Below are 72,089 nucleotides of genomic sequence, written 5' to 3'. Positions count from 1 at the left end.
CGATGCCTCTGCTGGTGGACTATTAGTCCCCGAGGGTATCACCAGCCCAGTAGCCAGTACTTCGGTACTGGCATGAAAATACGGATTTTTTTGTGTTATTAAAATTTGCTGTTACAAAATGATAGAAATTATTACAAATTAAGGAATGTATCTCCCTCGTTCAAAGCTCTGATTCCTTTCACGGATTTGGCTATACTTTTTGGACCTTTTGGATTATAGATCTTTATCTTTTATATAAGCTTTGGATTTCAAATATTTTGGCAACGAGCATCACTGAAGAGACATGTAGTGTCGAAATGCGCATCTGGTGCAAGAAAATTGGTACCGTTAATCTTATTACTACCACTGGGTCGATGCCTCTGCTGGTGGACTATTAGTCCCCGAGGGTATCACCAGCCCAGTAGACAGTACTTCGGTACTGGCATGAAAATACGTATTTTTTGTGTTATTAAAATTTGCTGTTACAAAATGATAGAAATTATTATAAATTAAGGAATGTATCTCCCTCGTGCAAAGCTCTGATTCCTTTCACGGATTTGGCTATACTTTTTGGACCTTTTGGATTATAGCTCTTTATCTTTTATATAAGCTTTGGATTTCAAATATTTTGGCAACGAGCATCACTGAAGAGACATGTATTGTCGAAATGCGCATCTGGTGCAAGAAAATTGGTACCGTTAATCTTATTACTACCACTTGGTCGATGCCTCTGCTGGTGGACTATTAGTCCCCGAGGGTATCACCAGCCCAGTAGCCAGTACTTCGGTACTGGCATGAAAATACGGATTTTTTTGTGTTATTAAAATTTGCTGTTACAAAATGATAGAAATTATTACAAATTAAGGAATGTATCTCCCTCGTTCAAAGCTCTGATTCCTTTCACGGATTTGGCTATACTTTTTGGACCTTTTGGATTATAGATCTTTATCTTTTATATAAGCTTTGGATTTCAAATATTTTGGCAACGAGCATCACTGAAGAGACATGTAGTGTCGAAATGCGCATCTGGTGCAAGAAAATTGGTACCGTTAATCTTATTACTACCATTGGGTCGATGCCTCTGCTGGTGGACTATTAGTCCCCGAGGGTATCACCAGCCCAGTAGCCAGTACTTCGGTACTGGCATGAAAATACGTATTTTTTGTGTTATTAAAATTTGCTGTTACAAAATGATAGAAATTATTATAAATTAAGGAATGTATCTCCCTCGTGCAAAGCTCTGATTCCTTTCACGGATTTGGCTATACTTTTTGGACCTTTTGGATTATAGCTCTTTATCTTTTATATAAGCTTTGGATTTCAAATATTTTAGCAAAGAGCATAACTGAAGAGACATGTATTGTCGAAATGCGCATCTGGTGCAAGAAAATTGGTACCGTTAATCTTATTACTACCACTGGGTCGATGCCTCTGCTGGTGGACTATTAGTCCCCGAGGGTATCACCAGCCCAGTAGCCAGTACTTCGGTACTGGCATGAAAATACGGATTTTTTTGTGTTATTAAAATTTGCTGTTACAAAATGATAGAAATTATTACAAATTAAGGAATGTATCTCCCTCGTTCAAAGCTCTGATTCCTTTCACGGATTTGGCTATACTTTTTGGACCTTTTGGATTATAGATCTTTATCTTTTATATAAGCTTTGGATTTCAAATATTTTGGCAACGAGCATCACTGAAGAGACATGTAGTGTCGAAATGCGCATCTGGTGCAAGAAAATTGGTACCGTTAATCTTATTACTACCACTGGGTCGATGCCTCTGCTGGTGGACTATTAGTCCCCGAGGGTATCACCAGCCCAGTAGCCAGTACTTCGGTACTGGCATGAAAATACGTATTTTTTGTGTTATTAAAATTTGCTGTTACAAAATGATAGAAATTATTATAAATTAAGGAATGTATCTCCCTCGTGCAAAGCTCTGATTCCTTTCACGGATTTGGCTATACTTTTTGGACCTTTTGGATTATAGCTCTTTATCTTTTATATAAGCTTTGGATTTCAAATATTTTGGCAACGAGCATCACTGAAGAGACATGTATTGTCGAAATGCGCATCTGGTGCAAGAAAATTGGTACCGTTAATCTTATTACTACCACTTGGTCGATGCCTCTGCTGGTGGACTATTAGTCCCCGAGGGTATCACCAGCCCAGTAGCCAGTACTTCGGTACTGGCATGAAAATACGGATTTTTTTGTGTTATTAAAATTTGCTGTTACAAAATGATAGAAATTATTACAAATTAAGGAATGTATCTCCCTCGTTCAAAGCTCTGATTCCTTTCACGGATTTGGCTATACTTTTTGGACCTTTTGGATTATAGATCTTTATCTTTTATATAAGCTTTGGATTTCAAATATTTTGGCAACGAGCATCACTGAAGAGACATGTAGTGTCGAAATGCGCATCTGGTGCAAGAAAATTGGTACCGTTAATCTTATTACTACCACTGGGTCGATGCCTCTGCTGGTGGACTATTAGTCCCCGAGGGTATCACCAGCCCAGTAGCCAGTACTTCGGTACTGGCATGAAAATACGTATTTTTTGTGTTATTAAAATTTGCTGTTACAAAATGATAGAAATTATTATAAATTAAGGAATGTATCTCCCTCGTGCAAAGCTCTGATTCCTTTCACGGATTTGGCTATACTTTTTGGACCTTTTGGATTATAGCTCTTTATCTTTTATATAAGCTTTGGATTTCAAATATTTTGGCAACGAGCATCACTGAAGAGACATGTATTGTCGAAATGCGCATCTGGTGCAAGAAAATTGGTACCGTTAATCTTATTACTACCACTTGGTCGATGCCTCTGCTGGTGGACTATTAGTCCCCGAGGGTATCACCAGCCCAGTAGCCAGTACTTCGGTACTGGCATGAAAATACGGATTTTTTTGTGTTATTAAAATTTGCTGTTACAAAATGATAGAAATTATTACAAATTAAGGAATGTATCTCCCTCGTTCAAAGCTCTGATTCCTTTCACGGATTTGGCTATACTTTTTGGACCTTTTGGATTATAGATCTTTATCTTTTATATAAGCTTTGGATTTCAAATATTTTGGCAACGAGCATCACTGAAGAGACATGTAGTGTCGAAATGCGCATCTGGTGCAAGAAAATTGGTACCGTTAATCTTATTACTACCACTGGGTCGATGCCTCTGCTGGTGGACTATTAGTCCCCGAGGGTATCACCAGCCCAGTAGCCAGTACTTCGGTACTGGCATGAAAATACGTATTTTTTGTGTTATTAAAATTTGCTGTTACAAAATGATAGAAATTATTATAAATTAAGGAATGTATCTCCCTCGTGCAAAGCTCTGATTCCTTTCACGGATTTGGCTATACTTTTTGGACCTTTTGGATTATAGCTCTTTATCTTTTATATAAGCTTTGGATTTCAAATATTTTGGCAACGAGCATCACTGAAGAGACATGTATTGTCGAAATGCGCATCTGGTGCAAGAAAATTGGTACCGTTAATCTTATTACTACCACTTGGTCGATGCCTCTGCTGGTGGACTATTAGTCCCCGAGGGTATCACCAGCCCAGTAGCCAGTACTTCGGTACTGGCATGAAAATACGGATTTTTTTGTGTTATTAAAATTTGCTGTTACAAAATGATAGAAATTATTACAAATTAAGGAATGTATCTCCCTCGTTCAAAGCTCTGATTCCTTTCACGGATTTGGCTATACTTTTTGGACCTTTTGGATTATAGATCTTTATCTTTTATATAAGCTTTGGATTTCAAATATTTTGGCAACGAGCATCACTGAAGAGACATGTAGTGTCGAAATGCGCATCTGGTGCAAGAAAATTGGTACCGTTAATCTTATTACTACCACTGGGTCGATGCCTCTGCTGGTGGACTATTAGTCCCCGAGGGTATCACCAGCCCAGTAGCCAGTACTTCGGTACTGGCATGAAAATACGTATTTTTTGTGTTATTAAAATTTGCTGTTACAAAATGATAGAAATTATTATAAATTAAGGAATGTATCTCCCTCGTGCAAAGCTCTGATTCCTTTCACGGATTTGGCTATACTTTTTGGACCTTTTGGATTATAGCTCTTTATCTTTTATATAAGCTTTGGATTTCAAATATTTTGGCAACGAGCATCACTGAAGAGACATGTATTGTCGAAATGCGCATCTGGTGCAAGAAAATTGGGACCGTTAATCTTATTACTACCACTTGGTCGATGCCTCTGCTGGTGGACTATTAGTCCCCGAGGGTATCACCAGCCCAGTAGCCAGTACTTCGGTACTGGCATGAAAATACGGATTTTTTTGTGTTATTAAAATTTGCTGTTACAAAATGATAGAAATTATTATGAATTAAGGAATGTATCTCCCTCGTGCAAAGCTCTGATTCCTTTCACGGATTTGGCTATACTTTTTGGACCTTTTGGATTATAGCTCTTTATCTTTTATATAAGCTTTGGATTTCAAATATTTTGGCAACGAGCATCACTGAAGAGACATGTAGTGTCGAAATGCGCATCTGGTGCAAGAAAATTGGTACCGTTAATCTTATTATCGGAATGAGTTTTCCAAAATGCAGTAAAGTAATTCTGTAGAATTTTTTAAGATTTGATGTTTTTGTATAAGGACATGCATGAAAAGACTGATAATGTCATTCTTAACAAACTTGTGTATTCCGTAGATGATGTCGCGTCTTGTCTCATATTATACCAATCATTATTAAATGTTTGCTATTGGAAGAGTTTGAACCCAATTTGATAATACACATGCTTGTTCAGGTGATATGGGTATATTTACCAAAATATAGTAAATAACACATGGAAAAAAGTATTGCAACACCTCCATTGAAAATAATAATAAAATGACATGATTGTAGAATGTGTATAATTTGGGTTTTTACCAAATAATTTTAATCCGCTATGGTTTAAAATTGAATTCATGGTTTAAACTTATTTTTCATCCAATATCAATGCTACATGGATAGGTCATAACAGCTGCACGGAATTAGTTTTTCTTGTTTTTCACAAAAAAAAATGCAAATTTTGCAGGACTAATTTTCCCCAAACATTATTTAGTTCTGCAATACATACAATTTTTTAATGCATTAACCGCATACAGAACTGTTTGAAATACTTAGTGAAACACACAATTTTTTTGTGTCAGATGTTTCGTTTGCTGTTTGCTACAGAAGACAAGACAAATCTTGGGTAACTTTTTCAGTGCAGCTTTAAGGATGTGTGTCTCTCTAGTCTTGATTTTGCCTGAATTGCAAGTTAATAACACAAAATCAATTTTAAACAATAAACGGATTAAAGGTTTTTGATAAAACTTAAATTATGCAAATTCTACTATTATGCCATTTAACATTGTTTTCAATGGAAGTGTCGCAATACCTTTTTCCATGTGTATATAATAATATTGGCAAAATAAAGAGAAAATTAAAGGTCTGATTTATGATTTGTTCTTAAATAACGATAAACAACCATGATAGACAGCAGCCATCAAGCATTGGCCAATTCTAGGCTCCTGGTTTGTGACAAGTACATAAAGAATGGGACGGGGTCAAACATGTTAACCATATTTGTACTTGTGGTAATATCACAGTTGCTACATTTAGGGAAATAAGAAAATACTGTGTCTTATGCAAATCCATGGTTTATGTAGAACACTCTGTTAATTAATTACAAAAAGGATTAAACAGTTTTCGTACAAGTGTCAACCTTTGAGTTGCCTGCTTCACCTCGAAATGTTTTCCTGATCCAGATATTAGATATAGAGAATATTTGACTTATTATATTGTAGGTCATATCTCTATTTGGGAGAGTTGGCAGGAATTTTAAAGTGGAAACCCGTACACACGAAGACATCTGTTGAAGAAAATTACCTACTGGAGATCTCATCAATACAACATTAACAATATGGCAAAATGTTTATAATAACATCAAGGTCACTTACAAATTATCAACATTCGATCAAAGCGAGACTAAAGTAAAATCCATTCATAAAGCATCACCTCTTTATCGCCCTTCTTGTGAAGCGTGCTTATTTTACTAAGTAAGTGCACTTTTCTGTTATATGGGATGATGTGTAAATCAATATGAATTGTTACTATTATCTTATCATGTTTACTTCTAACCGATTAGTTCGTGATCCCTCGGCATATTTTCCAGAAAAACAAGCTGCATCTTCTTTAGCGGAAGTAAAGTGTGTTTTTGTTTCACTAAACATTAAAATTAAGCATGCAGCAACAACTACATTAGCCATCGAATCAATTGCATGGCTATTCATAAAATGTCCCTCTCTATTTCATTTTAATGACCTTTAACACATGTCAAATACTTTTATTTTACTCGCTTTACAATAAAAATAATATTGGAAAACGATATTTCTACATTTTAAGTTAACCCAGTGTAAGGTTATCTGTTATAACAGACTTTCATAATGACATTTAAAACCGCAAAAAAAATCAGTCATGTACGTGCAATTCATAAATTTATGGAAAATCTAGAAGATTGTTTTTCGCATCTGATTTTGCAGTACAATTGGTGTTAAATCATGAAAGACTGATTACTTAAATCAACTATTTTGACATTTTCTTGAATATAATTTCTTCCAGAGAGAGATCAGCGACTGTGAACCTCAAGATCATAAAGTCACATTTTTGAGGAAACAGTATGAAAAAAAACACTGTTTGGTTCTTACCATTTATTACTTTTGCTGTATTTTGCCAAAGTTCATTCAGGTTGTTGGTAAATTTAACTTACAAACTTGGTTTGCGGTTGCAAAACAAACGACTATGTGGAATAAAATTATATACGGAGAGAGAAAAAATGAAACCAATTATGTATCTTTCTCAGGATAAGCCGAAAGTCAGAACCATCCTCAATCTTACCCCCTAAAAAATAAATCAAAATGCTAATTTTCTGATAATAAAGCACAAATTACAATATTTCCCGCAGTTTCAATCAAAATCAGTTTAGAAAATTGTTCCCGATTACAATACTTAATTAATGAATGTTAAAACAGGCATTAAATCATCATAAAAAAGACTAACTTTTAAAGAGGAATGTTGTGTTTAGTACCAGGAACGTGATGTGACTGCTTATAAAAAGTGCCTAAAATCTCTCAAAAGTGCTCAATGGATAAGACTTTTTGCGTTGATCGTGCTTGTGAATGATAGAAGTAAGCGTAATGAGTATTCTTGTCTTCAAAAATAGCCACAGTATTATAAAGATAGAAAATGAAATTAATGCAGTATGAAATACGTAATATCTTATTAATATTTATCCAAGTAATAACACATTTTGATAAAACGAGATTATTTATAATACAGCTGTATCAAATCAACCCTTAGTCCGATAGCAGTTGATGAAAGTTCAATAAGTGCTAGTCAATCTATGGGTTGTACTTGACGAACAAGATAAAGTGGTTATCCGTTTAAACTTTTTATTATTGTTCCGTCATACCACACATGTTGAATGAGATTTGCTCTTCTGAGAAACTACTACACGTTTGAAGATACGTATCAACACTATCTTGTAAGGAACAGCCAGAGAGTAGTTACACACCTGTAACAAGACTTGCGTCAAAATATAATATTGGCTCCTCCTAAAAATAACAATTGTTTTTAAAGTAGTTTGCCTAAGCTTTAGTCGTGTTTTTGCCAATAGGATGCAAAGAATACACAGTTGAACCACCTGAGAAACACAGGACTTCCACAAAAACCAGTATTACTTTATATTTTAGGCAACCTGGAAATAAAATAGAACAGAACAAATTATTATTTAATACCATTATATATAAATAATTTAAGGGCGTTATGCTCGGTCATTTTTTTATCGATCAAAGATTTGCCAAAAGTTTTAAAAATACTAGTTTTATGACGTCACACGAGCATGAATCATACAAAGGCGAAATAGTTCTGTTAGTGTCGATATGGTGTTTTTTTCCTAGACATATTGTTAAGTCCATTTATTGGCCCCCTCCTGTCGCGTGTATATATTTCATTGTTCGATATGCCCGTGTTTGTAGTTCCGATTTAAATTTCGATGGACGTAATTTATGACTAAATGGAAATTAATAAGTCGTGGATTACGTTATCACAAATTAACTTTTATTTAATTGGTTTAAAGATACATATATTTGGTTGGAAAGATGGACTTTGCCTGTAAAATTCTTATTAGAAACGGAATTTTACTTACTAGTTTTAGGATGATGTTAATAGACTGTAAACTTAGATACAATTCATATATGCCCATTGGTCCCGTGAATAAGCATGTTCGTAAAGGTGATTAATACCATAGTAAATAAACTCACCAGGACTAAATTTAGTATATATACGTCAGACGCGCGTTTCGTCTACATAAGACTCATCAGTGACGTCGAATCCAAACAAGTTAAAAAGGCCAAATAAAGTACGAAGTTGAAGAGCATTGATGGCCAAAATTCCTAAAAGTTTTACCAAATACAGCGAAGATAATCTATGTCTGAGGTAGAAAAGCCTTAGTTTTTCAAAAAAATCTAAAATTTGTACAGTAAATTTATAAAAGGCTTTAAACATTGCTTCGGAACCAACATTGTGTTTTATAAAAATTAAAAGATCCCCTTATTATGTATTGGTTTATATGTAGAGTTATGAGTTTCAGTGATCCAACATCCTGTCGATACTGTTGACTTGCTAATTTCATTGCATAAGGTCACGCGTTCGATCTTTGACTGTTAATGACATCTTAACACTAAATCCGTTAGATGTGTACTGACTGACAATTTAGTTTGAATAAGCTTTCACAAATTGCTAGAATTCTTATTATGGTGCGTTTTGTTGTTGCTTTTAAATTAATGTGTTCTTCGTACCGAATTATGTAGCTCGGCTTTTTCAAACTAGTTTTTACAGTTTGCAGATCTAACTTAGCTGAGTATACGGTATGGGTTTTGCTCAATGTTGAAGACAAAACCGTGGCCTGTTATTGCTTTTATCCACGTCATTTGAGTTCTGGTATTTATAGTTTGTCTCATTGACAATTATATTACATCTGCTTATTTTTATATTAACATTAAGTTCGTGAGTGAGTCTGTCGATATAACATATTAATAAACTCCTACAAATATGTCCGTAGAAATGAATTTTTCGTCGGATATAATACCTCTAGTTAAAACAAATCCCGTTATATAGTGCTTAACAATTTATAAGCATACTAAATTAATTGAAATGAATTATAAATAAAAGCTTCGTATCAAGTCAGCAGAATCCTCACTGTAGCTTCTTGGTACTTTTAATATTCTATCCCTCTCTTTCAGTAAACAAGTCATGTAGTTCATATTTATCTTTGTTTTATTTACATGTTTTTTTCGTTAAAACTATCTTTCTTAAACAGAAGCATGTTTTAAAATATCCTTATTCGATTACTGTGATGAAATCTGTGATAAGGTTAACCTTTCTATACGTCAATATTGTACTAAAGACTAAAGAAGAAAGTACTTTAAAGGTCTATTGGACTGTATATTGTTGTAAACTTGGTACGTACAACATGTTTTATAATATAATGTAGCTACGTATTTGCAAGGACATACAGCAGCTAGACGTCTGTGACGTCACAATGCCCGACTAAGACATCAGCCGATATTTGATGTTACTCCCTGACGAAATTTAATTTTGGGTGTAACGTGTCTAATGGTTGACTGACGTCGCTTGGTATATCAGCTCATAGACATAATTTTGTCATGTGACCTTGACGTCATCAACGTTTTGTCATGATTTACTCCGGGTTAAAATGGAATTAAGAATTAAATTATAAGAAATGACTGTAATACTTTTTCTGACTACACAGGCAATTTTCATTCACATCAATTTCACGTGAATATAAATTCATGTGAATCTCACATGAAATTCACATGAATATCACCTCAAACGAGCTTGTACGTGAAACTCGCGTGAAATCAGTTTATGTGAGTTTCACATGAATCTCATATGAAATTCACGTGAACTTCACATTAAAATTACATGAATTTGTTCAGGTGAAATTCACATGAATTTTCAAAATATAGTATTTCATACAACATCTAAATTTTTAAATTCAAGTAAAATCACGAAAAATACCAATATTTTTATTTGGAAAAGTTCACGTAAAATCCATGTGAAAATTTTCACGTGAGAATCATGTGAATCTCAATTCACGTGAAATTCACATGAAAAGTTTCACGTGAGTTTTATATATAAGCTCGTTTGAGGTGAATTTTACATGAAATTTTTCACGTGAATTTCATGTGAGATTCATGTGAAATTCACGTGAGCAAATTTTGCCTGTGTATTCGAAATAACAAATCTTCTTATTATAAATAAGACAACATTACAAAAATATCATTATAGATGGTTGACAGTATTATATATTATAAACATAATAATACACATTTAATACAACATTGGTTTTCAAATTCAGGGGCCAAAGAAACATTTTGTCATACCATCTTCTATTATTTTTTTTATTTTTAAAGGTGGGAATATATTTCCTCTCAATCATTCAGATAATCTTTAATTTATGTTTGTACATGGTTTTCTATTTAACATCACATAATTGAAACATCATACTTTACGTGCGATGTAGGTACAAATATAAGATAACCTGTAACATGCATCATCAAGGTTGTTGATTGTGATTTATTGGGCGTTGTTATGACGTAATGCTTTAGCATGATACATCAAGGCTAAGAACGCTAATTTTCTTCTAGGCTATGTTTCATTATTTAGTGCAGTTTTATGGATATCATGGTGATCAAATGTTCATTTTACATCAGGTTTGCTGCAAAGGCATGTGCTCAAATATGCAATGAATTCTTCAGAGTGTGGTATAGGATCATCGAATTTTATTACCGCGTTTAATATATACTAAGAAGCGGATCACGCTTTCTAGCCAAATAGTCAAAAGCTTTCAGATTTCTGGACAGTTTTGGTGTTACAATTAAGGCATTAAGCCTTTTACAATATTGTCCAGATTATAGCACAGTTAAACAAATGTATATTGAATATATTGTGATAGAAAGTAAAATAAAAGAAATACCAAGAAAAAATCGGAAAGTCCCTTATCAAATGGCAAAATCAAAAGCTTAAACACATCAAACAAATGGATAACAACTGTCATATTCCTGACTTGGTACAGGTATTTTTTTTTATGAAGATGAGCTAGCTAAACCTCGCACATGTATGTTGTACAAAACAACATCAAATTTACGACAACAGTATGAAATCTAGAGGCGATAAGCGATATATCTTTACAAACATTAAGGCGCTTGAGAGTGTTCAAAGGAGTACTATGAATTCATAAGTGTGTAGACCTTTTTCCACATTTGGTTTCATGCACACATAAAAATGGAGTAACTGTCGCGCTTTTAAATAAAGTAAATCATAATAATATAACAGACTAGTCACTTTATTTTGAATTCATATAAAAAAGACATTGCCCTTGAAATATAAGTTCATGTTGGCTTCTATTTATTTCTTTATTTTTCTATCTGAAACACTAACATGCCCTTGAATAACAAATTACGAGGTGGATTAAGATGGAATGAAAATGCGTAATAAATTGAAAACAAATTAGCAAAACATTTTATAAGTAATATATATGTGATAAAGTAAATTATATTCTTGAACTTGTCTACATCTAAATTCTTATAAAATCACTTATTCGTAGCCACAATGCTTTCTATGCTGAATTCTGAAACTTCAAGCATAAATAGTTTTTTTGTGCAAGTTCAAATAAAGTGAAATATATTTCATGTCAAAACTCTAACTTGTGTTATTAAAAATCGACATACCTTTAAAGGCATGTAAGTTTAAAAATTAAGACGCGGTATGATTGTCAATGAGACAACTCTCAACAGAAGACCATACGACCCAAACATTAACAACTACAGATCACCGTACAACCTTCAAGATCAACAATGCCGCATAGTCAGCCATAAAAGGCCCCGGAATGAAAAATGTTAAACATTTCAAACGAGAAAATTAAAGGCCTAATTTATGCACAAAAAAATAGGCCTTCTGAAACACGGAACTTTGGGTGTAAAACAGTGGTTCTTATCAGAGCAACAAGCTAGGTAAACATACCCTCTAGTTCAAATTTCATATAGTTTTTGCTTGATTAAAAAGTAAAATAACATAGCTACTGAACTCCAGGGAAAATTAAAACGAATAGTCGAATGGCAAAATCAAAAGTTTACAAACAATAGAAACTTTGAACATGGATCGAAAGTCCTACGGCTTTCTTTTTGTTACCAAAAGTTCACCAACAAATAACTTCTTGAGAAAGTTTCCGCTATGCTTAGGAACTAATATGTTTGGGTTTTTTTACTGGGTCGAGTTAAAGATTCTATATCACAACTGTATCAATAATTTACCGTGGACAACAAAAATTTCCTTTTTGTCAGTTTTTCGTTTATTAATTGTAATTGTCCTCCATTGAATAATGTACTTCTTATTTACTTCTTGTGACTGCTTCGTCATCTCCATTTCGTAATGTGATGAAACTGGTACTTCCATTTGTACTGAACTGGTACTTCCATTTATACTCCCAGATGTTTTGTATACAGTTGACACATTTCTAAAGAAATAAGACCGGACTTTTGACATGGACCTTTATAGCTTGCTGTTCAGTTTGAGCCAATGTTCTATGTTGAAGGCAGTACTCTGACCTTTAATTGTTAGCTTTTAATACATTGTATGTTGAATGGAGGGTTGTCCCATTTGCACTCATATCCCATCCTCAAATTTATATAGAAGCATGAATTTTTTTATTAGTTGTTATTGGCTTTAAACTATCTGTCAGTAACTGCTAGTACTCTCAGATCTGTATTTGGTGTCGTTTTGTTGTTTGGATGTATAAGTACCTTGCCACGTCAACTCTGTTTTTATTAACTGTACATAAAGTTGTATCCACGAGTCTGTTTTTTTCAATTGGTTTTAAGAGTTTGACTGTCCTTGTGTTGAAATGTCACACCACTGTCACAGGTTAGGGGATGGTTAGCGTTTTTAAACTAACTTAACCCTGCCACATTCTGTAAGTGTCTTCTTTAAGTCAGGAGATTGTATTTAATGGTTGTTGTTTGTTAATGTGTAACATATTTGATTTTCGTACATTGTTTTGCACATTAATTAGGCCATTAGTTTTCTCGTTAGAATTGTTTAAAACTTGTCATTTCGGGGCCTTTAACAGCTAAATAAGTACAAGCAAAAAAGACATGTATTAGAACATAGCATTTTAAGCAAGAAAATACAGCACAATAGTAATTTTGCAAAATTAAAATCATAGTGTAGTCTAAAACTCATTCATGAATTAATGTAAATGTCCAAATAGTTTTCATTCGAGCAATTTTCAAAGATGAAAAAAACAATTTTTTCTGCAGTTTACTCTCATAAGGACTTGATCATAATCTTCATAGCTATATTTGATATAAAAATCATTTCTGGATTTTCGCTGCAGTAATGTAACATTTCAGGACCGCAGCTAAAATTTGAGAGAATTACCGAGAAAAAAAGTTGCCAATCTACTAGCATATTTAAAATATTTGCCCATCCAGTTTAGAATATTTTACTGCCTCTTAGGATTAGCCTTCATTAGATTTAATGAAAACCAGTTTATCAGATTTAAGCTATCCGTCTCTTAAGTATTAACAAACTTATAGATGTCATAATTACTAGATATGATGTCGTATTACAAGCAGCATCAACTGAATTGGGATATTTTGTACAAAAAGAAATATGTTAATAAGAAGACGTACAAAAAGTCTTCAACCAATAATTGAACCTTTGTGTTGACCCTTAAAAAACTATCAATTTGAAATGCTATTTTCTGTTTTCTAGACAACTTTGTAACAATTTTAACTACAGTAAAAAAAAAAATTTGTAAAAGCGAACAATGTGATGGTATACATGTATAAAAAATGCTTGGTTAATAAAGATCAATTAAAATTGCCAAATTGACACACTAAATGTGTTGTCATCCAGTGCTTTGCGGAGCGGGAATTTCTCGCTAAATTGAAGACCTGTTGGTGACCTTCTGCTGTTGTTTTTTTTTATTTGGTCGGGTTGTTGTCTCTTTGACACATTCCCCATTTCCATTCTCAATTTTATTTAAGTCTGTATTTACAATTAAAATAAAAGAGTATACAAAAATGCCAAGGGACACTCATAGTGTATTTATAAGTCTTTGAAAACAGACAATACAATGACCAAAATGAAAGACAACGAAACGAAAAGAATACCAGTTTTACAGAACACTACACAGAAAAACAATTATGAAAGACTACACAATACAAACCCTAAAAAACACAGGGCGTTATCTCAGGTGCTCTAGAAGGGGAAACAGTAACTTTGCGTCAGTAGTTCCATCCGTGTTGTTGTTCATTACAAGTAAAATCATTTGACCGCTTTCGATGTCATGATTTAAAAATGTATACACAGTGTATCAAAATAAAAAGATGTCGTATGAGACATCTCTCCACCAGAGAACAAATGTCAGAAAATTTTACAACTAAAATTGACCGTAGTTTGACAATATAAACCAGCTGGTCTAAATTCTGAAAGCAAAGCTTCAAATGTTCATTTCAAAAAGCAATAATTGTTCACGTATTATATGGCATGAGATGATAATCTATTTTATGATGTTTTAGATAAATATTGATGTGCATGTTAACTTACCCTTCCGGAGCACCTGAGATCACCCCTAGTTTTTGGTGGGGTTCGTGTTGTTTATTCTTCTATGTTGTGTCATATGTACTATTGTTTGTCTGTTTGTCTTTTTCATTTTTAGCCATGTCGTTGTCAGTTTGTTTTAGATTTATGAGTTTGACTGTCCCTTTGGTATCTTTCTTCCCTCTTTTAGACACACGTCCAGGACGATTTAATTCCTGTGTCTAGGGAATTGTTCTTCTTAAATATTAGAAATACCAGAGCAGATTTTTTAAACTTTTAATGATTTCATATAAGGATATGATATTACTGAAATTGCGCTTTTTAATAATAAAAAACATATATCATTCGTCTCTTTTGTTGTAAATTGTAATGCAGTTTCCTTAGTGAAATTAACACTTTGCCTTAAAAGGGGTATTCAAAAATACTATTTAGTGTTTCCCTTTTGTTGTAAATATATAGTTTCCCTAATCAAACACTTCAAAAGTGGTATTTGATTATATTATTTAGTGTTTCCCTTATGAAACAGTATGCTTCAAAGGTGGATCTTATTTCAAAGTTTATTACATTTGCTGACACAATGCGCAATGCATTTTAAAAAAATCATTTTTCTTAAATTATTAAAGACACAGCTTTTGATCAAAGTAAATCTTAAGGTGCACCGAAAATTATTTTTATGGGTCGTTGTATTATAGTTCTGTAGACAAATTGCAAAAACGCCTAGTAGACCAGACTGGATTTTATATTTCATAAGCAATCAGTTCACTCGTGACTTGATAATAGTATTATCACATGAATTAGTCCTGTTGTAATACATATTTTTTCATTAAAGGTTTTACTAAAATAACTTAATTAAAATTTAATGGAATTCCGAAAGACTCATCCTGATTTTTAGTCCTTTCTTATACACCTTTTCTTCATGATTTGGTTTTGATAAAGAATCGAAGAATGAAAATAAATCCATGTTTTAAATAACAGACAAAATGCTTTTTATATCATTGATTTTATAATGAAATGTGTCTGGTAAAATGACTGTAAAAGTCATGTATCTAAGGAATCAAAGAAATTAAAATTGATATCCGTAGTTTCCAACAAAACAAGAAGGAGTAACTCATTCTAAAAATACATTTTTGCCCTTTCCATGTTTTATAGTTTTGGTAAAATAACACGATTTCCGACAATGAATTATGTGGGTATCCATTTATGATTAATTAATTAATAAATCAAATAGTGTGAATAGGTTGCAAACAACATGTGCACGGAATTTTACTCCCGATGATATATTCCAAGATAAAAATAAAATAGCATATATAGAGAAGTTTGCGCAATGTTTTTTTTGGAGAGACTTGAATTGATTAAATCATAATGATTGAAGTTATTGATTGTTTACTTAACGTCCATTGGAAAATATTTTAAATATAAGTGAATGATAAGAACCAGATTAAAATTACAAGGTTGCTATTTTGTTGCGAGGTTTCACATGCGCTGTATAAAAGTAGAATCAAATTATATGAAAAATGTTCCATAACTCCCTTTAAAAAAAAGATTAAATGAAAATGATTGAGGCAAACAATCCAAACATGATCTCAGAGGACCTGCGTTCACAGCAGACAATTTTATTTATAATACAAACAAAAATCTGAGCCCCATATATTAGAGGTTATAATGCAAAACGTGTTCAGAAGAGTTGCATACACCTGGTGTTATAGATACAATGTACAATACTTAGAAAAAAATAGCCAAAATCCCACTATCTCTGCAAAAGTAGTCGGAACAAAATGGCTGTACAATATATAGAATCATATTTAAAACAGTGTGGCTATGGCCATTGATTGACGTCATTAATTCATCCAATGACTGGGACATATTATGTGAACGTTTGTCTGTAACGACACTGCTCAGCACTTACTTATCATAGAATTTAAACTATAGGGTCACCAAAGGTTCTTAACGCCTTTAATACTAGTAATGAAATAATCCGAAAAAATAATCAGGAATAACCTTTATGTTTTGATTTATATTATTGATATAAATCATAACATCGTTTTATTCATGATTAATATTTCGAATTACTTTATTTAGGTATTGAAAACCTTTGGTAACCCCACAGTTTAAGTGTCTTTAACAAGTACATAGTGAGCAGTGGTCGTTAAAGACAAACGTTCACATAATCTGTGATAATTTAGGACGTCAATCAATGGCCACAGCCACACGATTCTATGATGGCAAACAATTCTAACAAGTATGAGAAATTTCTATAAACAAACTTCAGTCAGTCAGTTGCATTCACAATGTTACATTGTTACAGGAGGGAAGGGTAAGCAGATCTTGTTCTAAATGTGACACCCCTCGTATTGCTCATGAAAGTACAAATCAGTTAATATGTGATATTCAAAAACAATCAAACAACTCATGATGGCGTCCGTAAAATTGAAAATTGCGCGTAACGATACCCGTGTCACAGTGAACCGTCGCTCTAACAAAACAAAAAAGCTTGTTATAGAGTAGGATTTTTATCTCAGTTCTAGGACTATCCGTAATCATCGTTACAAATGAGCTAAGTTCACACGTAATTCGAATTCGATTCGGATTAACTAATTCAAATTAGTTTAATTCGCATTCGAAACGTTTTACGTCCCAACGTCAATTCTAATTCGAATTGCAATGTGCGTCAAATTCACTTTACTGTCCAAATGACATTAATTTGATTCGTATTTTATTCAACAAAAGCGTATTTCTAATGCTAATTGGATAATTCGAATTAGCCAATTCGAGTTAGTTTAAATTAAAACAGAATAGTGTGTGAACGCGATAAGTGAATTCGATTCGCATTCGATTCGAATTCGAATTAAATGTTCGTGTGAACGATGCATAGGAGTAATCGATTTGGTAGAGATAGGGATAACTATGCCAGTTCGATCCCCGACTGCACAGTGATCACTTTGAAAGAAAAATAACTTGCCCTGCTGTAAAATGAGCAGCTCAGTCCAACAGGAAACATACAGTGAATGATTCAAGTATTTTTCACTGCTGTTTAACATTGTATTTTACATTTACAAGATAAGTTGGGAACAATCATATTTGAAACAAGGTTTTACGGAAGGATGCACTTGTTTTTCTCATTCATATTCCAAACATAAAATTCCACGTGGGTCGTAAATGCCTCTTCTATAGATAACCTGTAATTTTATCTCTTCTGAAGTCATATTTTTACAACAGATTGAAGCTTCGATACTAAGTGTATATATATTAATAAAACAGTTTTTTACGGCATCTTTATGAACCACTTCGTACTTAATAATATATTTTCTGATGCCTTTTTGATAATTTTGAATGGAAACACATTTCTGATATGCGATTTCGTAACCCTATCGCTAATAAATGTAGTCGTGATGAGACTAAACGCTAATAAATAACCAGTGATATACCACTCGCGTTTATAAGGTAATGAAAATAAACTACTATCTATTTTTAGAAGCAGAACAGACATTTAAAATTTATTGGAGTGTGTTGATGAATATTCTTTTAATTGTTATAATAGCTATTTGACAAATAAAATGTTTGTCCTCGAAACTATATTGATACTGATCTAAACTCCCACTCAGATAAGAAATGACAATGCTTCTAAACGTCGATAGTACTAGATTTAAGTCAATTAGCAGTTGCAAATAGATGTATCTGTTCAAAATTACAAAATTAATTTTTCCATTTCAAAAGGAAGTAGACTAAAATTTGTAAAATCCTCAAAACAAGCTCTTTTTATAGTGTAATAAAGATACCCATGATAATATATTAAGATCGTATCGCAAAGTAAACATAATTTTGAATAAGAAATGTGTCTCTTAGTAGAACTTAACAAAATTGCTATTTCTAAAATGGTAAAGATAAGCAAATTAATAACAGAAGTTGACAGATATACTACAATTTACACCAATTAGATTGATTTGTTCATTTTAAACGCATATTTTAACAAATACCCTTCGAAAGATGCTCAAGGTTAGATTAATTCATTGCAAAACAAATCCATGCCTTATTTGTTCTCATTTCGAATCTTGCAATTGATTAGTTGATCTATGTACTCTCGTTCGGAGACTGTCACTGTGTTTTAAGCACCCTATATGTACTTATAATGTTACATTTACCTAAATTATGATATATGACCATCCGATGTTCCTGTAAAGAACAAATATATAAGTCCTTGCATGAAATAATCATTTAGGGGAATTATATAAAAGAAAACTTGATGACCTTACCAATATTTCCATCAATTTTAACCCGAATATAATGGGTGGTAAAAGTATGTCATTTAAAAACTATTACGACGTTGCGTGATACTGTATATTGCCTTTTAATTTTTGTCCAGTGCCCTTTCTGACACTTTCATTTCAATAATTACCGAAAGAAAGTATGTGAAAAACATCCAAATCTATCTTTAATTTTCTTTTCTCCTTTATCTTTCTTTTTTTACCATAATAATCAATCATCCTCCAGGGTTAAAAAGAAGTATTCGATACAATACCCTTCTGTTGTAATGAAGTCAAAGGTCATACCAATATGTCAGGGCAACAACAACAAATCTGTAATTAAGTCCACGTTAATTCTAGTCCGGTAAATATTACTTTAAGAAATGTAACATATACTATTAATTGAAAAGCCATTTAATTAATTTCAAAGTTCTTTAAAGTAAAATATTTTTGAAAAATATATAATCAAGTGAATTTGGAGACGTTTGATCTAAAATTATTCAATGAAAAAATACTTTTATCAAAAACATATAGTACTATACATATGTCACAGCTTTTATCAAACGAAATTTTAAGATATAAGAATATCATTTCAAAATGTGTTATATCGGGAAGTGTGGTAAAGGTCAACGTCCGTCTGTCTTGTAATTTTTTGGGGTCAATGGATCAACGCTTCTTTTATGTGATCATGATTTGATGATACGCAAAACTCATTCCGTACAGTAAGTTTAAAAATGCTCCGGGTAAACTAAATGTAAAACATAAAAAACGATTTATAAATGATTGAAGGTGATCAAAATAATGAGGTACAATACCACCAAATCATAGTTGCATACGGAGAAGGATTGAAACAAATATTCCCTTGAATTTCACAGTTGTAAGAAATTCATCCTACGTTTTAGCTAAATCTTCTACCATGATTTCATCATACATTTTAACTAAAACTTCTACCATGAATTCATTCTACATTTTAACTAAAACTTCTACCATATTATCTACTTATCCTCTTTGTTGGCTTTTTCCTCCTAAAAGACTAAATCCAAATATCTGCAGGTATAGCTGTAGTTGTGTTTTATGTTTCATGTTGTTATCGGCATTTTTTTTTTTTGGTGGATGGAGATGTTGATTTGCTAAAGATCAGTTTCCCTCTTTTATATCTTCTTATGCATGCTTTGGTATAGTTATTACTTAAGGCAGTTGGTCGAGTTGATGTTCTCACTTAACCTCATGGCCTCACGATATCAAACGTCTGGTTTCTCAGTAAACCTGGTTTGATTAATAGCTAAACAGCTCACTTTTATGGCAGTCGTACAGGGATTCCATTATATTTACAACATTTGTGTGAGCCAAAAAAAATAAGACATAATAGGGTGAAAAGGTAAAAAAAAATGATGAACAGCAGTCAACATTTTAATATAATCTTAATCAAAACAAAGAAAATTGTGACAACAAGGAAACACAATATATAAGCAAAAAATATAATAGCACAATGTTTGTTAAAAAAAGTCCTCCAAACGTATTAGATATGTTGTCAATAAAGAAATATAAAGACAAGAGACGTGTATCTATGTTGGCCAATATATGGAGAATAGTTGTATAATGAGTAGAAAATTCAAATGTTTGAATATTGTTGCGAAAGATACCAGAGTGATATTCAAACTCATACTTCGAAAATAAACTGAAAACGCAATAGCATAAGACAAAAGGGCAAATAATAGTTCACAAGACACATCATAGAAAACTAAAAACTAAGCAACACCATAGTCTTAGAAAGTATGTACTCTTTCAGATCTTCGGTCATTTTTAGTGTGGATTAACATCTCATTCACACCCCACTGAAATAAGTAACTTTTATAACACCTTTGAAGCCCGACTTAGATTAATGATAAAAGTGTTTATAATCTAGAAAAAGGTTTCGTGGAACTCTTGTATTACCCAACAATATAACGTTGTTTGTTAGAACACTTAGGTAACTTAGGTATCAAATGCAGAGAAGGAGGATCCAGTTGCTCGTCTTTAATTGAAATTCCAAAGAAACAAAGAATCCAAAATTTCGAATTGCCTCCTTATTTGGCGTCATGGGGTATTTGTTGAATTTCGAAGCGAGTTCTTTTATCAGGCAGTTTAAGTCATGTGATTTACACACACACACAATGGTAGGATTTTATTTTCTGCTGATGCAACTTCATATTTGTCATGGTGACTGGCACATGTGATTTGCAACATATATTCTGGTCCTGATTAGTTTGGAATAAGTGTCCATTACTTATAACTTTACATTGCTGTTGCTTAGTAAAGGCAACAGTAGTATACCGATATTCATTTTAAGATTTGTCTCACGCGGTGTTAAAAATGTAGCCAATATTTGTACTCAATAAACATGACCGAAAGAACACACGTTAATTTGACACATGGCTGATCACAATAAAAGAAATTAAGTAGTACTACAGAACTAATTTTAGAAGAATAAACATACCAAGAAATAAAATTGCATAAGAAAATAGAGAAAATGATGCCAACTAGTACTTATAATACTACAAAAACTATATTTATCTAAAATAATTTACCACACCTGTCAATCCGTTTAGACCGTTCAGTGACCCCAATATGACATGTGCTGTTTGTATGCAATGTCTTCTTAAAATATCCTGTACCAAGTCAGGAAAATGGCCATTGTTATATAATAGTTCGATGCTGTGTGTTACGTTTTAATTTTGTGTCGTTGTTCTCCTCTTATTTTGATGCGTTTCCCTCATTTTTAGTTTGTAACCAGATTTTTGTTTTTTTCTCAATTGATTTATGATTTTCGAACAGCGGTATACTACTATTGCCTTTATTTATCTGAATATTAATAGGTATTTTTGAATTGATGTTTCAAGATATCTGGTATTTTCTTTATAATTTTGAAAGCAGTCAAGTAAGTTTATTGTCCGTCTTTGGGCGTTCAAGATAAAGTTCCATCCACAAAAGCGCTTCAGATTCATTGTTCACGCATCATTGTCATTATAATTGAATGTGTTGCTACTGTCGTACAATGTAAGATTTAGCGCTATAAAACCAGGGTTAATCCACCATTTTCTACATTTGATGATGCCTGTACCAAGTCAGGAATATGACAGTTGTTGTCCATTCGTTTGATGTGTTTTAATCATTTGAAATTGTCATGAGATTAGGATCTTCCGTTTGAATTTTTCCTCTGAGTTCAGTATTTTTGTGGTTTTACTTTTCATGCAATGTTTTCCTAGATTTTCGGTGGTTCAAAATTAACTCTATCGGAAATATCAGAACTGATGATTTTTTCAGTAATCCGGAGAGCCTCGGTGACTGAGTGGTCAAAGTAGTTCTACGTACTACTGTAATCACTAGCCAGTCACCATTGAGGTTGCGAGTTCTGAGGCACTCAGCTCCAATCTTAATTAAAACACCAGTCATCAAATTAATCTTCAGTATCATATCGGTTCAGATCAAAATAGCTGTTTTAGTTAAAAAAAAAATCTTTGGCTATCGTAAACGAAAGGGTGTCTATTTATTCTTTGGGTACAGCTGTGACATTCCCACGCAGAAACCAATTTAAAACGATTTTATTCATATAAAATAAGATCAATATAGTGCACATTTCATTACTAGTATATGAATTGAATTATTATCATTTTACATAAATGACACTGGTAAAAGATTTTCTACATGAGTAACTTCATAATTTGTAACGCAAGTAATTAATAAGTACTTTTCTAAATTTATGTAATTAATTTTGACACATATGGCGATATTCTGAAGTGGTAAATCGGTTGCATTGAAGATAAGCAAAGTTTGTGTCGACAGAAATAGTATGATCTCCCTAAAGAGCCGTTTATATTTCACAATATGGTCTTCAGACTTAATATAACTTAATTAAGGTCTCGAATTGTAAGATAAATGGTAACATTAATGAATTAAAAATCAAACTATTCTCGAAGAATAGAAACGTCAATATTAGCAGACAGTCCTTTGAGAGAACGTGAAATCACATCAGAAGATTTAATTATCATCCCCCACATATTTATCTCCATGCATCAAATACTTTGTCTGCCAGTTCCACATAAAGAGGGTAAACTGAACAGAAAATTGTGCTTGATTACTTTATAGGAAATTTGATTTCACACTAGAATCCCACGCACAAATTATTGAAAAGAGGATGAAAGCATGCTAGGAGTAGGACTGACTTCAGAAGTTTTTTAAGAGATTTTTCATTTTAATCATATTGTAAAAAATAAATTATAGACCGTTTACGAATAAGTTTGCACTGCCGTTTTGTTTTAGTTTTTATGGAACTATTCATGACGAACGAGATAATTCCGATTTGAACTTTTCAAAAATTTAAGAGGATCTTCTAAACTGTAAAAATCATTATTTTTTTGTCCCTATTTTGTGAGCATTATAATTTAAATACTATTTAGTTACAATGTTTATTCTTTCTTGGTTACATTTGGTATTTTTGTTGACTGCACTTGCATTCGATGAACTTTTTTCTACAAACTTCATTGATAAGTATCTTTAGAAATATTGATTTGAAAATTTAATGACTGCGAAATTGTTTTCGGTGCACATTGAAGTTGGTAAACTATCAGATGCGATATTTACCTATAAAAAACAAAATATAATAAATATCGAACTTCAAGGGAAACTCGTAACGGAACTTCCTTTATAAAATGGCAAAAATCAAAAGCTCAAAAAAATCATATGAATGAAAACAACTGTCATATTAATAGTACACGCATTTCCTCGTGTAGAAAAGGATTAAAACCTGGTTTTATAGCTAGCTTAATTTCATTAAGGCTATCTATCATAGTTTAGAAGTATGACGATGATTCTAATAAGTTGTTCTGTAAGTAATGTAATTGGTTTCCCTTATCTTTTTAGTATGTCACAGGGGTGTTTTGAACATGTTTTGATTCATAACTTCGATACATAATCAACAAATGTTGTCAAAATACCCAAGTCAAAAAGGAAAACCATCTCTTACAAAAGGTTAAAAAAAACGAACTCAAAGGAAAATTAGAAACGGAAATGGATATAGGAAGATGGGGAATGAATGGCAATGAGACAACTCTCCATCCAAAGAACAATTTATAAAAGTAAACCGTTCTAGGTCAAGGTACGGCCTTCAACACGGAAAGCCCATTATCAAATGGCAAAATCAAAAAATCACACATCAAACAAAGGAAAACAACTGTCCTTTTCCTGATTATGTAAAGGCAGTTCCTTGTGTAGAAAATGGTTTATTAACCTGGTTGTATAGCTAGATGAACGTTTCTCTTGTAGGGAAGTTGTATTTTTTTGATAAATGGTTAAAATTGAGCAATAACGACCACATGTACCAGAGACAAAAAGGAGAACAATCGCTACCAAATGTAATCACATTTCGATAGATTGTTAGTAAGATCGAACCTGAAGCAATGATTTTTATATCTTCTAGGGCCATCAAGGAAAAACCATCTCTACCAAATGTAGCCACCTTTTGATAAATGGCAAAAAATGAGCTCAAAACTTCACATAGCAAATACATTTGAAAAAAAGTATGCAAAGCTTATTTTTCAACATTGCTATGATCCTCGTTCAAACTAAGAATAACGTAGTAATCTTAACTGACACGAATACTTTCTTTCCAAACACAATATACATACCATTTAAAATATTTTATAAATCCATCTGATATGAATATGACATGTTACGGTTAATTTCCATCTGTTAATATCATAATTTCATATTAGAGACTTTGTTGACACTGACATTTAAAATACTGAAGACATAATCTTCACATGTCAATTAACCTTATAGAAATATAAACCAAATTATCATGAAGGGGGTTCTTGTCAATAAATGAATCAATAAAGAAAACATTCTTTTCATTGATACAGCCAGACTCAGACAGAAATTAAAATGATAGTGTACATTCTTTATAACAGTTAATAGATAGAAATACTTGTTTAAATTGCTTTGGGTTTCAAATGATATTTAAAGAATACAATACAGCTCTCTTTGTGTATATTATAGATGTCGTTCGTTTATTTTTTGTCTAATTTCATATGTTTCATTGTATCTTGAACAGTTTATTATTCGTTTATGTCTATATTTTAACAAATAAAGCTCAAATTAATTGTCATGTCAAATATTTGAACAAGATTATTTTAATTTTGAGAAAGAAAAGGCTCTGCTAAAAGCCAATGGATAGCATGAGACCTTTTCGAATTTAGTACGTTGTTAAACCATATAATGACTGATACTTAAAATAACATCTTTGTCCATATGATTTTGGAGGATAGTTGTCTAATTGGCATTCATCGTCATCCTTTTATCGAATATGACATCACAAAATTCCAATTATCATGTAATTGTTAATGTCATGGCAAATACGACGGGTGCCACAGGAGAAACAAAATATATATACCAGTTGGAGGACCTGAGATCTATCCCCGTTTTTCTGGGGTTTGTTTTGCTATGTCTTGGTTATTCTGTGTACTGTTTTTTTTTTAGATTGTTGCTTGTTTTTTCGTCGTTTTTCATTTTGATCATAATATTGAATATTGTCTGTTTTTCTTAGATTTACGTTTTTTATAGTCCTCTTGGTAGTTCTTTTTGTCCCCTGGTTGAAGCTTTTTATATGAATTTATATCAGACATTTACAGCAGCAATGTCTCGGACAAGTCCCAAAATTAGTGCCGATTATATATGAAAAAAAAATATACAACTTGAAATATTAATTATATTGGTAATTGCAATTTATTTTCTTCTCTTAAGCCTTCGTCTCTCTTAATGTCTTTAAAAAGTTTAAAAGAAAAGAAAAAGAAGCTTGGCTTTTAGTTATAGTCCTTTTGATAAATCCAATACGTGCAATGCGTGGAACATAGGAACTGTGTTCTTTTAAATGTACTTTGAATTATAAACGTAAACTCGTCAAAGCCGATATTTACATTGGAAACTAAGAAAGTGTCTCGTGCATTGCTGAGAAAAAATGATTACACCCTCCCCAATGAAATAAACAAACAACAATACAAAACAATGGCCATTACTAAAATAATGTCAATCAAATTGAAACTAGACTATATTTAATGATCGAACACCTCCGTACTTCTCCCATCCGCGAGTGATAAATATAAATAGGAACGCCTGTTCTGATGTGCGCAATGTAAAAATACGCATTCATATACCATAGTGACAGTTGTGCTGTTACCAAATTCTCAGTTCTTGCAATAACTAATTTATGGTTCCCTAAGTTGTTCTCTTTAAATACAAATCCAAGTCCTATCCAAAAAAACATCCTTAACCATCGAATCTTCATCCTAATTTACCCTCTTTGAACATTCTAACAAGTGGATTCATTGGATCGTTTGTAATCGTTCAAACAATGATCAAAATACATCCCAAAGGACAATGACAAATAACAATCTATCAATGTATATGTTTAATGGGCTTTTACTTGATTGCAAAACACATCAAACAACTGGTTAACAATTGTAATATTCTCGACTTGGTACATGCATTTTCCTATGTAGAAAATAGTGGATTGAACCTGGTTTTCTAGCAAGCTAAACCTCTCACTTGTCTGACAGTCGCATCAAATTCAAAGAAAACACATTCAAAGACAACAAAGCGCGATACGGACAACAGTAACAATATAGAGTCCTTTATACCTATCGACTGAAGACGAGGCACATAACAGTCGCAATTACTTCAAACATTTTTATAATTATTATTCTTGGATATTTTAAAACAAAATAACTTTTAGAAATAGCTACAATCGTTTGGTACGAATAAGGTATTGGATTCAAATAGTCTGTAGTGTTCCAATTGCCTCTTAGCAAATATCTATCTTAAGGGTGAAGTTGGATCCATTTGATTCTTTCTCTGGTGTTTGAACGTGAACTGTTTAGTGTAGATATTTTTGAACGATAGAAGGGAGATAAGTGTTGCGTTATGTGTTTAGGTTCGGATGAGTTCTGTCTTGATTGAAATTAAGGCAACATTTCTGGAATGCTACGTACACAGAAAGAATCTTATTTCCTTAATCAAGTCGTATTCACCAATTATTTCGGTTTGCTAACTCTTTAACAGATGAGTTACTAGTTTTATTATAGGCATGTCCAATCAAGATTGCTTACAAAAATGACAAATCGATTAAAAAAACTAACACGGAACTAAGCTTGTATTTACGTTTGCATAAGATCTTATCTATGTTCAAATTTGAAAATGAAAATATACCTCCATTTTCAACTCATTTATATATTACAATTTCCCCATGACCCAACCGAAGACAGCATTTTTTTCATTTTACATAATGTCAGGTCACCTTCTAGATTTCCTTTCGACCAAATGAATTTTTGTTATCGATTTATACAAATAAAATTGAAGATAAACGTGATGATAATGTAATCGAGTTATTTCATGATAATATTAGATATATTTAATAATACAATTTCACATGTTGTCATGAAATGGATGTGCAGTTGTTACATGACTGCACAAAACCAAAGCTTTACCGCAGCCGTTGGTATGTGTTGAGTTGTCTTTCGTTATTGTCCTGCATACAGAATGTTATATGGGTTGGGTATGGACCTGTGGCACAATCAGCCAAAGCTGTATTCCAGTGGTCAGACAGTATGGTGGATATGTTAGTTAACTTTGGGAACATATCATGTATACTTTGTATACTTCCAGCTTCATGGATTTTAGATCTAAAAGGTAAGTTCACATATAAAGTTTTGTAAGTTTTTTAAGGCCATGCTAATTTGCTTTTTTCTAATCTGATATAGCTGATTATTGATTTGATGTAACACATTATCAATTGGCTAACTGTTCAATTCATTGTTGATTTTTATTGTTTTGTTTCATTCTATAAGCATATTTTATGTGAATTGTGTATTCTATAACAGTTCAATGATTGGAATTTATTTCAATGCAATACTTAATCACTGATGCAAAATGTTTATAGGTTTAAAGTAAAATATCGAAAATACCAAACTTCAAGAAAAATCCTAAACTGAAAGTCCCTTATCAAATGCCAAAATCAAAAACTCAAATATATCATCAAAAATACCGACCTCCATAGAAAATTCTAAACAAAAAGTCCCTTAGAAAATGACAAAGTCGAAATCGCAAACAAATTAATCGCATTGAACACAACTGTCATATTCTTGACTTGTTACAGGCATTCCCTTATGTAGAAAATCGTGTATTTTACCTGGTTTAATAGCTACGTGAATATTATACTACATATGAATTATGCTATGAATTAATGTGAGCAAGCAAGAATAAGTATTGCACTACTTACAAATCTGTGTTTAAATGGACTTCTGGCAGTAACTTAGGTGCGGTTAGAGAAGAAAAAGAACAATAAAAAATCGATTAACCAATATATAGCACGTAATTTGGATACTGAAACTGATATATCTTTTAACGAATAATTCGTTGGTTTATTCTTATTTCTATGCGAAAACTTCTTCGATATTTATAGCAAATCACAACAAAGGATTTATTTTAAAAAAGAAAAGAACCTTTAAAATGTTAAATAACACCAACAGTAGTATACCGCTGTGCGAAATTCAAAATGTGTTTTGTTGCTGTTATTATCTATGCTAATAAACAGATGTCTTTGCATGCATATATCAAAGTATCCAATTTAACAAATAATTCATCAGTGCGCTTAACGTTATCAAAAAGAAAGTTACTGTTCACTTTCGGATTTACCGGTTATCCCACTTTGTATGCTTGCAGAAATTTTTATTGTTAATGCCAAATAGCATGAATGATTTTACCTGTTCATCTCACTCTAGTTATGATGGTTTATTTAACCTCTGGGTTAATTTCACTATAAGGGTTACTTTCTAATGAGCTGTTTTTTGTGGGCAAAAAATATCATTGATAGATTTAATTACTTTTTATAAAATGTTGAACTTTTTGAAATGTTAATGTTTTTTAACAACCAGGCAAAGAATGCCTTAGTTGTTTTTGGCACAAGAAGATATTCCACATACAAATGTGTTTTGTTTTTTTTTTGCATATGATTTTGTCTGATGTTTATGAAATCGTGACCCTTTTTTTCTATCAATTTCTAATGTTTTACTGTATATAGGTTTGAGAAAGTCAATGATGTGGGCTACGTTTCTTATCGCTCTGGGATCAGGATGTAGATGTTTATCATCGGAACCGTCTTCTGCCACTTGGTAAGACTATATAAGTAAAGGCAACAGTATTATACCGCTGCTCGCAATTCATAAATCGATTAAGAAAATAAACAAATCCGGGTTACAAACAACAACTGATGGAAACGCATCAAATATAAGATCATTATCATCCCTTCGTATATTTTACGGAAGCTATCACGAATTGGTTTATTGTTATGCAATATCTGTTTGAAAGATGACGACAGATGTGTTCCAATTGGCATAACCACAACCCCGTCCTCTTTTTCCATGAATATGATCTACCGATTAAGACTTATCATCGGATTAGTACTTATATTAGCAACACGACAGGTTTCGCATATAGATCAGGATCTGCCTACACTTCAAGAGCAACGTAGACCACTTCTTTCGTTTTTGGTGGGTTCATGCTGATCAGTCTTAGTTTACATTGTTGTGCTTTGTAAACTGTTGTTAGTTTGGTTTTTTTTGGTTTTTTTTACTTTTTTAGCCGTGGTGTTGTTAGTTTGTTTTCGACTTTTGAGTTTGAATATCCCTTTGGTATCTTTTGTCCCTCTTTTAGTTCATTTTGATACGGTCATGACGTACACATCCAATAGATCTCGTCTCAGTATATACGTTACTAACAGTCTGACAAAGCATGTTTTATGTAATGTTAAAATATAAATATCGATAAATATACAAGTATTGTTCCATATAACCATTAGTTCTCTTCATGTAAACCAATAATATATTTACCAATAATATTTTGCTAATAAAATTTAAACTTATTTCACTAGGTTTATTTCGATTGGCCAGACTGTGAATGGAGTCAGCGGGACTGTAGCGTTTGCAGGTCCTTCTTTGCTATCAGAGACCTGGTTCCCGCCTAATGAAAGAGCTACGGCAACGGCTATATCATTACTGTTTACCTCTGTTGGGGGTGCAGTGGCCTTTATTATAGGTATTTCAAGAAAATAAATAATGATATATTTAATCGATTTTCTTTTAAAATAAACATTTTTGAATACTACATCTGTATTTTGGGTTCCTCTTAGAAAAATTTATGACGGATTAATACAGTTAAACCTTAATTATTTTCCAACACATTGCGTATGCTTATGCAGAATATTAGTTGTAAAACTTAAAACACCTAATTGCAATTTTAAAGTCAATTTGTTTGCCTTTAAAGGTAAATCATTCGTTATACAAAGGGTCTAAAACCCATACGTAATCATAATTATGAACTAGAATAATGCTTTTAAGTTAAGCCATCTAAGCATTTAAGATTTGGGCGGGGTTTTGCAAACAATCTTTATAATAAATATTTAGATATACATAAACCGTTTATCGTTTACAGTTATAAATAAAACTAGGTGACGTTGTCCATTTCAGGTCCACAAGTTGTATCGGAGCCTAAGTATATCAACTGTACAAGGTAACTTTGTTTAAAATTTATCTTTAATGCACAACAACATCTATATACTGATATACTTTAATATCAAAATATTTTTACAATGCTGTTATTTTGTTATGGACGAAACCACTGTCTAACATTTAGATTTGTTTTCTTTGTTTTCAGGCGGAAAATGGATACTTTTGAATCAGTCTAGCTAAATTAAAAATCACGCATATTAACCAATAGTTGTGCTGTTTTATCAATGCAAACAAACTACATGTGTATGTTGCACGTCTTGACAAATATATGTGTATTCATATTCCGTACTCAATTTTATATCTCAATGAAACAAAATGTTGTCGAATTTTTGTGCCACTTTCTTATCAATTATACTAAGTCTGAAATATATCATTTCAATTTTGAATCCAGTACAATTATTTTACTTTGTAGAAATATCAGCATTTGTCAATCAACTAATTCTACATTATTGTCAAGTGAGTATTTGTCAATCAACTAATTCTACATTATTGTCAAGTGAGTATTTGTCAATCAACTAATTCTACATTATTGTCAAGTGAGTATTTGTCAATCAACTAATTCTACATTATTGTCAAGTGAGTATTTGTCAATCAACTAATTCTACATTATTGTCAAGTGAGTATTTGTCAATCAACTAATTCTACATTATTGTCAAGTGAGTATTTGTCAATCAACTAATTCTACATTATTGTCAAGTGAGTATTTGTCAATCAACTAATTCTACATTATTGTCAAGTGAGTATTTGTCAATCAACTAATTCTACATTATTGTCAAGTGAGTATTTGTCAATCAACTAATTCTACATTATTGTCAAGTGAGTACTTTATATCATGTAGTTAAAGGGTCCCTTAAATGGTTAACAATTGATATCAACAGGCTGTCTAGAGAAAATAAATCATATAATTTACCATGAATATGCAAGTGCGAAGAAAAAAAGCTACTAAACACAGACAACAATAAACAATCATTACATACTGAGCAACAACTATTTGTATTAAATTTCCATCGATATTATTGGTACGTCGAAGACCAACACATCAATATACAGTTCAGAAACCGGCGGATGACTGTACCATTCCAACTTAATTTGTAATGACAGTTTAATGCACTGGAAATTAAAAATTGCAAAAGAGGGACGAAAGATACCAAAGGGACAGTCAAACTCATTAATCTCAAATAAATAGTGCAAATGACACAACATAGAACACTAAATAACCACACGAACCCCACCAAAAACTAGGGGTGATCTCAATTGCTCCGGAAGGGTAAGCAGATCCTGCTCCACATGTGACACAATAGTCTAATTCGGTAGGTCACATTCATGATAGGGAAGGGGATTTGTAGTTACGACGTAAGGAGCATATAGGATATCATTTGTGAAACGGTCAACCAACTCGTTAAAAAATTTACGAAGGGATAATTTCAACTTCACCATTTGGAACTCTTGGTTTAATAGCTTCCTTGTGAGCAGCAACCCTCTATCAAGGAAAACATAATAGGAAATGCAAGCACAGGAATATTGTATCCATTGGGAGATATTTAACCCGTATGCAGGAGCATACAAATTATGAATTGGTTTTTAACATTAATGGTTTCATCTTAAGCTATTTTCATGATAAGGCCCTTTTTTATCAATGTAGACCAGTATACTCTAGTCTGAATATCTTCAATAGTATTAACGTTTAATACATATTTCTTTGAATCATATCACAGTTTGATTAAAAGGAGCATTGTTTTTGAACGATTAAAACATATTTACTTTCATTCAGATCTGGCTACACTCCGAGATGAAATAATGCTGCTGAATTACATAGGTATGTTTAATTCTGCAGATACATTTCTGCATTTCACTACAAATGTAATGCTAGAAAGCTATAAAAAGTTATTAGAAAATGAAAAAAAAAGTAAAATCACAAAAATACTCAACTCCGAGGAAAATAAAAAAAGGAAAGTCCCTTATCAAATGCAAAATCAAAAGCTCAAAAACAACAAACTTGTGGTTAACAACAATCATATATCTGACTTGGTACAGAAATTTTCACATATGGAAAATGATGGTTTAAACCCGGTTTTAAAGCTTGCTAAACCTCTGCTTTGTATGATAGACGTATCAAATGCAATTATATTGACAATGATGGGTGAAAAAAAAGAACAAAACAAAGAGACATAATAGGTAAAGATGTCAAAAATTTTGTATAAGGGTTGTGTTCTTTTTCTTTCATTTATTAAGTCTTTCCACTTTTCTGTGGAAAGACTTATTGTATTTCTTCTGATTATTATTAATTTTTTTTTCCGCCAAATTTTATTCTTGCGATAAATGTTTGTTTCGCAATATGTCGCTTAGATATTTCTCATATGGTATCGTATAAATAATGCGCTTTTAAATTTCACCTTGATAAGGCGAACCATTTTCTTTGTAAGAGTTATCTCCCTATTCACTGTTTATCATCTGTGTGCATCTCCTTCGTAACAAAAAAAGATAGCGACAAAATTCTTTTTACAAATTGTTCGTTACATCCTCAGTAATTTTTGGCGTATTTGGATCGAAGCGATTCGATGAAATTTTATAGGAGTTATCTACCTTTACAAAATAAATTTGTCGGTATGTTTATTTAACTCATAAACAGTTAACCGTATAACCCTGGAATGTTTTTATTTGAGTCCCCTAGGTCCTTACTTAGAAAATGAGGTCAAGGTTAAAGGTCAAGGTCAAGTTCTCAATTGTGACTTTTGCTTGTTTTTGCATTTTCTCTGACACTTTGAGAGATACATATAAAAGAACAAGTGCAAAATGTCAGCTTTATTGTAGTGAAGATATGCTACATTTAGTCTTATACAATTAAATGGCATCTCATAGGAGTTGATGCCCCTGAAATGTCTTGATATGAGGTTATTTGATAATAACTTCAATTAAATTCATTATAAAGACATTTGACCTTATACAAAAGGTTAAGTGACAAATGACCTTGAAAAATGGCTACCGGAAGTGACCTTGGGAAAACCGGAAGTAGCTTTGTTTGCAATTTTTTCACATAAAAGTACTCAGAATCCATATATTTTGTCATAAAGATACATGAACAGATAACTGAAGACTAAAAATGACTTCCAACAAACCGGAAGTGGCCAATTATCTCCAATTCTACATTCAAAAGTATATAGAAACTATATATTTTTGGAATCAGTGTGAAAGAAGCTATCATATGAGACCGGATGTGACATTCATTTCACCGGAAGTAGCATATTATCTCCCTTATATCACTGAAAAAGATAATTAAACCATTATTTATCGCATCAGTATGAAGAAACTACCTTCTTATTCAAATTTCTTTGGTGTGGAAAGACTTTCAATTGTTCTCTGAACAATTGGTTTTTAATTTTAATTGTTTTTTTTGTGCAAAGAAAAAATATTCCACGTTTCTCTATGGATGTGAATGTTTTTGTCGGAGTAAGAGCAATGAAGACATGGTTTATTTTGTAAAGTTCTTCGTTATTTTATTAGTTTTCTTACTCCCCGTATTTGAAATAGGTCGTTATAAAAAAAAAGTTGAATACTTAAAAATGAAAAGTCTATTCATTGATCTTGCTTCTGCAGGAACTTTTTTACCCAATGGATAGAATATGGTTAATAAACAATTACACAACAAAGTGGTTTATAGTAAGACTTGTACAATATATATTTCTAACCTACAGGTTTGAACTAATTAGTCTTCTTTGTGGATGAAAACATGAACTCTTTTGGTTTTATTAGAAAAAAAACATCTTTCATTGTCTTTACACATGTATTCATAAAAATATCAAAAAGCATAACATATCTTAAAAAACGATATATCAACTCGTTTTTTAGACACATGACATCAAAACAAAAAGTACAAAACAAAATGAAACCTAACTTACGAATTGTCTAAAATATAAATACAATGTAAATCAATGTATCATTTTTCATTTGCATTTCATATCAAATATGATTTGAATTCAGAATTTGGAGTGGCAGCTTTATTGATGATAACTGTATTCATATATTTCCCTAATGCGCCTCCAACACCGCCTAGTGAAACGGCTGGTATAAAGCGAACAGATTTCAAAGCAGGCACCAAAAAACTTTTCAAGTAAGCTAGAGAAAAAAGTTGCACTAAAACACATTTGTCATTATTGTTCAGTTTTGTTATCAAGTGACCAAGCCACTGAGCGTTGTTGAAAAGACCTTATTTTTTTAGAATAGATTTCAAACACCATCTTCGTGACCAGAACAGAAAGACCCTATATTGTATACTGTCTAGGACAAACTACTTATTTTCGTCCAATAGCTAGACTAGTACTTATTTTCGTCCAATAGCTAGAATAGTACTTATTTTCGTCCAATAGCTAGAATAGTACTTATTTTCGTCCAATAGCTAGAATAGTACTTATTTTCGTCCAACAGCTAGAATAGAACTTATTTTCGTCCAATAGCTAGACTAGTACTTATTTTCGTCCAATAGCTAGAATAGTACTTATTTTCGTCCAATAGCTATACTAGTACTTATTTTCGACCAATAGTTAGAATAATACTGTTAATGAAATTTCCCAATGTGTGTGTGTTCTATTTTGTTAAATTATATTTACCCTTTTATTTCTTTATTTATTTAAGGATGTTGAAGTTTTGGCACATTGTTTTAATGTTTGCTATTCCTTCTGGAGTCTATGGTTCATGGGGATCGGTGTTAGATGTAAACTTGAAACCTTTTGGAATCTCACAGGTATGTGATGACAATTTGAGTGAATTCGAACGTTTAGTACTTAGTAAAAAATTTTGCATACCGTGTTGTCCATTTTCGAATGGCGAAAGAAAACATAAACAAGAAAGAGTCGCATCGCAGTTACCGGTGAAAGAACCTATGATTGCATAATCGCAGCAAGTTTAAGATCATTGCAGTACAAGAATATGACTATAGAATTACCTTTTTCATATCAATGTATTTGCCAATATTTTATACACGTTATATAAACCATATTTCATATTTAGAGATGTCAATAGAAAGTCTCTCTTTATATTCTTCTTATATCTGACAGAAAGAAGCTGGTTGGCTAGACTTTTATGGAAGTATAGGAGGGACAATATTTGGAATTCTTCTTTCAAGGTATAGTAAATTAAAAAGAATCCCATACAATCTTTATTGCTTCATTGTTAGTTTAAACATATTTGTTTATAGTGGATTGGGAAACAAGTTTTACATCTTATATTAATCCCTTTCCACTTTTTGGGTGCGAGTGCTGCCTTGTAGCGGCATTAGCCTACTCTTTTTCGAATTCTACAAGGGTGTCTTTAACGTGCAAGAGATATGGCTCTCTCTTAACACAGGTCAGCCATTTATCGTCCCCGTCCGACGGACTATCATTGTTTCCTCAAGACCATACTCGCAAATGGTGTCAAGGGAGAGCCGAAAATTGAGTTCCTGAAATTTTCATCCCAAACGGGAATCGAACCAGGAACCTTTGTGTTAGTAGTCCGATGCACTAACCACTACACCACGGCAGCTTCATTGTTAAAAAAATACATTAGATATATACGATACCGTCGTATTCCTTTCAATTGAAAATATAATATAATGTGTATTGAAGAAATATAGTTACACAATATATCGAATATGTACCAAATCTGTTTAATGTCAATTTATTTAATCATGATTGTACCGAAATACCAAAAACTAAGTGAATGGTTCCTGCGAGGGGACAATATGCTTGTACACGCGACAATGGTTCGTTTGATCTTATATTTCAATTTTCCGTCTGCTTATGTTACTTAGTATCTTTTTGAAGACACTAAAATTCGACTTGTATTGTTTTCGACACAGACTCTTAGTAGATGCTCGAATATTATAGAATTATAGTTGTTTTATATACTTATAGCTTTTATGAATTAACAGATAATTTATCATTATTTTATATCAAAGTACTTGGAAACATTTCAGATTTTCGGACATTTTCATGAAGAGAATAAAGTCCTTCCTCGTTGTGGTATATTCTGTGGCAGCAATATTCTTTGTCATCTTTACACTTATGTGTACAAAAAAGTTACAGCCTTATACAGGTGAGTATAAGAAATTGAATACAAATAATAAATAGCTTATATAAAATTAAGTTGATGTTTTTTTATTGCCAATCTGGTATCAAATATTTTTGAAAAAAACATGATAAAAACATAATTTTGACTAATTATTAAAAATTTCTATGGACTTGAATTACGACACCAACGCCCCCTACCCCTCCCGATTACCGTAAACATGTTTGTGAGCGGTAAACTTTAATATTGGTTGGGACAGTGCATGTCTATGGTACCTGCTAGGGTTTATATAGAGCCCAGGTGGTCGTGTGGTCCAGCGGGACGGCTGCAGTGCAGGCGATTTGGTGTCACAGTCAGGATATCACAGTAGCATGGGTTCGAATCCCGGCGAGGGAGGAACACAAAATTTGCGAAAGAAAATTTACAGTTCTAACATTGTTGGGTTGATGTTAAGACGAGTAATATATATGTATAAAAATTGCGGTTTTTATCCAACGCAATCATAGGTTTGAACGTAGTTTTCAATTTAGACTTGTTTATATTTTTTTGTTTGGGCTTATATCATATTTTCCCTCCGGTTTATATGATCCGTTCATCCTATATTGTCTCTTAAAAATTTTAAAAGAGTTTATCTGAAATTGAGGGTAAATTTTATGGACTTCCAATTACCGTTTCGATCCCTAACATCACTGAAGAGGCATATATTGTCGAAATCTAGATCTGGTGTATACAAAAAATATTGACACCTTGTGTTTGTGGCATAACATCTTGGCCACAAGTTTATTCGGTTTTCTGTTTAGTATTAAATTTATATTAAGATCCATTTTGTTACATCTTGTGATCAATTTTATTTGGCAATCGCCAATGGCAGTCAGCAGGGTTTAAGAACATCAGTTGTTCGACCTGTTAGTCAAATGCGTTTTGTTTAAATATACATATTTGTTACGTTCGGAGGACGTGTTTTTCAACAGACTGTCGGTATTCCAATGGAAATAAACAGTGCCCTCTACTTGCCGACTTGTTTCTTTATTATTACGAGGCTGACTTCATGCAGGAACTTCTTAGGAAGAAAGATAAGAAGTTAGCAATATCCTTTAACTCTACTTTCCGCTATATAGATGATGTTCTTTCACTAAACAATTCAAAATGTTGTGACTATGTAGAACGCATCTATCCCATCTAACTAGAGATAAAGAATACTACAGATACAGTTAAGTCGGCTTCATATCTTGACTTCCATCTAGAAATTGACAATGAGGGTCGGTTGAAAACAAAACTTTACGACAAAAGAGATGATTTCAGCTTTCCAATTGTGAACTTTCCATTTCTAAGTAGCAACATTCCAGCATTCTTATCATGATTTTCTTGATAGAGGGTTGTTGCTCACAAGGAAGCTATTAAACCAAGAGTTCCAAATGGTGAAGATGAAATCATCCCTTCGTACATTTTACGGACGCCATCATGAGTTGGTTGACCGTTATGGAATAACCGTTTCACAAATGATATCGGATATGTTCCTTACGTCGTAACTACAATCCCCTTCCCTTTCATGAATGTGACCTACCTAATTAGACTATTTACCGGATTTGTAATCACATAAGCAACACGACAGGTGACACATGTGTGGCAGGATCTTCTTACCCTTCCAGAGCACCTAAGATCACCCCTAGTTTTTGGTGGGGTTCGTGTTGTTTATTCTTTAGTTTTCTATGTTGTGTCATGAGTACTATTGTTTTTCTATTTGTCTTTTTCATTTTGAGCCATGGCGTTGTCAGTTTGTTTTAGATTAATGAGTTTGAGTTTGGTATCTTTCGTCCCTCTTTTCACTTTTTATGTCTTTTGGAAAATGTTGTTTGTGATGTTTTTAAACCGTTCTAGAACGAAATTTGTTTTACATGCACACGTTTCAAAATTGCGGTTTTTATCCAACGCAATCATAGGTTTGAACGTAGTTTTCAATTTAGACTTGTATTTAAATACAACTCGTCTAAACATCAACCCAACAATGTCAGATCTGTAAATTTGCTTTCGGAAATTTTCTGTTCTGCCCTCGCCGGCATTCGAACCCATGCTACTGTGATATCATGACATCAAATCGCCTGCACTGCAGCCGTCCCGCTAGACAACACGACCACCTGGGATCTACAATAATAAAGCTTTCAGTGGCCGTGTGTTACCTTTCCTCGTCAGTTTTAATCTAGCAGCGTACTACAGTACATGATATATAAGGCTCGGAAATGTTATTGATACAGATCAGCTCAATTATTTATAGAAAAGGATCCTACAAATTAATGTAAGATACAGTCACAGAAAATTATTATATTTATAAGTACGTCTGAGTCAGTGACAACTCTACAACAGATTTATCCATCGGATCGCCATCAATGATGGTGATATATGGCTGTATACATTATGCATATACAACTCGTCTAAACATCAACCCAACAATGTTAGATCTGTAAATTTGCTTTCACAAATTTTGTTCTTCCCTTGCCGGGATTCGAACCCATGCTACTGTGATATCGTGACACCAAATCGCCTGCACTGCAGCCGGTCTGCTAGACCACACGACCACCTGGGCTCTACAAAAAGAAAGCTTTCAGTGGCCGTGTCTTACCTTTCCTCGTCAGTTTTAATCTAGCGGCGTACTGCAGTACATGATATATAAGACATGGAGATGTTATTGTTACAGATCAGCTCACCTATCTATGGTAAAGGATCCTACAAATTAATGTAAGATACAATCACAGAAAATAATTATATTCATAAGTATGTCTGAGTCAGTGACAACTCTACAACAGATTTATCCATCGGATCGCCATCAAGGATGATGGAAAATTATAGAAAACGATTCACATCTAAAAAAAAAGTATTTTTACATCACCCAGAGCATACAACATTTAAAATACACAATGAATTATGAACCTTAGGATGGACAAAATCAAATGAATGGTAGTATCTTTTTTTAAATAACCTGGTTTAACTACTGGATATTTAATATCAAATGATTCAAATGGCTTTGAAGTACTTGGGTTTGACTTTAATAACCTGCTCTATCGAAAATGGGTTTTTATCCTTCCGTACGCGCAGATGTCCATCCATACCATGAGAATTTCGTCGAATTTATTTTATTATACATGGTTAAACTCAATTAAACTTGCCCAGTTCTAGAGATTTGATGGATAATTTACACTTCATGTCCGATATTCGATATCAAGATAAAATTGAACGATTGTCAGTTTAGTGACCTTATTAACATTATGCATGCCAACAAAGGCGATGTTTGTAGTGGAGATGATGGCAGTCCTAATATCGATTATTCAAGTTTCAACAAAGATTTAAAAAAATGCAAATCGGGAAAACAAAGTGCCATTACGGGCAAAACTCGTACACAATCCGAGAATGCGGCGTCAAGGCTGGATTGTAAAAGTGACGAGAGACCCACACGTAACTTGTGAGTAAAAGATATCCAATAGAACCATCTTTTACAGGTAGGTAAAAACTTGTGAAAGTGAAATGCTAATACTGATGATGAATCAGAACAGGTATATGCTAAATTTACTTTAATATAAGCCAACCGAGGAATGGCAAGGAATCTGAGGTAAAAAAAAAAAAGAACTGTTAAGCCCTGATCACAACGAAACCATGACACATCTATGCAGCTCCACGACATGAAAGTTTGTCAAAATGCGGGTCATTTTTGATCGTCGTAAGACAGTCGCTCGATATTTTGAGCATTGTGGCGCTGTTGTGTATCGTGGGACGAAAATTGGACACGCACCTTCTTTGCTCTACGATTTGTTGTCGTGTCACTGTCTTGTGGCTCTCTTGTTACCACAATCCGGCGGGAATGAATGTTTTGAAAAAAAACATGCAGTCTGCAGTTTTAAGAGGAAGGTTATGCCACCAGAACGATTACGCTTGGCCCTGCTAAATAGGCGCCTTACCGGAATCCAAAAGGAGCAAAATATTGTCCTACCAGCATTGATTCGAGTGCGTGAGCAACATAGGAACCAGCGAAACGCCCGACATGACTTTGTTACATCCTCCCATTACAAAAATTTCTCATATGGGAATATGCATGTTTTATATACAAGATCTCTGTATACAAATTTTAACTTCTTATTTTCAAAGATCCTTTTAGAAGATGCATTATAAGGAAATAAAAATTCTAAGTTCAAATCACAATAATCTTTGATGTATTTTTTCATAAATTTAGGAATGTTAGATAATAAATTATAGTATCTAAAAACATTTTCCAAATTAAGTTGTTGTATTACTTATTGGAATGTTAATAGTGATTTACTTTGACTACCTACAATGTCCCTTATAAACTGTATACCATAAAACTTCCAATTCATATAAACAGAGTATTCAGATATTGGTATTAAGTTTAAAATATCCAATGACCAAATTTCTGGAAACATAACTTTGTATAAGGCTTTGACATGCCTATACATTCAAATAGAATCATATTCAAAACAGTGTGGCTGTAGCCATTAATTGACGTCCTAATAATAATTCATTCAATGACTGGGACAGATTACTAGTATGTAAACGTTTGTCTGTAATGACACTGCTCACTACTTACTTAATATAGAATTTAAACTGTAGGGTCACCAAAGGTTCTTTAACGCCTTTAATATGAAATAATCCGAAAAATTAATCAGGAATAACCGTTATGTTTTGATTTATATTATTGATATAAATCATAACATCGTGTTATTCATGATTAACTTTTCGAATTACTTTATTTAGGTATTGAGAACCTTGGTAACTCCGAGTTTAAGTGTATTTAGAAAGTACAAAATTAGCTGTGGTCGTTACAGACAAACGTTCACATAATCTGCCTCAGTCAATGGGATAATTTAGGACGTCAATCAATGGCCACAGCCACATTGTTTTGCATATGATTCTATTTATTTCCAAAATGTTTGTTTAAGGCAATTAGAAATTTCTTTAATTTTATCCTCTTGTAATGTAAAGATTCTGCCAAGTACCATCTGAGTTTGATTAAAAACTCTTTACTTTAGATAAATTAAGATATGTACAGAACGACTGCAAATGCACCATTTTTAAACCTCCCTGTGAAAAATCTGCAATAAGAGTACTATGCTTGACTCTATCAGTTTTACCATTCCAAATGAAATTAAAAAACATAGCACTCATTTAATTGTGAGTGAAGTAGATTTGGCAGGGCAGTCAACACATGAATCAGTCTTAATTGAAGGGATTGCACCAAGTAATGTTAATGTTCTATGTTGCCAGATTTCCGATATAGCTGAAACCTCTTGGATCTTATTTCTAAAATAAATATCAAGAATACTTTTTAAATCAAACAAACAATCTATTCCTAAAAGTCTAAAGTGTGTGTGTGACCACATAAGATTGTTATTAGGACACAATATTTGATCTGAATATTTTTGTTACCAATCCAAACAGCTCCTGTCTTTATTTTGTTCATTTAAATTCCAGATAACATCTAAAAAGAATCAAAACAATTGAGGCTTTTTTTGTATTGATGTCTCACTACCATCGTAGTTTTTCCATGGATCTAAAAGTTCAAAAGTTTTTGAAATTTTCTTCAATATTATTACGAGAGTTCAAATTTCTATTGTGCAGACTATTATAAGTGTCCATATGAAAATCTTGTACAACATTCCAGTCACCACACATTAAGATTCTAGTATTATTATAGCAAGAGATGTTGTGTAAAAAATCACTAAACAATGATGGTTTATCAGTATAAAACATATAAACAGTGAGAAAGGCTATCCTTGTGCATAAAATGATAAGTTTTAAACAATAAAACGTCCTTTCTGGTCTATCTTAGAATCATGGATCTTAAAATCTAGACCCTTGTTAGACGTCACACTTACACCAGCACTTTCATTATTGCAGTGACTGAAAATGCATGTATTACCCCATTCATCTTGCCAAATTTTCTCGATATCCTCATTTCTGTGAGTCTCTTGAAAACAAACAATTGATAAATGTTTACCTCTTACCCAATCAAAAATATCTTTTTTATGTCTTGCCTCTTTCATTCATAGATAAGACTGTAATATTATTATCAATACTCATTAAATTATATATCCAATCAGACAATAGAAAAGCAAAGCAGTAAAATACTGAAAATAAAAATGCATACTCATACTAACAACACATTTTTACATCACAAATACACACAAAAGATGACGATTGGAACAATATTCAATACGCATCAGATACTTTGCACAGATTGGCTTCATAAATAATATAAAAAAAATTATTCTGATAATTTGGTGTTAAATGTTTTATATTCTTTTTAAATTAACAGTAATGAGAACCAACTATAATATTTTCTTTTTTTCAATATTAATATAAATTTCAAGTGTGTTGAGAACGATTTCATGATAAAAACAAAAATTAAGTTTTAGAAAATGGAGAATTTGTATAATTATATAGTTATGAGTGAAAAATGTTAACTCCGTATTATAAAATATTCTAGTAATATAGAGTTACCTCCCTTTTCATCAAGAAAGCTGTTAATAATCAGAGTTACCTCCCTTATGAACAAAAGAGAGGAAAAAAAAGAAAAAAATTACCTAAATTAGTAAGATAGAAAAATGTACATACTTGAAAGTTTACATACTCGAAAGTTTAAAAAAAAAATCATCTATATTGTCATAAATATCAAATTTGATTCTGTACCTACTGTCCTTCAATTTACCATATACACTATAGTTGTAGATCCAGGCATAATTTAACATCTCATTCATGTTAAGCCTAGCTAATAGTCCAAGATTTCTTGGGGTTCTATCATCATGAAATTTAATGTCATTCTTCAACCCCTTCTTATCTCTCATTATCATGGTTTTTTTATTACTGTGTTACGGACCTTTGCTATCACAGGTTTGGTTTTACCTTCTTTTCCTGGGATTCGATGTATTGCTAAAACATCTGATGGTTCTATCTCAACATTAAAGTCTTTATTCACATTTTTTTACGAAAACATATCGTAAGTTCTCATTTCTCTTTTCTGGAAAATTCACCATTCTTATATTATGTTTCCTGGAGATGTAAGAGCATCTATGGACCTATGGTTGCAATCTACCACTTTTTCCTGAAGCTCTTCTATTTGCCTATCTCTTGTTCTAAGTCTCTCTTTGAAGTTCTCTTTGTCTGTATTAAGAGCATCTATCTCATCTTTCAATTTTCCAGTTCTTTCCTTCAGTTTGGTGTTGAATTCCTCAGTGATTGACTCTTTAAGTGTGAACAAAAGCTTACTTATAATGTCACAAGATCTCTTAAGTCCTCTTGTTTGACAAGATTGTCCAGGTCAGATTTTTCAACAGTACTTGAAGGCTTCTTTTAATGTCCTTGAAATCTGAATGAATATTCATTAAATTAATACCCTCTAGGCTCTTTTCTGACAATCACCCCTCAAATAACTAACCCAATAGATCGGGGCTTCTTTATATCACTAGTAGTTCTGGGTCAAACGCGCGACTGTTGTGCGTCAATGGCCCGACAGTGGTACGACAGTGGCACGACAGTTACATGGCAGTAACACGACATGAAAACCCATAGACATAGCCACAAGCAACTCTCAATTGCCGTACGACTGCCACACGACCGACTTGCGATCGACTTGCGATCTTCCACGACAAAAAATCGTACGATCTGTTGTGACCAGGGCTTGACATCCTGACAAGTAAGAGGATTGCTCTTAAAGAAACAGATAGATATACGACAAAACTAGTTCGTATAAAGTTCAATCAACCCCTGAATTCTAAGAAAATACCTTTCTTTAATTAACCCTGAAAACTATCCACAAGTTACCAAAATGACTCAGACATTAACAACTATTATAGGTCACCGTACAGCTTTCAACAATGAGCACTTTGAGAAGTTTGATTAAATGACATCAACTGCAATATTATTTCTTAATTAGTTCCTTTCTATATTGTATATTTCATATCATGCGATTCGCGTTCTCATGAAATCTACAATTAAACTTTGATATAGCGTAGTGATTAGCTGTTTTCTGAATTGAATATTCAATCGAAAATTGTCATTTGCATTCAGTTCGAGAAAATGTGAAAATGAAATGAACCTTATCCGAACTAGACCGATACGCTCAGCTTATAGTGAAGAAAAAACAATGCAGGATACAGTCAGACGATCAGTATTACCTTTGTCATTCTCTCTGATTCACAAACATGGATCCCATCTCATAACTTGTTTATTCTGGAAATCAAATCATCTATCTTTTGACAGAAATATCAAATGGAAAATTCAAAACTTATTAATATGTTATCGACATTAGGTATGTGTATTTGACAGATTTAATTGAACGCATCCAAAAGGCTGTTACAAAATGATAGAAATTATTATAAACTAAGGAATGTATCTCCCTCGTGCAAAGCTCTGATTTCTTTCACGGATTTGGCTATACTTTTTGGAACTTTTGAATTATAGCTCTTCGTCTTTGATATAAGCTTTGGATTTCAAATATTTTGGCCACGAGCATCACTGAAGAGACATGTATAATGATTGTCGAAATGCGCATCTGGTGCAAGAAAATTAGTACCGTTCATTTTATTGACCGTTGGTCTAAAAAGTAGAAATACTTAGTACTGTATCGCTACCCTGTCAACACAGAGGTGTGTTAGCATGCTCTATCAATCCGTTTTATTTGTAAAAATTGTTAAGACAGCAACTGCTATGACAACTTTACAAATAAATTATTTCAACTTTTGTTGTTGATACAGGATAAAAACGTGTTTTTTTTATTTATAATTTAATAGAATTATTCAGAAGTCGAATAACGTATGATTTACAATGCATTTTTACATAACATGAACTTCAAAAACAAGGGTATGCTCCTTACTTAACATCAGCCTTAAGGTAGTCATGTGGGAAAACCACTGAAATAGTTACAATATAAAAATACAACATACAGATACGATTTGTAGGTGTTTCAACTTATGAGCGGTATGTTTTCGCTATCTTATATCTTTTCAACTAGAGTTGTGTGATTTGTTAGTAAAGTATGACTTTATTAAGTTTGATAAGAACCGGCGATTGAATGATGGTTATACCAAGGTTGAATTAAAACCAAACAGTAGCAGAGGTGTGAGTGAGTGAGTGTGTATCTTTTTAAAGGTTGTAATTAAAAGCTTATAAAAAGCTAAACTGACTTGATCTCTTTACACAAAAAGAGTTACAAGTTGACGTGTATTGCAAATTCAACTATTCAACAAACTTAAGAAGTAATATACGAGGAATCTTGCATGACCTCTTTGTGTTTATTCAATTATGGCGTTGTGGGTTTATTTTCGACTAAATAGTTTGAAAGTACCTTTCATAACTTTTGCCTCTTCTTTTACATAATCTTTTTTTTTTTTTGGTATTTGGAAACGTGTGTTGGAACATACACTATTTTACAGATATTATAACATACATATATTTATATAACGAATCTTTTACTATGTAAGTTTGATCTTAACCAATATCTAGCGATAGACACAAAAACTGAATTTCCGCAAAACAAAGACATTGATTACATGAATAGTTTGCCTGCAAAAAATGTCCTTAAACATGAAAAGAACAACTAACCATATAGTTTTAACAATCAGCAGGACATTTTCATATCACACTAGCATGTAATCATCCATCTTGGCGAAAAGCAACTATCAATTAACCAATCAATTTTGAATGTGTTATTTCTCTTATAATGTGTTTTTGGTGGTTTGTCATATTGGCCCATTCCTCATATCTTCATTTCAATCTGACTTAGATATAAACTAAACCCCATGCTAAAACTCTTATATAAAGATTGATGGTATAATATACATGTAAATAAACAAACGTCTAATATTATCATTTATTCAGTATAAAGGTGCAACTCTTTTAAAAAAAAGTCTAACGATAACAAAATGATAAACTTTATGTGTAAGCATTCACTGCTTAGTTTTGTGGGACGAAACTTTACGTCTGCAAAGCCTTAATGATATCATATAAACAGTTAACGTATCCTAACTGCGCTAAAAGTGTTATAAACATTAAAAAGACTCAATGACTGATTGTACATTTGTACCCAAATCCTATCCTCTTCTACAAGTTGAATGTTGATAGTTTGGGATGCCATATCATACTCCTTGTTAGTGAAAAGCCACACCACAATAGCACCATTTTTCCTCAAAGTAGTGTGACCTGTAACAGAGCCTGACATCATGGTAACAGATACCTGGTAAACACCGCCCATTCCAGGAAGAACAGTAAATATACCATTACTGTAACCACGAGTGTCTAAAAGTTCAATCGGATATCCGATAAGACCACCGTTTTGATATGGATGAACACCTTCGGGTAATGTCGCTGTAAATGCTGTAAACAGATTTGCAAACATTCTAAAATGTAATGTATGATATACACATAAACATAAGGAAACATATATGTCATGTCTCGTTTGATAAATATGTACGTGAATCTAACTTAAAATTGACAGCATCATTATTCAAATCACATAACGCATACGAGATTTTGAATGGAGACAATTATTGCAGTAAAATTGAGTTAAAAACTTATTAAGCATTATGAATATAACAGATGTTTTATAATTCATACGATTTGAAAACAAAGGTCTAAATACATGAAAAAAAATGTGAAGTTAAATTGTTTTCGTAAATTATTTTTAATATGGCTAAAATTAGTTTTATGCTAATTCTGGAAATCTGGTAATAATCATAAGCTAAAACATAGCTTCCCTTTTTGCATCTATGTTCAACACTCTTTAACAACTTTAATTATTAATATTTTATAATAATACTTTCCTAGTTTTTCTTATTATTAAAGCCTTATTGTAATGGTAATGTTAAAATGCATCTCAAAACCCTATAGTCTGAGTACTCATACAGAAGCAGAACAAAAGCTATTATAATTATATATTGTCTTACATTTTGAAATTGAGGCGCGCAATTGTTTTGCACACTGTTTAGTCACACTTGCATCAACAGACAAAATCAGGTGTTTAAAACTCAAATTATTTCATCTAAAGAATGATTGTTAAGTTTGTGCAAAATGTTAAAATAAAATATTTTGTGTACCGGTATATACTTTTTCTGTTAGATTGTAAAGAAGCCAACTTTTTTGTGCCCAGTTTTTTTTATTAAGAGTACTGTGATAGACTGATAATAATGGCAATTAAACATAACAAAATAAAGAATCATTTACGCTGCAATTTTGTTTTTGTAATAAAGGTATTAATTTAACAAACAGACATGCATTGATCATGTTGGTTTGTCTTCACTTTAATCAATTTGGCAACCGGTATATACATTAATTATAATTATTTACTACTATTTGAAGGTGGAATATACTTCAACGTCAATCATTGCAACAAAGAAAAAGGAAACGAATCATTGAACGAAATACATAAATAATTGCCTAAACGCTGTCTTACCTGCACAATGTTCTGTGTAACAACTTTTTGAGGCAGTATCTACACCATCACATGACTCTCCGCCCCTTACAGGAGCAGGAGTATTACACAATCGTGTTCTTGTTTGCACTCCTTCTCCACACGTTACTGAGCATTGTCCATAAAGAGTCCATGGTCCCCAGTTTCCATTGACGACTTTGGATAAATAAATATAAATTTTGAAAATGTATAAGTGAATTGGTGTATATCTGCTTCTACTTGAAGTTGTCTGACCACATATTTCTCACATATTTTAATAAGTGTTCTCTCCCGACATGACCGAGGACGATTTTTACAAATATGTGAAATATCTTGCTGTATTTGATGTTAGATGCTACAACTTGTTGCATTTTAAGTCAGGTACTGTTCGGTCGATGTCGTTTCAATATATTATATAGAACAAAAGCACAACAAAATACCAATGATTAAAATTGCAAACTCGTTTTGCACTTAATGAATTCTTTAAGAGATCATGTTGATTTGTCTTCACTTAAATAATTTTTACAATCGGTATGTACATTGATTAACACAATTTACTACTATTTCAGGTCGGGATATACTTCAACAACAATCAGTATAGAAAAAAAAATAGGAATTGCATGAAATAGATAAATAAATTTTTAAACGAAGTCATGCCATGGAATAAACAAAGCAAATCTTAAACGAAGTCTTACCTTGACACAAGATATCGTCACACGGTTCGTCATTAAATTCAAATCCACTACATGTTTCAGGTTGTTCACGTACACATTCTCGTTCTCTTTCCCGAACTCCCTGTTTACACAATTTCACTGTTTGGCCATCGCATATAGACCAAGGAGTCCATTGTGCCCAGTCACCAATGACTGTTGATTAAAATAACTTTACAGCTAATTTCATAAAGTATGTAAAGCAAGACTTTATTTAGCTTGCTTGCTTACTTTTTATATTGTACAATCATTAGGATAACACACACTTAAATTCAAATATTATATATACAGGTTAAACTATGACTATATATATTGTTTAAAGATGTCAATCTTACTTACAAAGCTTGTATAAACAATTATACAAACAAAGCAAGCAACCCAACCAAAGTTTTGCCTTACATGCATTAGGAAATTAGCTGTAAATTTACAGGTATTTAAGAACTTTGGTTTAAATACGCTACTTCCTTAAATTCTGCGACCAAATATTTCTTGCAGTTGCAATACATGTATTCTCTCCAATTCGATCAATATTGACAAGTCAAGTACTGTTCGATCGAGGTCGATTTCATAGCTCACGCGGCTCAGTGACTAAATTATCCACGTAGCACATACTACTTATTATAAGGCTGGATTCTAAGTATTCATATTGCCATCTCATAAAGTCATACTGATTAAAAGGTGGAAGGTGTTCTCTACTTTAAAAGTCTTTCAGTTGAGACCCGTCCTGTTTTTAACAACAACCAGGAATTTTCAGGAAGTCAACACTAAAGGTAAACAATTCCGATTTTGTCCACTGTATTGTATTAACATAAAAATCATTAAAGATCTGCTATTAACCATTTAATATAAACTTAAGTAACAATAATACCCAACTCTAAGGAAAACGGAAGGCGCCTTATCATATTTCAAAATCAAAACCTTTAACACGTCCAATCTATTTGTTTCTATGTACAACCATTTTCTCGTGTAGAAAATTGTCGATTAAACCTGGTTTTATGGCTAGAAGAAACTTTCATCTATATGACACTCGCAAGAACTCCATTATTTTGACAACAATGTGTGAACCACCAAATATAAAGTAATGTCTTACCTGTTTGAACAATCAAGAACATGAAATAAAGGTGATTGTGCTTGCACATGATTCTTTTCTGTTTGATGTCTCTTATCAAAATTACTTTAACGAATATTGCAACGTGTTGATATTCAGCGGTTCTTATATAGGCAAGTCGTCTTTTTTATCCACTGTGACTAGTACTTTAAAGTTTGTAAAAAAATTGTTCTTTCTTTGTGTTAGAAAGAAAGTCAATAAAATATTCTAACAAATGTATGACACCTGTTAACTGAAACATTCTTATTTTTGCATAACTGCATATTTGTGGGAAAATGTACTGTTCAAACTTATAATAAAATTGTAAAAATACTACTTTTGATTATATCTTGAAATCTTTTAGACACATAAAAAGAATTTGTATCTTTATGATATTAAAAATTATGCACCTTTGATACTAATTTGATAAATAATCCGTAAACAGCACAAATCTTTCACACACTGTGTTAACATTTACTACGAACATCAGAGACGTCCGGATTTGTGACAACTAGTAAACATGTAATACAAGTTATCTTAAATGAAACTTTTCTGGTTAACGGGAAATGATCCAATTTAGTCTTTTTAACTTCCTTTATTTGAGCGTCATTTGTTAGTTTTTTGTTAACAAAACGCAACTCTGTCGAAAATAGTTTAATCGTGGTATCCATGATGAGGGTATTGGGTCATGTTCCCCATTTCACACAATAAATGTGTGCAAGTAACGTACAAATGTATATAAATAACGACTTACAGAAGTTATTTTAGAAACTGTTGTAAAATACGCTATTATGATATATCTGTTTCTCTTCGAACAAATATCCTATTGATTGCAAGTATCATAATATAAAACCCCGGTTAAAAGTTTGGGAATATAGTTCAATCACCTTCACCGACCGTTCGTCACAAAATTATATCTGTCGTAATTTGTTTTAGTTTAATTCGTATTTTGTCAGCATGAGTAGTTATGCGTGCGTATACCTATTTATTTAAATGAGACATACACTTACACCAACCGTACTAGAAAACACCAAGGGACTAAAAAAACCCAGCCCTGTCTAGGTGAAACAGAGAAAAAAAAATAGTCCGCTAGGTAAAAACAGAGATTTTTTTGTAAAATGCAGGTTGTGAACATGATTGTTTTAGAAACGATTCTATTTAGTGTTAAACATACTGAAATAAAGGGTAACATATTTAAATACAAATGTTTAAACAACACTTGATTTCTTCCTTTCGCCAGAAAGTTTTGTAGTAATTGTTAACGCATCGCGCAACAGTGTATATATTGATGGTACACACCATCTTATATCTATCTCGAGAAAAAATGATTTGGAAGACTTTTTTAAGATTAGTAATTTAATTATAACTTCATAAATGTCCTTACGTGTGACCTCAAGAACGTATACATCATATCAATTATCATGGGTACTTTTATTAGATTTCAAATAACTATACTTTAACAAATAAAAAGATGTGATTTGATTTCCATTGACGCAAGTACCAAGCAAATGTCGTTGAACATGTACAAGTGTACACAAACGCTATCTTGTAGTGCATGTAGTAGACCATAAAAGTACCAGTTAACATGTACAAGTCTACACAAACGCTATCGTGTAGTGCATGTAGTAGACCATAAAAGTACCAGTTAACATGTACAAGTCTACACAAACGCTATCTTGTAGTGCATGTAGTAGACCATAAAAGTACCAGTTAACATGTACAAGTCTACACAAACGCTATCGTGTAGTGCATGTAGTAGACCATAAAAGTACCAGTTAACATGTACAAGTCTACACAAACGCTATCTTGTAGTGCATGTAGTAGACCATAAAAGTACCAGTTAACATGTACAAGTCTACACAAACGCTATCGTGTAGTGCATGTAGTAGACCATAAAAGTACCAGTTAACATGTACAAGTCTACACAAACGCTATCTTGTAGTGCATGTAGTAGACCATAAAAGTACCAGTTAACATGTACAAGTCTACACAAACGCTATCGTGTAGTGCATGTAGTATACCATAAAAGTACCAGTTAACATGTACAAGTGTACACAAACGCTATCTTGTAGTGCATGTAGTAGACCATAAAAGTACCAGTTAACATGTACAAGTCTACACAAACGCTATCTTGTAGTGCATGTAGTAGACCAAAAAAGTACCAGTTAACATGTACAAGTCTACACAAACGCTATCTTGTAGTGCATGTAGTAGACCATAAAAGTACCAGTTAACATGTACAAGTCTACACAAACGCTATCTTGAAGTGCATGTAGTAGACCATAAAAGTACCTGTTTAAAAATAGCTTTTACATGTTTTAATGTCAAGCAGAAAAAAAAAACATTGAACAAATATATACAGTATATTTTTAGTTGATTACATGTTCTGTAACACATTTGTGAATAATAACGTTTATTATTAATTTTCTGTGTCTGTAACTTTTATTGAAATGTACAAAATGCCTAAGTTTTTTGGTTCTTTTGGGAAAATGTTTAAGTTATAGCAAAGAAAAAGGACCTATCTTCTGTTATAGGTTTGCTATTTGGATGTTTCTCAATACATTTACTTGTGATTAAGACTAATTGACATCAAATTTCATAGTTTGTAGACTAAATTCTGTAGCTTCATAGTTCATTATAGCTAATTACACAAACTAGTTGATGGCACCAATATGGAAGGCCACAGCTGTTTTATATGGAACTCTGATATCACGTTACGTCATGTCTTTAGATAATATGGCTTTGACATGAATAGCAATTATTTGGTAATTTTTATAAATTTCCTTTTTAAATGTAATGAACTTTCCGAAATAATAAGGATTGTCTTATCCCAGGCATAGATTACCGTAGCCGTATTTAGCATATTTTTTGAAATTTTGGTTCCTCAATGCTCTTTAACTTTTTATTTTTTTGGCTTTATAACTATTTCGATATGAGCGTCACTGATGAGTTTTATGTAGACGATACGCTCGTCTTGCGTATTTAATTATAAGCCGGATACCTTTGATAACTATTTGACATAACCTATTGACATTTTGATCAAACTCAATCTGGAATAATCATGTTTTGGTATAGACTAGATAATGTTTTGTCATTACTTGATGTGGTTTCACCATTATTTAATATGGGTGTGTCATTAGGCAATGTGGTTTTAACATCACCTGATATGTGTGTGACTTAACGTCACGTAGTTGTTCCATTACATGATGTGTTTGTGTTATTTCGTAATAAAGACTTGCCAGTTTTGATATGACTTTAACGTTACTTAATATTGTTTCAAAATGAGACGATTTTTAACTACAAGATGTGTTTTTTTCTGTATTTGATGTGTGTCATTCTTTAATGCGGGTATAACATTTCTTGATGGGGTAAAACTACGTGACCAATTCGGAAGCAACTAGTTTTATTTCTAAATACATTTCTATGTTTTGTGGACCTAGGATGAGTGTATCTTATCCCAGGCAGAAAACCCAAGCCGTATTAGACACAACTGTTTTGAACTTTTGGTCATAAATTGCCTTTCAATTGTGTACTTGTTTTGGCTTTCAAACGGGTTTTTTTTCTGAGCATTACTTGTTAGTCTTGATTGGACGAAAAGCGCGTCTGGCGTATTAAAATTTAAAACCATGGTATCTTTTTTAGCTATTATTCGTGTGTTTCTCTGTTCTATATGTTCTACCATTTATCTATATTGTAGTCCCGTCTACGGGGCGTCGAATGGGACTCTTGTGGTTTTGTACAAAATTCAATTCTGTCATAAAAAAATCATTTTTGTCTTAAAAAACTATGTGCTACAGACTTGTTTTGTGAGAACTTCAATTTTGTGATGACAAAATTCATTTGTGTAGACAAAATTCATTTTTGTCATGACAAAATTCATTTTTGTAGACAAAATTCATATTTGTCATGACAAAAGTCAATTTTGTCTTAAAGGTATGCAAATATAAACATATTTGCATACAAAATTGACTTTTGTTACCTGATATGGAAATTAAATCACAAAAGTCAATTGTGTACGGTAAGATTCAATTTTGTGAGACAAAATTGACTTTTGTGAAACAAAATTGACTTTTGTGAGACAAAATTGACTTTTGTGAGACAAAATTGACTTTTGTGAGACAAAATTCAATTTTGTCATTTTTTGTTGAGACAAAATTCAATTTTGTCATTTTTGTTGAGACAAAATTCAATTTTGTCATTTTTGTTGAGACAAAAGTCAATTTTGTTAATTTTGTTGAGACAAAAGTCAATTTTGTCAATTTTGTTGAGACAAAAGTCAATTTTGTGACGACAAAATTCATTTTTGTGATGACAAAATTCAATTTTGTAACAACAAAATTGACTTTTATGAGACAAAATTGACTTTCGTGAGACAAAATTGACTTTCGTGAGACAAAAATCAATTTTGTTGAGACAAAATTCAATTTTGTTAATTTTGTTGAGACAAAATTCAATTTTGTCAATTTTGTTGAGACAAAATTCAATTTTGTCAATTTTGTTGAGACAAAATTCAATTTTGTCAATTTTGTTGAGACAAAAGTCAATTTAGTCAATTTTGTCTCACAAAAGTCAATTTTGTAACAAAAGTCAATTTTGTGTAACAAAAGTCAATTTTGTGTAACAAAAGTCAATTTGGTGTAACAAAAGTCAATTTGGTGTAACAAAAGTAATTTTTGTGTAACAAAAGTAATTTTTGTGTAACAAAAGTCAATTTTGTGTAACAAAAGTCGATTTTGTATGCAAATTAGTTCACAGAAACCAAACTAAACTAATTTAAATAACAAAATTGACTTTTGTCGCTCAATTTTCAAATTAGGTAACAAAAGTCAAGTCTGTGTAACAAAAATGAATTTTGTCATGACAAAAGTGACTTTTGTCCGCTGATAGATAATTTTGTATGACAAAATTTCAAATTTGTAGTATGATACAAATTTTGTTAAACTGAACTCATTTTTGTTGAACAAAAGTCACTTTTGTCCGTACAAAATTGAATTTTGAGTACAAAACCACAAGAGTCCCATTCGGCGCCCCGTACCGTCATGTAATGTTGTCAATTTAATGTTATATTTAGTATTGCCATAACAGCGGGAGATTTGGCCAGCAACAAAACAACACCATTTCTTTCTTACCATGTCCGGTACCAAATCAGGAAAATTGTCATTGTTATATAATATTTCGTTTCTGTGTGTGTTAAATTTATATGTTGTGTTTCTGTTGTGTCGTAGTTCTCTTATATGTGTTTCCCTTAGTTTGTAACTTGGAATTTTTTCTCAATCGATTCATGAATTTCGAACAGCGGTAAACTATTGTTGCCTTTATTCATAACTAAACAATCTGAAGAAAAATCAAATATGTCAAACATGAAACAACGACAACCATTGAATTGAAGGCACATCAAGATAGTGCACGCTGTGGAGTTTAATGTGTACGTGAGCCTAACCTAACTTAACCTCGGACTGTAGTGTAACAGCCCAACATAAGAATAGAAATGTAAAAACACGCAGAAAAAACTTTGTATGTCTCTTCAGGCCAAAAATTAGCACAAATGTTGCACAGCTGGCTGATAAAAACATAGAGGACATAAGGTATACGCAGGATAAGGAATCAGAGTGTTTTGCGAAGGAGGTTATACCAATATTAAACTATTTCTCAACTTATATATAAGCCAAACAAAATCCTATTTCTAATTTTAGTACCTAATTAGTGATAAAAATCAAAGGTTCCGACCCCACAACCCGGTTTTAATGCTTGTTATAAAAGTAGATACAAAAAAGATTGAATGAATGATATAAAAAAAGAAGATGTGGTATGATTGCCAATTAGACAACTGTCCATAAGAGACCAAAATGACACAGACATTAACAACTATAGGTCAACGTACGGCCTTCAACAATGAGCAAAGCTCATGCCGCATAGTCAGCTATAACAGGCCCCGATGGTTGTTTGAATTACTGTGTACTAAATTACAAATAGTTGGAAAACATCAAAACAGATATAAATTTAAACACATACGTGAACACTAGACAGTATTGACAAATTTACCCAACATGAAAAAATCTTTTAAAAAAACCGTGTAATTTGTCGTTTTCTTTTTGAAAAATTGAAAAAATACTCGGAATAGTGTAATTTCTCCATTTTGCTTAATTTATCCATTTGTCAGCGTTTTATAAGTCTTTTTACCTGTTAAAGCGCAAATCCTGAAATTGAAAATTAAGAACATCGATATTTTACTTGTTTGTATCCGTTCTTATTTATGGCCTAAAGAGAACAGACCTCATATCAATTATCATAGGCACTTTTGAGAGATTTCAAATAACTATACTTGAACAAATAAAAAAAAAGTCTGCACAACTGATATCTTAAAGTTCATGTAGTAGACTATCATACCAAAGAACCTTTAAAATATTTTTAAATGGCAAAAAACTTATCTGAGTTTTGTCAGAGAAATAACATAGAAAAAATATATACAGTTGACCTGTTGTAGCCGATTACATGTTCTGTAAAACATCTATCAATACTAACGTTGATAATTAATTTTCTTTGTCTACAAGTTTTGTTTAAAAGTACGAAGTATATCTAGTGATTTCGTTTTCTTTTTACATAATAAAAATATAATTATTTTCTGTGACTGTATCTTACATTAATTTGTAGGATCCTTTACTATAGATAATTTAGCTGATCTGTAACAATAACATCTTCATGTCTTATATATCATGTACTGTAGTACGCCGCTAGATTAAAACTGACGAGGAAAGGTAACACACGGCCAGCAAAAGCTCTATTATTGTAGAGCCCAGATGGTTGTGTGGTCTAGCGGAACGGCTGCAGTGCAGGTGATTTGGTGTCACGATATCACAGTAGCATGGGTTCGAATCCCGGCGAGAGAAGAACCAAAAATTTGCAAAAGCAAATTTACAGATCTAACGTCACCCAACAATGTACGGATTACCCCTGACTCAATGTTATTTTCCAGTGGAGGTTTTTGTTCACAACACATATATAAGTTGAAAACCCTAATATGTTCGGCATACGTGAAGGATTTTCTAATTTGCTGTGATCATAATTTTATCGTGTATGTAATAATTTATAATAACACTTTTAACATTAAATTTAAGTATTTAAGTATAAATTGCGTGTTTTTGTATCAAAAATGTATTATTGACTGAAGCACGTCATTATTTTCCTTCTGTGAGCCTCTGACAATCTGATAGCTTTTGACTACGTCACATAGTTACCGGTGTTATGATGACGTTTTTGAGGTTCCAATTGGGGATAAAAACGTCGTATATACCCCGGCAGTTTCCTGAATATACACTGACATCTCTGTGTTGTTATCCAATCACAAGCCTCGACACACTTGTAATCCGTAATATATATATACGAGTCTAAATTGAAAACTACGTTCAAACCTATGATTGCGTCGGATAAAAACCGCAATTTTTATACGTGTGCATGTAAAACAAATTTCGTAGTATATATATATAAATGAAATAAGTCTATTATTTCAGTGAATTTTTATACCCCGAAATATTACGTTGTTCATATAGGAAGAAAGAACTGACATTTTAGAGCAATAATGTAAAAAAGAGTCATTAACACCTCAAAGACATAGAATACATATTATTTTTATTTTTTATTTTTTTTTTTTCAAATGCAGTATTATTTTTAAAAATAACCTTATTGTCTTATTAATTTAATTTATAGGAGTTCTTTATTTTACTTGTATTGGAGGAAGTACATTAGTGGGCGGAGCAATGCCGTTATTTTTCGAACTTAGCTGTGAGACAACCTATCCAATAGGGGAAGGTGTTACAACTGGTCTCTTGACACTAGCATTAAATGTAACTGGAAGCATGTTTTTACTTCTTTCATTAATTCCAAACATTGGTAAGTATCTTAAATATTCTTATTTAATCGTACTTCACCGAAACATATATCGAAACATTATTATTTGTTCTACGATAAATAATTGAACGCAAGCTGTCGATCGGTATTTATATTTTATTTTTTATCATTAAGCTGCTACCACCTCTTCTACAGAAATTACTAAATGCTGAAAATCTGAATTGTAAAAAAAATACACATCATCTACAGTTTAGTCTTAGATGCTTGATTTTTTTTATAAGTTGTTAATGGCTTTGAACTAGCTGTCAGATAACTGCGAGTACTCTCAGATCTGTTCCTAGTGTCTTTTTGTTGTCGGAATGTACAAGTTCCCGTCCACGTCCACTTGTATTTTTATCCATCTGAAGAGTTGTGCCTTTTTTAAATGATTTTTATAGTTCGTCCTTATGTTGTACTGTTACAACACAGTCCCATGTTAGAGGGAGGGTTTGGATCCCGCTAACATGTTTAACCCCGCCACATTATGTATGTATGTGCCGGTCCCAAGTCAAGAGCCTGTAATTCAGTGGTTGTCGTTTGTTTATGTGTTACATATTTGTTTTTCGTTAATTTTTTACATAAATAAGGCCGTTAGTTTTCTCGTTTGAATTGTTTTATGCTGTCTTATCGGGGCCTTTCAAAGCTGACTATGCGGTATGGGCTTTGCTCATTGTTTAAGGCCATACGGTGACATAGTTGTTAATGTCTGTGTCATTTTGGTCTTTTGTTGATAGTTGTCTCATTGACAATCATACCACATCTTCTTTGTTCAAGTGTACATGTTAACAAAACATAGTTCCAAAAAGAAATAAGTTCCAGAAAAGTTGATTCCGTACCAAATTGTTACCTTCAAGGAAGATTATGTCAATCGTTATATCACATTATTTTTCAACTTGATGAAACATTGTTCCTAAAGAATTCTATCACATACTTATTTCAATTCCATATTGTCAAGAAAAACGAAGATGGTAAAACTAAGAAAAAATGACAGAAAGATATATCAAAGACAACGAACAACAATGAAATAAAACGCAGATATATTCAATGAATATTAGTGTGCTAAAGTGTTTGGGTGGGGTTTTTTTTTTGGGGGGGGGGGGCGGGGGCTTTGGGTTTTTTTCAACTTGAAAGGGCTTAGTTTTATGTTCTAATTCTACTGAATTTCGTTAAAAACGGAACATTGATACTGCATAAAAAAACAGTTCAACGTGTTTTAAGTTTTAAGTTTGTATTGTGCACGCTGGTTTCAGCACTGTTTATTTTTGATAAGTGCAATCTGAACCAGTATAATCCTTCTTTTATTTTAGTAAGACGGTTTCCAGTGTTGCCCAACCTGTTGTTTAACATTTTTGTAATAGTCGCGACCGATGTCCTTTAGTCTTTACTGTATCATTGGTTGTTTTATTTATAAATTTGTTTTCAATTTTAGGATCAATATGGCCCAACTGGACATTGATAAGCTGCATTGTTGTTACAGTGCCAATGTTGATAGCATTCAAAGCTGATTACAAACGAATAGATGTTGATAATAAACCGGATTGATACTTTAAGTATTATTGTGTTGCGTTATATGTGTTCTACGAGTGTGGACACTTTAGAAAGCATTGAGTTTGATAATTGTAAAGTTTTCTGATTCTTTATGCTTAAAAGTAGCTAATTTAAGTAAGGTAAAGTATCCGCCCTGTTTCGTCTTTAACTTGTTGTCGAACTGCATCTTGATATAAAATTTTCAATGTGTTAGATGTCTCTTAATTTTAGAAGTTGAAGTCCATTTTAGTTCTTTGGTAGTTTCTTGATAAATCATTTACAGTTTTAAAAAACTGTGGGTAACTTAGAGTTTGGCAAATATTATAATCAGGCACTATCAATGGTTAGAGACTGGAAGTTTTCAGCCTTTGAGGAGGGGGGGTTAACATTTTTTTTTTTTTTTGTACCATTATAATACCATATTTTGACATATTGAACTCCATAATAATGCGTTGTCCTAATTTGTAGAAAAAACACATTTACCTCGAAAGACAACAATATTAGCATTAACAAAGACAAAAGCAAAAAATATACTATATGCTATATACAAAGCGACAGAGGGTGTCTTTCTATGTTGAAAACACCTTGTTGTTTTGTTTAAACACTCGTCATTTTCCAAAATATTTCAGAGTTGTCAGTTTTGATCCATCATAAAGCAGGATTGATGACGTCATGTTTACAATAATCTCATCATAGATACCAGGACTAGATTTTATATATACGCCAGACGCGCGTTTCGTCTACAAAAGATTCATTGGTGACGCTCGAATCAAATACGTTATGTTATATTGCTCCAACCTAAAAGTGCACATAGCGCTGATGCAGGACCATGAAGACGCACTTCTTTTGAATTCTTTTAGTTGGTAGTTGACTCATTGGCAATCACACCACATCTATTTCTTATTTGTACATAGAGATTGTGTGTTATTTCTCTATCAAACCTACACTGAAAGCAGAAATTTTAACTCGTGACCATTGTTGTTAGTTAGATCACAGGGAAAGTAAGAAACGTTTGTATTTTAAAAGATAAAATAAAATGGTTATCTTTATACAATATCATTATCAATGAAACGACAAACGTGTTTAGTTTCCTTTTGTAGCAAAACTGGTTTTGTTATCGTAAACTTTTTTACAAAAATGTTATCTCATGATGCTTAATATAGTTTGTGAGTTGCCCTTAATCTTAGTCAGTTATTTCCATGATATGAAAAAAGACAACTCTTCACAAGAGACAAAATGACACAGACATTAACAACTATATGTCACCGTCTGGCCTTCAACAATGAGCAAAGCTAATACCACATAGTCAACTATTAAAGGCCCGGAAATGAAGTTTATATATTCAAACGAGAAAACTAACGGCCTGGTTAATGAACAAAAAATGAACGAAAAACAAATATTTAACATAGCAAAAGACAACAACCCCTGAATTTCAGACTCCTATCTCGGTACAGACACATACATAACATTGTTGGGGTGATGGCGAGATCAAACCCTCCTTCTTATCTGGGACAGGGTGTAACAGTACAGCATAAGAACGAACTAGAGAAATAGTTAAAACACTAACACAACAAATGGATACAAATAGAAATACATCTAACAAAAATTCTGAGAGGATGTGGCCGGGTACCTACAACAAAAAGACACCAAGTCCAGATCTGAGTTTATTTTGACAGTTAGTTCAAAGCAAATTACAACTAATGAAAGATAAACTGTTAACACCGAGATATGTCTCGTCATTTTGTAATTTTGATAAAGCAAATGAAATTAAAAAAGCAATACTTAAACATGCAAGTTAAGCATATAGTCAAAGTCAATAAACCCTGACTGGCGGTACATGGCTAAACAATCTCCATGAATATGAGAGGTGCCAATGATAATACAACTGCATACCAAATACTATTGACTTATCATAAGTTAATCCCTTTAAACAAACCTTTAAAAACAAAAACATTAACTTGTAAACTATGAAAAAGTTTCAAACTCAATGAAACATGACAAGAGGATAGTGATAATTAATCTGAAAACGAGACTTACAAATGTAAATGAATTTGCTTACCAAATATCATTGACTTAACATTTGAGGTTCATCTTTAGCTGATATAATCACAAACTAATACATGTAAACTATGCCAAAGTGCAAAGTTAACAGACATTGTTTGATGGGGCAAGGCCAAATATTCGACAGGGAAACAAGATGTGGTAATCCTTATACAACTGTTTACCAATTTTCGTTGGCCTACCATTAATGTTTCCTCTTGAACTGACGTTATAACAGACTATATATTATGTTAACTAAGCAAAAGTTTCAAATCCATTTGTCATTTTGAACAATAAAATGTGTTTTAACTAAAAGTTTCAAAGTCAAAAGACCATGAGTGATAGAGCGGAGCCAGATAATCTGCATGGAAATGAGATATGTCAAAGCGAATACAACTGCATACCAACAATCATTGACTCGTCACTAGAAGTTCCCCATAAACTGACCTAAACACACACTAACACATGAAAACTAAGCAAAAGCTTCTAAGTCAATAGACCATGACTGAGAGGCAGGACCAAATAATATCCGTGGAATTGAGATGTGCCAATGCTTATACAACTACTTACCAACTATCATTGACCTACCACAATTTGTTAACCATAAACTATACCTAGTAACAAACTAAAACAATAGTTGACGCCGACGCCGGGAACAGCATACATATGTCTCCCTGTTTTACTCCATCAATGCGTGACAAAAATCGTGCATGTAAGACTAACTTATCAATCATTGCACATCCAACATTCAAAAGCTTTAGTTTAAAGACGTCATAATGTAAATGGTTTTGTAAAAGGGGGGGGGGGGGGGGGTTATCGTCCTCTTATTGTTGATTTCTATATTTTAATCCAGGTCAAGACACAGTACATATTTAAAATTCATTTTCATTGGTTTCGATGTAAAAAATAAAAATCTATGGCCACATGGAAGACGGTCATGGAAGTCAATGTGTCAGCTTTATCATATCAAGGCTGATAAAAGGAAAATAAATGCAGAATGTCTCCTTGAGACACAGCCAATGCCATTCAAATTCGAACTTGATCTGTGCTTTGTCGCAATTAACATTGTGTAGCGTTTCGTGACATTTGGTTGACGCAAACTTTTACAGTTTGGAAACGGAAACGGACGAGCGTACGGATGGACCAATTTCAATCCGTTGACGACTAGGAGCATACAAATAATGCAACACAGATTATTGGAAAGACAATTTTTAATTCAACAGCCAAATGATTTCAAGTTAAAAGAAATTATAAGAATCTGTGGAGATCTTTTTGTGAATTTACAGTTTTGATTTATCCTTTGTATGGAGCTGGAGCGGTTTTATAAGAACCAACCACAGGTGCCTGATAGTATGGAGCAGCATATGCGGCATATGCTACACTTGGTCCTCGTGGTCCTGGTGCACCGGTACCTCCGTTATCACCTTTTGGTCCAGGGTACCCAGCTGGTCCCATTGGCCCTGGAGCTCCAGTTATACCATGTAAACCTTGTGCTCCTTGTGCACCAGGTGCACCTCTCACACCAGATTCACCAGTGTCTCCTTGAACTCCAGGATATCCAGTATAACCGGTGTGTCCTACAGGTCCTTGTGGCCCAGGTGCACCAGGTGCTCCAATGCCTCCAACATCACCTTTGTCGCCTGTATTTCCTGTTGGACCCTGTGGTCCTGGATAGCCGGTATATCCCTGTCCACCTTGATCTCCTGTGACGCCCAGTGGTCCCATTGCTCCTGGAATACCAGGTGCTCCAGGCTGTCCAAGTTCACCAAGTAATCCCTGTGGTCCCTGTTCTCCACCTGGTCCTCGTGGACCTTGCATACCTGGTTGTCCAGTCAGTCCCTTGTGACCTGGATATCCTTGTGCACCACGTGGTCCAGATACTCCTGGGGAACCAGCTCTTCCCTTGGAACCTGTAACAAAAATCAATGTCATTAATCTTTGATAATTAAAAATCTTGTTGTTAACCATGATACAGTAAACGAGATTAAACTTTTTTTATTATTCTACATATTTTTGTTGACAAAACAGTAAGTTCTCATAAATAGTAGGTTAGGAAATGCACATTCTTTTTTAAAAAGAAAAAAAATATGTTACTAGTAATTCAATTCTGGAACCATTTAAACACGTTTTACCATAAAAAAAAAAAAAAAAAAAAAAAAAAAAAAAAAAAAAATGAGTGGTCCTAAACGTTAAGTTTTCGCTCCTTTGTGTGTTTACTTATACCTGAACTAGATGATATTTGAATTTACTTTATTATATTACTTTTACATTTAAAATTTGTCTCAAATTCAACAAATAGATTTAATAGAAATTTACTTTTGTTGATTATTTCCGATGTCAAAGATGTGTTCGGTAAAATCATATGTAAAAAATATTCTTTTAGTAAAAGCGAATAATCAAAATGATATAATATATAATAATCTACCTTGTCGTCCGCTAGGCCCTGGTGCTCCTACTAGGTAGTTATGTCTCTTCACACGCTTGTTTCCCTTGGTGTCAACTGAAATAAATAGAATAGACAGAATGGTGATGTATTTCTATTGAAAATGTATTCGTGTTTTAAAACGAAATGCACAAAATATGTTTAACATAATAATACACTACGTGCATCGGTCTATTTCAAGAGCAGTGTAATTTGAAATTTTGTACACGGCAACAACAAAAAATAACTTACATTGTTTTAATAAAATATATATTACATCGTTTGTTAAACAAAATCACTGATTTCAGAATCTTTCTAATTGTAAACAAACAACCGAATAGAACAAAGTTATTACGAATGCATTCTGAATATTACATAACTTTATTTTTTGTTTATTAACATATAGTAACAGTTCTTCGGAAACGCCCATGGTTTCATATTTCGGTTTAATATATATTCCATAGATAATTTAATTTTTCAATTCGATTTTAAAATAGGGTTGCTACTACCATTATCGTGCTGAACATGCATGAAATATTTACCACTGGACGATACGCAACGATCAATCAGTCATTGCCACTCCCGAATGGATAGCAATAATGAAACTGATTTTACCAGATGACGATTAAGGCGCGAAAAAATTGAATTGCCCTTATTTCTACTAATTAAGCATAAACAACGAAACAAATATATATGTGGCAGTACAAATGGGGATTCTAAAATTGGGATTTCTGGATCTTATTTTTTTAAATTAAGTTCGAATCAGAATTCCAATATCTACTGGCAGACATTGAGATGTTCAGATTTATGATAAGTATAATCCTGAATTGTACTAAATTTCTAGCAAGATCAAATATTACTAAAACATAGAACGTAGAATTTTGGATGTTTTTAATTATTTTGTAATTATGTTTACTGATGAGCTTGCTAAGTAGAAAAACAAAATAATTTATCCATAATATAATGTCACTGTCATTACTTATATACAAACACAATATGGTTAAATACATAAACTTTCGGGAAATAATTTAATTTATAGTTATATTTGCTAATATTTTATCTATGTTATTTTGAAAAGCATCAATTTTAACTTTTTATCGTGAATAGAGTGAGGTAAAATGATTTTATATGAACTTTTCAGTAAATATTCAAAAGCTCTTATAGAAAAAGGCCTTGCTGTAATAGAAATTCACGAAAAATTTACCGTAGCTCTTTACTTTTAAATTTAGACTAGTTTTATGATATAAGCTTATTTAACTAAAAGAAAAACAAAATATTTTTTGTATTGTGTCTTTTTAATTAGTCATTAAGTACAACCAGGATCCGGGTACAAATCTACCAGGAGATATTGGAATTCTAGTTGGTACTGAATTAAACTAGTATAAATCAGAATTCCAATTTCTACTAGTTGAAATTGGAACTCCGATATGTACTTTTGAGGTTTCTGGATCTTACTGAATTCTAATTTGTATTGTAACATATAGTATATACTAGTTGATCATTCTTTTATATACTAGTCAACAAAAGAAACTTTACACGACATTGAAATTAAATTTATCAAATGGTATTAAAACTAAAATAAAATGAGATACATGATTTTCAAAAGCTTTCATTTGCAATGTATGCACATATGATAATAAAAAAAGATTTTGGAAAGTAGCTTAATTCCGTGCACATTATTTTTGCGGAAAGTTGGACACAAAATCGACACACATTTGTCTAAGTACCAAAATGAATTTTCAAATTTGTTTAAAAATATTCAATATGCTGATCAAGTTATGTTCATGTTGTAACTAATGGGTTGACATATTGTTTTTTTTAAATTTTGGGTAAAAAAAGTGTTTTTTGGAATCTCAAAAATTGCAAAAAAAAAAGAAAAATGGTTTTCGTCTCAAATCAATGTTTTAGATATGAAAACAACACACTGTTAATTTGGAATCTTTCGGATAAGTTTTAAGATTGTTAACGTTTTTTTTTATTTCACTTTAAACGTACTCTCAATGGTAAATCAATCAATAATGTTTATATTTGAAAGATTTCTTGTGGGGCCGAACTTATCTTTACAAATAAACAAAGAAACTGAACGATTTTTAAAAAAGGAATTGATGGCAAACATTGTCTTTATCTTTAAACGAGAGGTTGACTTCATTAGTTGGAACTTTTAAAATGTCGCTTTATGTAAATTTTGTCAAAAAACTTGCAGCCAAATGACGTCATGAAAGCAATTTTTTGAATTTTTTTAACGGATTTATACTACCATGGTCATTTAATATTACTACCTTCAATATGGTCCTATATAAACGGAAAACTTCATCTTTGATTTGAAAAAAAGTCGTGTATCGTTTCTTTTGTTGACTAGTATAGTATCATTACTCTGGAGAATTTCAGAAATTGTATAAATATATATAAATAAAATATATATTAAATTAATAATATTTTTTAACAAGTAAATCATCAACTGAATGTAAAATGTTTGACATTAAGTGAGAAAGACAAAAGGTTTCTAAAAAAAAATATTGAATAAAGGAGTGGCCAGAAAATATAATACTTATTTCTAAATAAATAAAACGTTTTTATAAATGAAAAATCCTACCTTCTTCCTCATCCTCGGATACACTAATACTGTCGAACTCTCGTCTGAGCTCTCGTGTTTTAGTCTTTAATTCCTCAATTTGACTTTTTAGGTCCCTCAACTTCCTTTCGCATTCCTCGGGACATGCGCTAGCGTAGGACAGAGCCACAAACACAACTAAAAGGAGCAATTTCATCTTTGTGGAGCTTTGAGTCTTTGACTACTTCAAAATCCTGATCTAAGCTTTTATAATAGAAGAATGTTTTCCCTAACTTGTTAAATTAAAATAGGCGTTTAGAGGGAACTTCTCAAAGAGTATTTTCAAACACAATTCTTATATTTCATTGGCTAGTTTTTTTTATTGAGGACGATCTTTTAGTAAGACATTTTCTAAATTAAGAGTAATGATATAAAGTTATATGAGTTCGAGCGTGACTTCAAGCTTCATTACGAGAAACAAAAGAGTTCACAGAGAAACACATGTTGCTTTATTTTAAACATTTGATTTTGAACATATGCTTTATGTTCGCAATGTTCATACAAAATGTCTATTTTATATAAAACAAAATCTAAAAATTATACTCGTACTTTGACCTCTAATGGTTTACGTTTACAATTAATGACTTGGCTGGAGAGTTGTCTCACTGGCACTCATGCCACATCTTCTAATATCTACTAATTTTCAACGAATTTTTACAAACCATTAGTTAATTTAGAAATTCAAATTAGATTTACCGATAAATGTATATATATATAGAAAAATCCTTGGAATGTTTATAAATATTCAAGTACTCGTATAAAAGTCGCATTTAGTATTATTAGTCGTTGACGGATAGACAATTTCAATGCCAATAAAAAAAAAAGAGGCGACAATTATTAATAGTTCAAAACAATTTGATTAAATAACAAAAGATCACAAAAAGCAAGGTTAGGAGTTGCAGGATAATTTAGCGATTCTTTGGTTTTCAGCAAAATTGTTAATATACTTCCTGGAAATGAAAATACATTTTGGACCTAGACTCTAAACCTATTATGTTGAATCATTTACATATACACTATTATTTAGAATGTTTAAAATAAGATAGACATAACTTTTTATTTACCAAAAGTGAATATAAAATATCTGTCAATACTATAGTGTTATGAACTGGCTGTTTCTGTATTGGCACTGATATAAATTCAAGGTTTGCTGTATTGGCCTCTAAACCCGTAGGCCAGTCCATAACACTTTTATCAAAATTAATGATTATAAGAAATTAAAAACTGTAATCAAAACACGACCAATACGGCTTTTCTCCGCCTTTTTCTGTATTTGCCCTGTTCGAAGAGCAATATCAAATCTTGATTTATATTGACAGTGAAACGTTTTCAGTATTGCAAATGCTGATTTTTCCGTATTAGGGAAGTTATTTACTCATATCATTGAACAAAAAAGAAAAATTTCAAAAAAATTGAACCAACCAATTTATCAGAACAAGCACAACGTAAAAAACGTTTTAGACGAGTAAATCGAGCAGAAACCTTACGTACTAGCGAAGAAGAATAAAGTATATATTAACACTAAAAAAATACAAGTGCATATACTCATCACGTATATAAAATATTTAGAATACTCAATTATTTAATGCCTCTGAAATAACAATGATGTGGCTTTAAACTTCTATAAATACATTGGTTTCGATAAGACATTAACAAGCAAAGTACTTTATTTCGATATGGAAGAAAAGATTTCAAGTTTCTCTTGATTAACGAGCCGGTATTGTTAAGAAGAAAGGAATGTGTTATCAGATAAAGAAAAGCATCAGTTTTCAACTGTAAAAAAGTCGGTGAAAATTGTGAAATAATGAAAGCAGTTTATTTGTTTATGTGGGACATAACGTCAATGGACAGTAATCTAGCGACACAAATGATCATTTCAATCAATGACACAAAACGATGTGTATGTCTACAAATTTTGCCTAGCTTTAATTCGCCCCTAGCCAAAACAAAAGAGATTGAAATAAACAGAAACTACTAAAGATCTACCAGCAACAACCAAAAGCTTTAAATAACAACAACAAAAAATATGAAGGAAGATAGAAACTCATCGACAAGATTCCTGGTTTTTATTTGGTATCTGATTCTAACGACAGAAATCTCTGTGTTACAGAAAAAATATTACACCAGAGTTTTCGTTATCACATTCTAGTCAAAACATTTACTAATTTATATCATCGGTACAAGGACATCATTCGTAAAAATAAATCAACATGCAGACGGGCGCATTTCATTTGCGCCAATTTTTAAAAAATCAAACCTTTCATTTGCGCCACAAGGTTATATATCATTTGCGCCAAAAAATAAACCTTCATTTGCGCCATTTTACAGGTATGACAGGTAATATAACGGAAAAGTTAAATATTATTTACGATTTATTTTGTTTTTTGTTTGTACATAACTCCCCCTGGATATATGTGTGAGTTCATACTCATTTCTAATACAAAACTGAGAGTCACTAAGGTTAATATAATTATATATATATAGTGTTCACATGACCAGTCCAGTGTGAGGTGTCAAGATAGACCGTCATTTTGGGCTGCTACACCCACTGCTAATTTCAAACGAACCAACAATGGACCGGAGTCATTCCATGCACATTTTAATGAACAATTTTATTCAAAACATCCAAACATATTTATTTATGTTGACGTTGAAAAGAAGATTCAGGCTACAACATATATCAATTTGACAAAATGAGATCTATGGACACACCGGCTTCAGTTGGACGATGGGAGAAAGAGAAAACTGACTAACTTATGGAGAAACATGGCATGCACCTAAGAGGAGAAATTTCAAGGCATGACTACATCAAGACCGTTGCTTATACATTTTGTGCCAGAACAGACTTGAACCTTACTATAATGCTAACAAATGTCTCAATAATTTACTCCAGTGTATAGTGTTTTCTGTTTTTATCAAGGTTTTAACATTACTTTCATGATTTTACCAAGGTTTTATTCAGGTTTTAACATTACTTGTATGATTCTAGCATTACTTGTATGATTTTATCGAGGTTTTAGCATAACTTGTATGATTTTATGATAACTGTTTTCTGAGGAATATGTTTCTTCATTATTAAAAGACTTTTTGAAAAAAATTATGTTTTACCTGTACTTACCTGTAATATTGGCGCAAATGAAAGATTTAGTTTTTGGCGCAAATGAAATATGGTTTGTGGCGCAAATGAAATGCCAATTGGCGCAAATGAAAAGCACCGATGCAGACATCTTAATACTCATACGTTCGGGTATTTCAAATCTAATCTTTTATGGTAATATTCTTTACAAAGCACAAAAATGTCGACATTCTCCTCTAAGTCAACAAACCTTTAAACAGACTTATTTTAACAAGGGATGTAGTTGCGATATTATTGTCGGGTCATTTGGATGGTATATTCTGGAATTGTCATACATTTACTGATGGTATGGTCCTAACCCACTAATGGGAGGGATTTTGCTTGATTTTCATATGATGAAGACATAATCTTTCAATCAGTTTAATTGAGGTCTGGAGCTGGCTTGTTAGTAACTGCTTGTAGTCCTTTTGTTAATGTTTGTATCATTGTCATTTTGCTTAGTTTCTTTTACATCGAACTCTGACTTCTTCTAAACTGAGTTTTACTGTGCGTATTGATGTATTTTTCTTTACTCTACATTAGCTAAAGGTATAGGGGAGGGTTGGGAGCTCATTAAACATGTATTACCTCGTCGCATTTGTACGCCTGTCCCAAGTCAGGAGCCTCTGGCCTTTGTTAGTCTTGTGTGGGTTTTTGTTTGGTTTTAGTTCATTTACATGTTTTAGAGTTTAGTATGACTGGTACACATTTTTATAAAGGAGTCAGCTGAGGCTCGCCTCCGGGTACGGTATTTTTTTCGCTACGTTGATGACTAATTTGTAGCCTACGGCTGTTTTCTGCTCTGTGGTCGGGTTGCTGTCTCTCTGACATATACCAAATAGACATCCCCAACAACAACATTTTTGTCTATTCTATTGAAAACCGCTGTAAATAGAGAAATTTGACTAGGTGAGAAGTTCCGGAAGTTGAGATATGTCGGCCTATGCCCTAGGCGTCATTACCTAATGATCTGTTTTAACATTTATTTATTTTCTAATTTCTGTCTTCTATCAGAGAAACTTAAAAGAGCAAACTTAATCAGCAAGAAAATATCTACAAAAAATCACACATAGCCAAATTTGTTAATCGACTCCTCGTTGGAACTACTGCCCTTGGATGACGATTTTTACCATTTTTGGAGCTTTTACCTAATATCTGGAAAACTATAACAGATAGATATATAGAATTGTTAAATAGCAAAATTGACTGGCAGGATAAGGTCTACTAATTAGTCTTTATTATTACCGAAAATTATAAAAATTCTGACACCACATGTCAAGTCATGTCACTTTTCTACAAACATACAGTTTTTAGTTTTATCTTAAAATGAAGATACAAATGTGAGCATGTACATTCGTATATTGAAAGTAGTACAAACAATATAAAAGAGAAAAGTTCGCATGGGGAATACAAATATGTGGGGTCTTTAAAATTTATCAACAAATCTTACGCTGCACTAAATGAAAGTTCAAATCTTGATTAGTTATAATTCCCCTAGATTTGATAAATACCCCCAAAGAAGATTGGGTTGATTAAATTCTAATTTGATTAACAATGTCGCTTCCATCTGTTGGTATGTCGTTATATTGGAATGCCGCAAATGAAATACCTGACCTTCTAGAACATCTGAGATGGAATGTTCTACAAAGATTTTCTCGCTTTACTAAATCACGTATTAGTCGTTCCAGTTTAAATCAATGCAACACAAAAATTAACATCCACAGGCCACCTTCAACAATTTCATGTTCCTGACTTGGGACAGGTACTTACAGAATGTGGCGGGGTTAACAGTTGGTTATGTAATAGTACAAAATAAGAACAAACTATAGAAATCAGTTGAAAATGGCCTAGCTCATCAGATGGAAACACATAGAAATACATCTAACAAAAATACGGAGAGGACGTGGTAGTGTACTTATACATCCCCACAACAAAAAGACGCTAGCCTTGTTAACATCTTTTTAATTTGGTCTCATGTAGATAGTTTTCTCATGCTTTTGTACCCACCTTTTTATGTATTACTGTATTATGCCGATGAAAGTTTAAACAAGATTTGAGATATGATTGGGAATGTGACAACTCTTTACAAGAGGCCAAATTCGGGATAAATTAACAGCCATATGTCACCGTACGGCCTTCAACAATGAACAAACCCTATACCGAAAAATCAGCTATAAAAGGCACCGAAATCACAAATGTATTTCCACAACAAAAAGACGCTAGCCTTGTTAACATCTTTTTAATTTGGTCTCATGTAGATAGTTTTCTCATGCTTTTGTACCCACCTTTTTATGTATTACTGTATTATGCCGATGAAAGTTTAAACAAGATTTGAGATATGATTGGGAATGTGACAACTCTTTACAAGAGGCCAAATTCGGGATAAATTAACAGCCATATGTCACCGTACGGCCTTCAACAATGAACAAACCCTATACGGAAAAGTCAGCTATAAAAGGCACCGAAATCACAAATGTATTTCCATTCAAACGAGAAAACTAACTATATAATTGAAAAACAAATATGTTACACAGCAACAACCGACAACCACTGAATTACAGGCTCCTAATTTGCGGCAGGCAATTATATTCACACAGAACGTGGCGGAGTAAAAACATGTTAGCGGAATCCCAACCCTAACCTTGGACAGTGGTGTTACAGTGCATGGAACATGTATATCTTATAGTTATAGTGTA

At 32.5% G+C, this 72,089-nt stretch overlaps 2 protein-coding genes across 2 annotated transcripts; one reads left to right on the top strand and one right to left on the bottom strand.

The window, feature by feature from the left end:
• Nucleotides 1-27,386: 27,386 nt before the first annotated feature.
• Nucleotides 27,387-59,351, top strand: LOC134726594 (solute carrier family 49 member 4 homolog). Its single transcript, XM_063591004.1, has 13 exons — nt 27,387-27,633; nt 29,024-29,114; nt 29,873-30,036; nt 30,468-30,510; nt 30,922-30,965; nt 32,281-32,325; nt 34,488-34,617; nt 35,139-35,247; nt 35,561-35,628; nt 36,460-36,578; nt 48,280-48,378; nt 57,499-57,681; nt 59,108-59,351. The coding sequence occupies exons 1-13, from the start codon at nt 27,387-27,389 to the stop codon at nt 59,218-59,220; spliced, it is 1,455 nt and encodes a 484-aa protein (XP_063447074.1). The 3' UTR covers nt 59,221-59,351.
• A 3,087-nt stretch (nt 59,352-62,438) lies between these two features.
• LOC134725578 (collagen alpha-1(XXIII) chain-like) lies at nt 62,439-66,491 on the bottom strand. Its single transcript, XM_063589513.1, has 3 exons — nt 66,261-66,491; nt 63,671-63,745; nt 62,439-63,155 (listed from the first exon to the last, which is right to left on the bottom strand). Exons 1-3 carry the CDS (start codon nt 66,433-66,435, stop codon nt 62,539-62,541), a joined length of 867 nt encoding a protein of 288 aa, XP_063445583.1. The 5' UTR covers nt 66,436-66,491; the 3' UTR covers nt 62,439-62,538.
• Between the last annotated feature and the right edge of the window lie 5,598 nt (nt 66,492-72,089).

This window comes from Mytilus trossulus, chromosome 7, assembly GCF_036588685.1.
Source record: "Mytilus trossulus isolate FHL-02 chromosome 7, PNRI_Mtr1.1.1.hap1, whole genome shotgun sequence".
Lineage (NCBI taxonomy): Eukaryota > Metazoa > Mollusca > Bivalvia > Mytilida > Mytilidae > Mytilus > Mytilus trossulus.
This window is presented reverse-complemented; position numbering and strand designations above follow the sequence as displayed.

Coding starts and splice junctions, on each gene's coding strand:
- LOC134726594 (XM_063591004.1), top strand. CDS start 27,387: ATGGATGTGCAGTTGTTACATGACTGCACAAAACCAAAGCTTTACCGC. Junction 30,037..30,467: donor TGCAGTGGCCTTTATTATAG/GTATTTCAAGAA, acceptor TGTCCATTTCAG/GTCCACAAGTTGTATCGGAG. Junction 48,379..57,498: donor CTTGTTGCATTTTAAGTCAG/GTACTGTTCGGT, acceptor TTTAATTTATAG/GAGTTCTTTATTTTACTTGT.
- LOC134725578 (XM_063589513.1), bottom strand. CDS start 66,435: ATGAAATTGCTCCTTTTAGTTGTGTTTGTGGCTCTGTCCTACGCTAGC. Junction 63,746..66,260: donor ATCCGAGGATGAGGAAGAAG/GTAGGATTTTTC, acceptor TATTTATTTCAG/TTGACACCAAGGGAAACAAG. Junction 63,156..63,670: donor AGGGCCTAGCGGACGACAAG/GTAGATTATTAT, acceptor TTTTTGTTACAG/GTTCCAAGGGAAGAGCTGGT.